Below are 60948 nucleotides of genomic sequence, written 5' to 3'. Positions count from 1 at the left end.
TTTCAAAACATACATTTTTTAGTATAAAAATTACATCCAATATAAATATACATATTTGTATATATGTAAGATTATACACTACATATATAGGGTATATTCATACATACATATTTGTACATATATATGTATAAATATCCTTGAGTCACACCCTAGCCCCTTTTTTGCTTTAGTTGTTTTTTGCTTTGTTGTGTTTTGTAGGAGATTTAGGACTGTGATCTTTCCTATATATGTCCTATTGTGTGGCTGAGATTACAAGTATGACCTCCACAGCCAGTTTACTGATTGAGATGGGGGATTGCTAAATTCTTGCCTGGGCTGGTATCAAACAGATTCTCTTGATCTGTGTCTCCTATGCAGTTAGGTTTACAGGCATGAGTGAACCATCTGGTGGTTTCTACATATTTTCCAAAGCTTGGTTTCATATCCCAATTGTAATGATTATTAATAAGATCAGGAAGGTCCGTAGATAGATTATATTTGTGGCCAGGTAGTCAAGGAGTATCCCTGTTTTGTGTCTGTTTGTGTCAGTGTTTTGTGTCTGTTTTTCTTTATAACTGGGATAGTCCCATGCTGTTCTTTATGCGTATCAGATTCTCCATATATATCTGTCCATTAAAGGTGCTTCTTTATTCCTAATGAAAGTTTGGTACCTTTTTTTTTTTTTGTAGGTTTTAGGGATTGAACTCATGGCTTTGGTGCTGTTTCTGGGCTTCTTTGTGCTCAAGACTAGGACTATACCACTTGAGCCACAGTGCCACTTCCAGGTTTTTGATTGGTTAATTGGAAATAAGAGTCTCAGGGGGCCTTTCCTGCCCAAGCTGGCTTTGAACCCCAATCCTCAGATCTCAGCCTCCTGAGTAGCTAGGATTACAGGTGTGAGCCACCAGTGCCTGGCTTGGTACCTATTTTGATACCATTCTATTTTTAAATTGCATATGCTTTTCAAACATTATGTAGGATTTGCAAATTCAACAAGCTGACCCTATCTTCAAGATATTTCTACAGAAATTGATTAATAGTTGAAAATGTGTGTGTGTGTGTGTGTGTGTGTGTGTGTGTGTGTGTGGTGATGATGGTAGGGATTTAAAGAAGAGCTAGTGTCTGAGCATGGACTGTCCATAGTTGTCAGGGAGTTCACATCCTTTCACATCCGATCCAGGGAGGATTTGGAATCTCTTGTTTGCATGATTTCCTGTGTATATTTAAACTCAACGTTATCAAGAATGCAAACACTGTAGCATTGTCATGGAAGTCAGTAGGGCCCAGCCTCACCCTGGTTCTGTTTGTCCCATTCTGGTTTTATGTGTACCAGCACAGGCTAATTGTCCTCTAGAAGGCAATAGTAAACACAGTTTTAGAAGCAATGACAATCTCATTTACTGGTGAAGGCGCCATACTAGTTAGGCAAACAGATGTTTAGAAATGACACACCAACCAGGTGTGTCAGGGCTCCTGACTTGGTTTGAATCTTTTTTTTTTTTTTTTCTGCCAATACTAGGGCTAGAACTAACACATTTGTGCTCTTGGTTGGCTCTTTTGCTCCAGGCTGGCATTCTACCATTTGAGCTATATTCTGCTTCTCCCTTTTTACTGCTTAGTTAGAGATAAGAATCTCATAGACTTTTCTGCCCAGGTTGGCTTTTAACCTCAGTCCTCAGATCTCAGTTTCCGGATTACAGGTGTGAGCTACCAATGCCAGACTTAATTTGGCTTTTCTAGTTCAAGATATTCTGGTTTCAGTGTTGTAAGGTAAATTATCAGAGAAGTCACGTTTTGAAGGATCAAATCTTGCAGTCTTTATTCGAACACTAGCAGTCTGTAGGCAGCCAGTTGTTACAAAGGCCTGCAGCCCACAAATACACTTAACACTGTTAGGAAACAGGCCAGAGAGGAAAGATAGAACATAAACAACACCAACAAACTAATTCAGCTCCAATGGAGAGCTGAAGTGGGATACCATGGTGACCAGAGATGAGCCAGGAGACAGGGCACAGGGTGTGAACTCGGAAACATGGCATAATGGCATCTCAGCTAGTCTGACCCTAAATAGGGTCAGGTCAGGGGGCAGGGTCACAGGAAGCTCCCAGGCCCAAGCAAAGGACTGACAGGTTCGGTAACCTATAGGCCAAGCCCATCCCTGTCTCCAGGGATTCTGGAACACCCATCACCTGGGGGTGGGACTTCCCTTCCTCTAGGAATTCAGTCACACCCATGAAGACAAGTTGTCAGATCCTATGGTCAAGATAGCACTGGCCAGACCTGACCTCCTTACTTCATCAGGAGCCCAAACTTGTCAAAGAACCCAAACTGCCTTTGTAATTTTTGGCCTAGGATTTTGTACTCACTTATGTTCCATCGATTCTAAGTGATTCTGCTTTTGTCCACCTCTAGATGCTTGGCTAGTACAAGAACCTGTTATTCTGGTTTTTGTACTTCTGCACAAGCCCCCACGTTCTTGCATAAAGATGAAGGTGAGATTTATTTTTATTATTATTACATAAGCCCCAGCCAGGCTTATAATGTTTTCATTGACCCACTTAGACACAGATGAGTTTTGTTTACTACAAGACAAAAAAAAGGAGAGAAAGCCATTCTTGTTTTCTTTTGAAGACAAATCATATCATAGAATGTTAGTGTATGTACATTGATGAGACATATTTTGGAAGATGGCTTGATTATTCTAGTAAGTTCAGAGAAATTCAATTCAATTTTTTTCTCCTCTAAGTTTGAGTGACTAGCAGACTTTCTCTTGTTTATTTTTCAATTTTTATTGATTTGTTTAGGTTCACATTGTACTTTAAATCTTGCTAATTGTATATTCATCTAGAGTAATATTTAGGTTGTTATTTAAGCTAGAGTTTTGTATGTCTATTGCATGGGTCTAGTCTAGGGGTGACATGGTTATGAGAGGCAAGAACTGAATACCTTTTGGCCTAGACTTTGTAGATATTATTACCTTATTATGAAGTAAGGAGGTCAGATTGTTATGCCCAGACCACCAAGGAGCCAAAAGCCACTGTGATCACATGTGAGTCTTTATTGCATGCACGAGCCTGGGCTCATGATCGTCACTGACGCAGCGGATCTGAATTGAGAGCCCCGACCCTCCATTCAGCAGGGTTTTTATAGGGTTTTGGGGAACATTCCATGCATCACATAATCACACAGCAAATCACGTCACACTGTGGGAAAATCATAAAACAGCATAGCAACTCGCAGCAAATCATTTTGTATTGGGGAAAGTTATCAAATAAATCTTAGGAATGATTGGCCTAATCAATGGTGGGGACGGGCCTGGTGAAAGTGATTGGCTAGCTTATGGGGTTCAAAATGATTGGTTTATACAAATGATTTTGGTTGGGTCCCAAGGGTGTCCCCTGAGTCATCCTTAGCTTGAGGGAACCCATTAACCATGTTTCAGGAACACAAAACACACACCTTACTACATTTCTTTTGTGCCACAATGGCTAAAGCATTCTAACTTTAACTGCCCTCTGGTGAAATGAAGTCTCTCTGGCTACCTTCATTATTTTAGCCTGCATTTTGTTCAGGCTCTTCACATTGACATGTTCTGCAGTGATTCCAAGAAGCTTCAGGGCCCGGTCAGGCCTGAGCTACACAATATAGAGGTGCACCGGCCGCTCAGATTCTTCAAGATCTGGCTAGTGCCATCTTGGCCACATGTGATGAATTCTGGGTTCTGACATCTTGTCTTTCATGGGTGTGCCTGAATTCCTAGAGGAAGGTTAGTCACCCCCAGGTGATAGGTGTTCCTGAATCCCTGGAGACAGGGGTGGGCTTGGCCTGTAGGTTACCGAACCTGTCAGTCCATTGCTTGGGCCTGAGAGCTTCCTGTGACCCTACCCCCTGACCTGACCCTAGGGTCAGACCAGCTCAGATGCCATTATGCCATGCCACATGTTTCTGAGTTCACACCCTGTGTCCTGTTTCCTGGCTCATCTCTGGTCACCATGGCGTCCCACTTCAGCTCTCCATTGGAGCTGAATTGGTTTGTTGGTATTGTTTTTGTTCTTTCCTAACAGTGTTAAGTGTATTTGTGGGCTGCAGGCCTTTGTAACAGCTGGCTGCCTAGAGACTGCTAATGCTCTCATAAAGACTACAAGATTCGATCCTCCAAAATATGGTTTCTCTGAGAATTTACCTTACAACAGTTCGAATTTGACAGTAAATTACTGCAGCCCATTCAAATCTTGAGCAAAGGGACAGTGTACACACCCACCCACTTCCCCTCCCCCTCCCCCACCAAAGAAAGATGGCAAACATTACTAGGGCCAATGGAGAAAGTAGGAGGAAAAACTAGGAATGCTTTCTTGTCTTAGAGAAGCTGAGGGATGAGAGCATTTCAAGAAGCAATGGCGAAGACACTGTCAAGGCTGCAAAGGAAGGAAAAGAACATGGACTTTAAAGTATCCATGGCTTTAGTAGCAAGCACAGTGACTGGCAATGACACTTGTGATGCCTGAATAGAAGCCTGAATAAGGTGGAGTGAAGTATGTGTAGAAAATGAGTAATTAGAGGAGTTGTATGTAACTAGCTATTTGAAAGGGCAACAGTGTTCGTGAAGCCAGGAGAGACTTTGGAGTGTTTAACATTAGACAGCAGTTCAGGTTCAAGAAGGCTGATTGCTCAATACAGAGTACACCTCTGCTACTTTCCAAATCCCATCCATCTGCAAGGAGGATCTGCGGCAGCATGTTGACACCAATAGGCAGAAATGACGAGGGGGTTCTGGAAGTTGTAAAGGATGGGATTAGATCTTTGCCAAAAGCACAGATTCTAAAAAGCAACATGGTGGAGAGAGGCACTATAGAAAAATCAAATTTTTTCTCAAAAGAACCTTGAAAAAAATCAAGATAGAGGAATTTTTCCCCCCAGAATTTTAAGGAGGAGGAAGAGGTAGGTGAGAGTGGTCTGTGGGTAGATTATGATAGATTGTTATCCAAAATGGCTGGAGCTGAGTGAGACCCAGAGAGTTTCCAAATGGGATTTCCCCTGTAAGCTCTGGTCAGGGACAGCCTGGCTTCTCATCAACTGTGGGTGGAGGGCCTCCTTTGTGGGTGGGTAGCAGAATGAGTATGGGCCCACACTACCAAAATGGACTTGTAGTCTCACATTCCAAGGAAACTCCTGGCTTCACTTTTGTTCACTCATCATGGCTAGAGCTCTGTGTTAAGCTAGGCATTTACTGTGAAGGGCACAATAACTTTGGTACACATTTACAAACTTGAATAGACAGCTGAAAATCATTAGACATTTACTAGAAGCAAGTTGAGCTAAGGACTTGAACAATAACTCAGGTTAACAAGTTATTTAGGAAACCAGAGAGAATATGCAAATTCCCATAAGTATACTCAGAAATTATTGAGGTAATATTGTACCCACAAAGCACTATAAGTTACTCTAGAAAAAAACCTACTTGAACAATAAGAAATAGTTCTTTGAAATTAAAACAGAATAGTGGGAAAAACTCTTTCCTATATAAGTAGACTATTGAAATGGCTAAAAATGGTTATGTTTAAAAATTTGAGAACCTGAAATAGGTTGCAAATGAGTTTCCAAGAACTTGGTCTAGAAAAACAAGTAGTTGAAAATTATGGAAGAAAAGTTAGGAGACATCCGTTGTTTCATTGGCAGACATTTTGAATCTTTAGATGCCCCTTCTATTACACTCTATAATTAGGTGAACAGTCACACAATGAACATAGAGTCATTATAAATGATTATTTTGTTGTATTTCTGATCATCTTTTTGTTTGTTTGTTTGTCGTGGGGCTTGAACTCTGGGCCTGGGCACTGTTCCTGAGCTCTTCCACTCAAAGTTAGTGCTCCACGACTTGAACCACAGCACCACTTTCCATTTTCTGGTGGTTAATAGGAGATAAGAGTCTTCGTGGATTTTCCTGCCTGGGCTGGCTTTGCCCCGCAATCCTTACATCTCAGCCTCTTGAGTAGCTAGGTAGAAAAAAGTTTTTTTTAAACATAGTGTCTTGATGCATTACCCAGGCGGGTCCTCTACCTCCTTAGCCATGCCTCCAGCCTATGCTTTTCCTGGTGACTCAGAGTCTCACAGACTTCTCTGTCTGTGCTGCTTTCAAACTATGATCTTACAGATCTCAGCCTCCTGAGTAGCTAGGATTACAGGTCTAAGACTGTCTGAGTTATACTTTGAAAAGATCCTTCTGCTTCCAAATATATACAGTAATTAAGAAACTGGCCAAAGACCACCTTTAAACTTTGGAGTCAGTGACTGGAACTAGAATGTAGCTGTGGTTTTTTCTTCCCCATGGTTTCCACATTTTCCCTGGATGTTGACACACAGTCAGCAAATGTGGGAAGAGAGAATGAAATATTTTGTCAAAGGTTTTCATGGGCCAAGCCAGGGAGTGACTCATTCCCTTGGGTTGCAAAACCTAACTGTAACAGAGGCCTTTGGTATGCTGTCTGTTCAGGAGGAAGGAAAATGCACGAGTAATTAGCTAGATGTCTCAGTCTAATCATCCATCTGGATACCAGATACTCATTTTACTCTTCTTTCCATTCATGTAATGAATACACTTGCCCCTCCACTCCTACTGTGGGCAAGATTCCAAAAGTCCAAATGCGGCTACTATCTCCAGCTTCAGGAGCTCTAGATGAAATGCAGTCATCTCTAACAGGACAGGATGTGGTCCAGGCGCTGAACAAGAAGATCAGTTTTGGCAGTCTCTCTACACATTATACAAGGATATAGCAGGCACAGGAGACTCCCAGTTAGAAAATGAAACAATAGGCCTGGTGCTGTGGCTCATGCCTATCATTTTGGCTACTGAGAAGCTGAGATCTGTGGATTAAGCCAGAAAAGGCAGATAGATTTAAGCAATTCTTAACTCCAGTTAACTAGCCAAAAGAAGAAAAAAAGTAAAGCCTGAAGTGGAGGTGTGACTCAAGTGGTAGAGTTTAACCTTGAGAAGAAAAAGCTAAGCAAAAATACAAGGCCCTGAGTTCAAGCCCCAGTACTAGCAGAAAAAAAATGGAAAAAGGGAAAAAAAGAAAAGGAAATAATAGGAAGTATAATAGTAGTAATTGATTTGATACTTGTTGTAATCGTATAGAGTAAGCCTTAGGAGATCTCTCTTGCCTAATACTGGGTTGGGTATAGTTCCTGAGTTAGAGCCAGTTCTACTGTCTGAGAAGAACCTACTTATCTAGTATTTTCCATGCTTACTTATTTCACTTAGTATAATGATCCCATCTTTGGGTAATATGGCCATTTTAATAATAATAATTCTTCCAGTCTATGAACAAAGACCATCTTTACACTTACTTGTGTCTTGCCAACATCTTTCTCTAGTGTTTTATGGTTTCCAGTGTACAGGGTTTTTACTTCATTGGTTAAATTTATTTGAAAGTGTTTTTTTTCTATTGTAAATGAGATTGTAGCCTTAATATTTTTTCTTCTGAAGGCTTTAATGTATGGAAATGTTTTAGCATAGAGAACTGAAGAAAGCTAACATATTCTTCCAAGTGCACTTTGTTCCTACCTCTAGTCTGGGTTTTTGATGGTTCATTGCAGATATAGTCTCTTAGACTTTTCTACCCAGACTGGCTGTGAACCATGATCCTTAGATTTCATCCTGAGAAGCTGGGACTACAGCTGTGAACCATTGTCACCCAGATTTTAACTGTTTCTTATGCTACTGGATTTCAAGATCCTGCCACTGTAGTTATTCTCCCTTGTACACACCTCTCCTGAAGTTCCATGTGAGTCTTTACTTTCCACTTTCACAAGGAACACTATTTCTCCATCAGTTTTAGATTTTTAGGGAATAAGTAATTTTTTAGTAGCAAAAACACCTATGAGACAATTCTAAAACTCTGTAATGTTTGCAACTCAATTTCCTAAGTTCAACTTATATAAGTACTTAAGACTTACTATTTAAATCTCAATATTACATTGTATAGTACTTAAATATTATGCTTATATTTTACATGAAAGTGGAATGATTTTCTTCTGCATATAACTGGAAAGATATCATTATATACATGAGCTAGAGGGATAATCTGGTATTCTAAGATATTGAGCATCATCATGTTTATTTTATATACAATTATACAGTTAATAGTTAATTTCTTTCCATCGATCTGCAAAGTAGACCAGCCTAGCACAGATCAAATTGTGCCTAATTAGGTACAATTAGGTTTTCACTGTCATGTTTATTTTTGTGATAGTTTAAATTTTTTCATATTCTCTTTTACTTTGCAGTTTTTTTTTTTTTTTTTTGGCCAGTCCTGGGCCTTGGACTCAGGGCCTGAGCACTGTCCCTGGCTTCTTCCCGCTCAAGGCTAGCACTCTGCCACTTGAGCCACAGTGCCGCTTCTGGCCGTTTTCTGTATATGTGGTGCTGGGGAATCGAACCTAGGGCCTCGTGTATCCGAGGCAGGCACTCTTGCCACTAGGCTATATCCCCAGCCCCTTACTTTGCAGTTTTGATCCAAATGAGTGGCAGCATTGGTTGGAGTTAAAGATGTGTTTCAATGACTCATCAGGTAGTTATCATCTATGAAATGATTTCAGTGTTGCTCCGCATTGTTAAAGTTCATTTGGGGTGTCTCGGTATTAGTCAGGATTCTCCAGAAGTACATAAGCAAAAATATTTACTACTGATTGGATTTTTAATGCTCTTAAAGACCATGAAGACCATAAAGGCTTGATCCCCAGCCAGTGGCACTGTGGCGATACAATGGAACCTAGAAGAGGTGTGGCTTAGTAGAAGGTGTTTACATGATTGGGGTCATGTCCTTGAAGTAGATATTTAGACCTCGGTCCTTCCTGGCTACCATAAAGTGAGCAGCTTTCCTCCCCTTACGCTCCCTATCATGATGCTCAGCCTTATCATAGGCCTGAACTGTAAGAGCCAAGTCTTTGTGGACTGAAGGCTTTGAAAGCAGGAGCTAAAGTGAATGAACATTTCTCCATTGAAGTTGATAATTTCAGGTGTTTTATCATGAAGGTAAAGTGGCTTTTCTCTCTCTCTTCTGCTTATTATAAGGCATTTGGTCATTCGATAGATAGATAGATAGATAGATAGATAGATAGATAGATAGATAGATAGATAGATAGAAAAACCAGTGATATAGTTCTAAGCCCTGAACCTGGAATGTTTTGGTGTAGATTTTAGTCCAGGTCTGAGAATGATGAGTGCTGTGCTGTGGGAAGGATAAGATGGATGGCGCGTCCTAAGAAGCTGGATAGAGGGAGGGCAAATCCAGCCTTCCTCCACCTTTGTGTTCTTCTCCATCCTTAGGTGCTCCGCCACCCTGGGGAGGGGCATCTGCTTTCCTCAGAATACAAATTCAAATGCTTATCTTCCAAAACACATTCACAGATATACCTAGAAGTAATGTTTAATAAAATGTCTGGGCATTCAATGTCCTCCTTTTCTTCAGTGTTAGTTGTTGCAGGTAAGAATAAAATGGTAGCTGTGAAAGTTCTATAGAGGGGCTGATTTAGACCAGGACTAGACTCAGAACATCTTCATCTGGATTTAATGCTAGAGAGGATAAAGTAGTGTTTAAACAGTGGGTTTTTTTCTGAACACAGTAGTGGCACATATGCTTGCCATCTCAGTTTTTGGGAGGTGTGGGCAGGAGGATTCAAGGTCATACTGTACAACATTGATAGTTGAAGCCCAGCCTGAATTATGTAATGAGACCCTTTCTCAAATCAAACAAGCTGGGCATTGGTAGCTCATGCCTGTAACACTTGTTATTTATCAGGCTGAGAGCTGAGGATTATGTTTGAAGCCAGTACAGGTAGGAAAGTCTGTGAGACTCTTACCTCAGATTAACTACCCAAAAAAGCTGGAAATGGCACTGTGGTTTAAGCAGTAGAGTGCCAGCCTTGAATGATAAAGTAAGAGAAAATGCTCAGGCCCTGAGTTCAAGCCCCAGTACTGGTACATAAAACAAACAAAAGAAAACACTAGATTTTCTATTACCTGCAAACAAACAAATTATAGAACTTCCTGCACACATTAATGATGGAGGCTTTCATTATTTTCTTTTACATTTTTCCTTTCCAAATCTGTAGCCTGTGTATTAACTATTTATTATTATTGTTATAATAATTATTATTTTTTACAGTCCTAGAGCTTGAACTCAGGGTCTAGGTGCTGTCCCTGAGGTCTGTCAGCTCTTAACCTAAATTATTTCAAGCACATTTGTTTTCTTTGATGGTTAAAACACCTAAGACAGCACAACCAATATGGATGAAGCCCATAATATTGGCCAGCACCTTTATACATATTGCCTTAATGTGTACATAAGCCAAGACACCAACCTTCTAGTCTGGGATGTCATGGAAGGTCTGAGGGGAAGATACTCTAGTCAAAGACTCCCCCTTGTGGTAAAGAACAATATACTCTTCTAAACCTCTGCCTTTTCAGTTCCATACCGCATGCTTTCTGAGCCTCAGACCAGCCATAGACCCCCCAAGGCCTCCTTGCTGTCTTCTCATTCTTTGTTGCTGGCTGCTAGAAGACGGTGAAATTGTCTGTTCTGGGTTAGAGACAGCTTCCCAGGTTCTTTTTTAGTTTACAATGGATGGAAAGTGAGTGCTCTAATTTCTTATGTATCTTGCCTCAAGCAAATGCCCTAACATGTAACGTTACTAAGATTTCTCCTGATAATCATGATCTTTCTTTCTACGTCTCATATTATTTTCTCATTCCTTTCACTTTTTTTCTCCTGAACGAAAATACTACCAAGTCCAAAGTGTACTAGACTAAATTATGATAGATCTTACTTGTTTGTAAACTTTAGTGGGATTATTTGAAGGGCTAAGGTTTTTCTGGCTTTTGCCCCTAACCTACCTTATGACTATAGCATGTCAGGAGGTCTGATAAGCCCAGGTGTGGGCTTTCTGGGATATTCTTTTGAGTGAAGATATCACATGATCAATTGCTCCATAACGTCATTGCTTTTATGGCAAAGGAACAGAGACCAGATTATGCTTGTCCATTAGATGTCTCAATTTATCATGCATATATACTTTTGTTGTTCTGTACCACAAATCTTACTAATTTACATCAATCAATCTATCTACCTAATAGTCAGCCTATCTAATCTATCCATCCATCATCCATCCATCTATCCATCCAATGTATGCTGAGTCCTCCTTGAAACACCTCATTACCACCAGGACCTTACTGTGATGATCTTAAGTGACATATATTTTACTCACCCACCCACCTACCCACCCATCAATCAACCACCAACCAGTCATCTAGAATGCATTGGGACCATAACTGACTCTAGAGTAGACTCTGTTTTACAACCTATGTTTGTTATAAAACAAAATGATTATTAATTATAATAAAAACAAATGATAATGGCTAGTAAGAAATACAAGAGCCTTATGTATGGACTCATACCATTAAAAATCACACGGAGTCAATGCTAGCAAAACTAAAACATGAATAAAAAGCACAAATCAGATAATTATATTTGTGATATAATATTTTATTTTCTCGATTCATTATTGAGTTTTAAAATGATTATATTAACAATTAGAAAAGAGATTAAGTTTTCATTTTAAGGCTGTCCCTTAAAATAACAACTATTTCATATATGAACATAATTCTGCCTTTATAAAATTAGTATAATATGCCTTGAAATTCATAAATTTTCACATGTTGCTATTTTAAATTCTGAATACAAATGAGAACTCCAAGCAGTCATAGAGAAGGCCATAAGAGAAGAAATTAAAATTTGTGTCTTTGTCTTTCCAATCATTGTATCACCACTGTTTATCCAAAATCTACTATTAATACTGAATCTATTGAATATTCAACCACTAAACGTTAGAGACACAGGTTGTACCTGAACTGAACTCTAGTGATCCAGAACTCTTATGAACTTAACCTTGAAAGAAAGCAGGTGTAACTACCTCTAGAGTTATGGGGGTGGAGAATTTCTGCATCAATTTCCATGCAAAGGAGAATAAGACACAGCAAAGCAACAAAAATGTACAATGCAATGAAGATTTTTTAACACAAGAGTGCTAATTTGAACTTATATACATGGTGTTAAATTCATTAATAATAACAGTTGTAGTTAACCTTTCTCCTCCCTTTCCCCTCCCCCGAGGGCGGGTAGTCTTATAATTGGCATTGTTTAGAATTTTCAGTGGGAGATGATTGTGTTAGACAGCTTTCTGTCAATATAACAAATACCTTCAAGAAGATCAGCTTATAAGAGGAAAGGCTTATGTTGGCTGATAGTCTTGGAGCTTCTTAGACCTCTGATGTGGAGCTAGCACATCATGGCATAGTGGAACAAAATTGCTCACTTCATGAGTGAGAAAGGAAGAGGAAGAGGCTGGGTCATCCTGTCCTTCTCAAGGGCAAGTCCCAATGGCTTCTACTAGCTCCATCACCTCCCTCTAGACCGTGTTGCTGCCCAATCCTCGACCACACGGACCTCTAGGAGGCACAGCACATTCCGACTGTAACAGAGTTCTGAAGCAATGAGAAGCAGGGAGCTGGCAGCTCACACTTATAAGTGCAGCTACTCAGGAGGCTGAGATCTGAAAACTGCAATTCTTGACTGCATTCTCACCCTTATCCTCTTCATCCATCTGCCCCTTTCCCCTTGGCCCCACCTCACCCTTTTCAAGTACTCACTTTCTGGTGTCTTACTTTGCTGAACTTAAGAGATTTTGCTTTTCTAGGGAATTACACTATGGGAGATCTCCCTGGAATCTATTGTAAGTTTGACTTTGTTGATACCAGTCCTGTCTCCTTTTTTCTGCCCTTGCCAGAATAGAAGTCAAATTCCCACGAGGCCACCCTCACACTTTCTGTTTCCTGTATGACCAGCACCAGAAATCCCTTAGTCAGGGTTTGGGTTCTGATGCTTCCTCTGTGCCACACCCCCTCAGCCCAGAGTGCTCAGAACAGACTTTCTTGGGCTTCCTCCAAGAGGGGTCCTCAAAGGGTCTTTTCCCATTATGAGCGGACAGTACTCCGAATCAAACCTAGAGTGGCACTGTCTGATATGGCTGGGACATCAGACATTTTATTAGATGTAATCTGATATTTGTGTACTTATATTCAATATATTTATATACGTTAGAAGAATAGGGGTTTCTAGAAGAATAGGGCTTAAAAAAAAGTCCTTGTTAGTGTCTTTACTTAATTTATTAAACGGTTTTCCCCCCATCTGGCTGTTTGTTTTTGCAAAGAACATTGGAGAAAATAGTAATCTGACATGGCTGCTTTATACTAAGTTGTGACATACTGTTAATCACAGAACCAGTTTGTCCCATATCCACGTTCATTTACAAATGAGCTTTTGCAGAAATTCTTTCAGCTAAGACTGAAGGCAGCATCTGTGTTCCTTCTCCTCTTAAAATTTAAGCCCTGCTCAGAGTTCCATGCAGAAGTTTATGGAAGTTCCTTGCATCTTTATCCTGTAGATTTCATCAAACCTCTCATTCTGGGCCACAGTGAAGTAGTTTTTCCAGTCACCGACCATCCCTAAAAGACAGAATCCCAGACAGGAGCATTTGTCTCTGAATGACAGACCTAGAGGCCTTTTTTTTTTTGGCCAGTCCTGGGCCTTGGACTCAGGGCCTGAGCACTGTCCCTGGCTTCTTCCCGCTCAAGGATAGCACTCTGCCACCTGAGCCACAGCGCCACTTCTGGCCGTTTTCTGTATATGTGGTGCTGGGGAATCGAACCTAGGGCCTCGTGTATCTGAGGCAGGCACTCTTGCCACTAGGCTATATCCCCAGCCCCGAGAGGCCTTGACTAGAGTGTGAAGTGCCTTCACTGGGACTGCCCTACCTGACCCCCCTTCAATGGGCCCTGGAGTACCTGAAGTGCTCTGCAGGCTTCTAAACCAGGCAGACAATGGTTATAAGGGAGCAGGTGACATGGTACAACCTGGCTTTACCTGGATACTGTAGTACATTCGTATGTTGGACACTCACAGATATAAAAAGGAGTGAACTACATGCATACCATCTTAATGTGCTAGCACTGACCAAAGACACCCAGATATAAAAAAAATGAAGTGATTCTATGCACATGATATCCAAGAGCAAGCAAAACCAATGAGTGATTACTGTATAGCAGTGGTCATCCTTCGCACAGTGACTGATTACAAAAGGACACAAAAGAACTTTCTGGGGTGACAAAAATATTTGCTATCTTCATTGGGATTCTGGTGATGTGGTTTCATATGCTTATCTACATTTGCTGAACTATGATTGCATTTGTTTATATGTAGATTATATCACTATTAGAAACAATTAGGAAGAGACACTATTTTTTCACCAAAAATAGTTTTTGTTTTTATTTTTTAAGTGCCAGTACTGGGGCTTGAATACAGAAGAGTCTGGATGCTGTTATTTAGCTTTTTCACTCAAGGCTAGTGCTCTACTCCCTGAGCCACAGGTCCATTTATGGATTTTAGATGTTTAATTGGAGATAAGAATCTCATGGACTTTTCTGCCTGGGCTGCCTTCAAATTTGTGATCCTTAGAACTCAGCCTCCTTAGTAGATAGAATTATAGTCATGAGCCACTGGTGCTTGGCCCTTTATTGTAAATGCATAAAGAGAATAATTTGAAAACAATATAAACTATAGATGCTGTCATTAGAGAAATAGTTGTATGAGTTTTAAAAAATTATGTTTTTAGTATGTCTAAATAGTTGTAAGAAGGGATTACCATTCAATGAATCTGTTTATAAGTGCAATTCATCTTGATGGGCATCATCCCTTTCATCATTTTCCTCCATCACTCCCAAACCAACCTCTCAGTTGGATGACGTTTCAAGCATCCAGATTTGGGCTAACATGGGACCCCTAGCAGGTTCATGGGTCTACATGCCTTGGTCTAGAAGAACAGCTCATGTTCTGGTTAGGAAGTGCAAAATAATCCTTTTTGTGCTTTGGGAAACGAGTTTTCATCATAGTGTTTATATATGATATATACACACATAGCTTTGTGTTTTTGTTTTTTCCATTACTGGGATTTGAACTCAGGGTTTTACATTTGCTAAGCAGGTAATTTACTGCCAAAGCTATGTTTCTTTCCTGTTTTGCTTTGATTACTTTTGAGATAGGATCTTGCATTTTTGCTCAGGCAGCTTTGGATGGTGACCTTCCTATCTATACTTCCTACCGTACCTAGGGTGGCAGGTGAGTGCCACTGTGCCCAGCTATTAATGCCGATGGGGAATGGGAACCCATGAACTTTTCACCTAGACTGGCCTGGAATTGTGAGCCTTCCAACTAGCTGGGAGTACAGAGCTACCCGTGACTGATACATCTTTGTGTTTGTATGAGCATGAGGAAAATGTGGTTCAGAAAGAAAATATGAACAGACTGGAAGAAAGCCTATTGTCAAATCCTTACCTTTTTTTTTTTTTTTTGAAGAGAAGCAGAATTGTTTGATTTGCTTCAGAAGAATGGTTTAATGTACATAGGTTGGAAATTGCAGAGAAAAAAATTTGGTTATGGGTAAAAAGAAAAGAAGAAAGATATTACGGAGTGGCATGTAAATCAGAGTCCACTGTTGTGAGAAAGAGAAGAAATTGTTTTGTTTTTATTTTTTGCTAGTCCTGGGCCTTGAACTCAGGGCCTGAGCACTGTCCCTTGCTTCTTTTTGCTCAAGGTAAGCACTCTACCTCTTGAGTCACAGCACTACTTCTAGCCTTTTCTATTTATGTGGTGCTGGAGAATTGAACCCAGGGCTTCATGTATACGAGGCGAGCACTTTTACCACTAGGCCATATTCCCAGCCCCGAGAAGAAATTGTTTACAAAACAGATAGGAAGGTAGCTTTATGTTGTTGGTAGTTAACTTCTTTGGAGTGGGATTTTGTTGGATATCTTTATTTATAAGCATATAATCCTGTATTGCTTTAATTTTCACAATTATTTTATGTATTACTTAAAAAATTTTAAATTGTTGTTACAGAGGTGATATACAGAGGGGTTACAGTTATGTAAGTCAAGTAAGGTGTACTTTTTTTGGACATCATCCCTCTCTCTGTTTTTCCCTCCCATACAAAAATTGTGAAGTGTTCCCCTCCCCCCCATATAAAGCATTAACTTGGTCAACTAAAATTTCTACTTTTGGAAACAAGAGTTAAGAAACATTTCGTGAAGGAGGCAGCATCTTGTTGCCGGTGGCTCATGCCTACAATCCTAGTTACTCAGGAGGCTGAGATCTGATGATCACAGTTCAAAAGCCAGCCTAGGCAGGAAAATCTGTGAGACTCATGGCTCCAATGAACCATCAAGAAAGCTGGAAGTGGGCTGGGAATATGGCTTAGTGGCAAGAGTGCTTGCCTCCCATACATGAAGCCCTGGGTTCAATTCCCCAGCACCACATATACAGAAAACGGCCAGAAGTGGCGCTGTGGCTCAAGTGGCAGAGTGCTAGCCTTGAGCAAAAAGAAGCCAGGGACGGTGCTCAGGCCCTGAGTCCAAGGCCCAGGACTGGCCAAAAAAAAAAAAAAAAAAAAGCTGGAAGTGGAGCTGTGGCTCAGGTGGTAGAGTGCTAGCCTTGAGCAAAAAAGCTAAGAAACAGGTCCCAGGCCCTGAGTTTAAGCCCAAGTAGTATTGCCAAGGAGGGGGAGAGGGGAGGGGAGGGGGATGGAGAGAAAAGGGAGGAAGTGGGGGAGGGAGAGAGTTAATTGTTGAGAATCATGATGTAGAGAAGATAAGGTCAAGGTCCAGTTCTGAACAGAAATTGAGGCAGCAGAAGCTCTAGAGTAGAAAAGTGACCCAATAAGGTGGGAAGACAGTAGGCTGGCCAGTGGAGGAAAGCATTGATGTGGACAGTAGCTGGAACTATAAATAGAACCATAGGCTCCGGTTGCTATGGCCCCAGACCCTATAGTTTGGGATTCTAGACAATGGTGGCTCTTCCCTTAGTTATCAATGGACTGCATAACCTCTGTTGTTTGTAGAGCTCACATCTCTCATCTAGATCATGCTAGACCTTGTTAGAAACAGACATAAATAATTAGGATGTGTTGTCTTGACATTAATGACATCAAAAATCCTCTTGGCAATATGTTATCAGAAAAGCAGAGTATTTGATTAAATAAAAAAAAAAGGCCCCACAAACCTTTCCTCATGAAGGGGGAAATGGACTGGTCCATGAGAGATTTGGGAACTGTAGAACGATTTGTCATGGGATTTTCTTTCATTTTCTCAAATGCTGTCTCCTGGACAATTGTATTCAGCACTGTTTCATCCAGGTTCTTTCCCATGAACTTAATCACCTTCTGAATTTCATGCTTTGGATCCTGTGGTAAGGGTGACATTGCGTTGGAAAGAAAGAGAAAGACATATTTTAAGTCTGGCCTTCCAAGAAGGCCCACCCTGAAACAGTCCTGGTTTCTCTATGGAAGTCAGAAGTGGTGATTTCTTACCCTCTTTATATCCTCAAAAAAGAGGAACAGAATCTGGTATCTGTCTTTCATCTCCCACCATCCTTTTACATGGTCAAACCAGGATCCCCAGACCACTGTAACAGACAAGAAAGAACATCTAAACAGAGATTGCTCAAAACCTTCTGCGAGTTGGGGTTTGATTGATCGGAAGTACGTTGGAGAGGGACAAGGGAGATTCTGGACTGGGTATATCCTAAAGGTTCTGAGATGTTCGATTCGGAGAACCATATGAACCAGGGGGCCTTGGGGCTATTTGTCTTAACATTCTACTGAAACTAGCTTCATGTTTTTTGTTTTTGTGTGTGTGTGTGTACAATCACAAGAACTATCATACCTCATATTTCATAGTGAGGGTAGTTCTGTGATCCAGGTGGCCTACAGTAAAGGCTTTTGAATCAGGTGGGTGATGTCTGCTGAGGGCGATGGGTCTCCTCTATGAAAGAAGCAAACTTGTTAAACCTGGTCCCAGGTCGGGGGACTTGTCCAGGCAGGCATATGCCATTTTAGGGAGTTAAATGGCATGCTTGTTTCCCTTGATGTATATCCGCCCTGGAATGAGAACGCCAGCGTGGTATTGGGGTTTGGCTATGTGCTGAAGGCTTGGGTAGGAATTCCCCGGGTAGGAATGAGCAGTTACTACTGGGAGCATAAGCCCTCTAGGACCAGCAAGGCCTAAACATCAGAGTACTGAGTGTGAAAGATATGACTGATTACGGCTCTAGTGACATATTTGTTTGTTTGTTTGTGTGTGTGTGTGTGTGTGTGTGTGTGTGTGTGTGTGCCATTCCTGGGGCTTGAACTCAGGGCCTGAGCACTGTCCCTGAGCTTCATTTCCTCAAGGCTAGCACTCTACCACTTGAGCCACAGCGCCGCTTCTGGCTTTTTCTATATACGTGGTGCTGAGGAGTTGAACCCAGGGCTTCATGTATAGGAAGCAAGCACTCTACCACTAGGCCATATTCCCAGCCCCATGTCAAGTATTTTTTTCCTTACCTTTTCCATTGATAAAGGTTTCAAAATATTCTTCCCAGGTACCGGGGTCAGGGAGTCCTTGATTCATCTTTTGGAAATGGTAGTAGGAAACCATGCAGTCTTTGGCATTTCGAGCTACATAAAGGAACTATGGGGTAAGAAGAGAGGTGGGGGAAGGATGGAATTAAAAGTGGATTTTCACAGACTTTACTTGAATTGAGTTCTCCTGAGAGTGGCTGCAACATCCACTTAGCTCTTCTGTTCTAGTAACAAACTTGGACTTGTATCTGCCAATCCTGACCTCTTTTCAACCTCGAGTCATTGGTCAATTAGCTCGATTCCTGATTTCCTCTTTGGTGCCAGGAGCAAAATTTTCCTTTAGAAACAATGACTTGTCATCTTTCTAAGAGTGTTGGTGAGCTTTCTCCTCATGCTGGAGAAGTAGATTGCCAAGCCGGTGAAGAGTTTGTGCCAGGGTAGGTGCCATTGCCTTATGCTTGTAATCCTAGCTTGCTAGGTAGGCATTGTGCCTTGCGAGACAGATTTTTACAACACTGGGGGCAAGGAAACACTCAGCAGGTCACGCAACAATTTAAATACAGCTGACAATAGTTTGAGATTGATGGAGAACTTCTCTACATGCTGCCCAATGCACGCATGGCAATTCTCCCCCCTCCTTCTTTTTGCGCTGGTGCTGGAGCTTGAACTCAGGTCTCTTGCTCTTGCAAGTTATTTATTTATTGGCAGGACTGGGTTTTGCACGTGGGGTCTTGTGCTTTCTTACTAGGCAGGTGCTGTACCACTTGAGCTACACTACCAGTACAGTACATCTTGGGGCCTTGCTGACTCTCCTTGTTCCTTCCAGAAAGACCTCATTTCTGGAGACAGTGAAGATGCAAATGAGCCAAGCCACAGCCCACAGTCCAAGCACCTCTTCTAGGAGGCCCTCATATCGTCTCTATCCATGTGTCCGTTCAACCCAGGACCCAGTGCCAGATGACTAGGCACAGCTCTATGGCTCAGGGCCTGCTGAAATTAGTCCAGCCAGTCAACCCTGAGATGCTTATCCTGACTCTCTTGTTCCTTCCATCAGAAACAATACAAGCTTTTGTTTATATTGTCCTTTCACTCTCTCTGCCTCCTGACCAATCCCAGTACTTCGTTGTGTTTTGCTGCATCTCCTGTTTCTAGGAATCTGTCAACACGAACCTCTTCTTCTATGGCAATCATTTCCTGGTCTCTTTAAACAGGTGTTGAGATTGAGGAGTTTTGCTCTGGAAGAAGTTTATCACCATCGTCCAAGTCCTGGCACACATTTCCAATACACCAAGATACCAAGTTTCAATAAGAAAATTAAAATAAAATGTTGATGAAAAAAAAGGAACTTGGATTCTTGCACTTTTTAACTTCAGGTGTCTTTCACTGCATTGTTGCTGACATTTCATAGATTTCTTTTTTGCTCCTTCTATTTCTTACCTCTCATACAAGAATCTTCTCTCGGGCTGGGGATATAGCCTAGTGGCAAGAGTGCCTGCCTCGGATACACGAGGCCCTAGGTTCGATTCCCCAGCACCACATATACAGAAAATGGCCAGAAGCGGCGCTGTGGCTCAAGTGGCAGAGTGCTAGCCTTGAGCGGGAAGAAGCCAGGGACAGTGCTCAGGCCCTGAGTCCAAGGCCCAGGACTGGCCAAAAAAAAAAAAAAAAAAAGAATCTTCTCTCTTTTCACCCTTCCATGCTGTCTCCTATCCAAGTTCATGAATTCTCTATTCAGCTGTATCTATTTTACATGTGGCCTGCTCTTCATTTTGAATTTTCCATGTTTGCATTTTCTGTTATAGAAAACTCCTCACTTTTTTTTCCCCAATCTTAGAGCTTGGACTTAGGGCCTGAGCACTGCTCCTGAGCTTCTTTTATGCTCAAGGTTAGCACTCTACCACTTGAGCCACAGTGACACTTTTGGCTTTTTCTGTGTATGTGGTGCTGAGAAATCGAACCGAGGGCTTCATGCATGCTAGGCAAGCACTCTACCACTAGGCCACATTCCCAGTCCCACTCCTCAATTTTTCTTCTTCTTCTTCTTCTCTCTCTCTTTCTTTCTCTCTCTCTTTCTTTTTTCTCTTCCTTTCCTTTCCTTTCCTCTTTCCTTTCCTTTCCTTTCCTTTCCTTTCCTTTCCTTTCCTTTCCTTTCCTTTCCTTTCCTTTCCTTTCCTTTCCTTTCCTTTCCTCTTTCCTTTCCTCTTTCCTTTCCTCTTTCCTTTCCTTTCCTTGCTTATGCCTGTAATCCTGGCTGTGATTTGAGGATCATGAAAGGCAGTCCGAGAAGGAAAGTCTATGAGACTCTTATCTCTAACTAGCAAAAAGTCCAAAGTAGATCTATGAGTCAAGTCTTAGAGCTCCAACCTTGAACAAAAAAGCTAAGGGGCAGGGCCTTGTCCTAGAGTTCAAGCCCCAGTACCTACACACCCAGTTTGTTTTTCTGTTAATAGTATCCTTCCAATTCCTTTATTTTTGCTTCAATCTTAATTATTATTATCATTATTATTTTGTTGGTCCTGGGGCTTGAACTTCAGGCCTGGACTATGTCCCTGAGCTCCTTTTGCTAAAGGCTATCACTCTACTACTTGAGCCGTAGGACCAATTCTGGCCTTTTCTGTGACTAATTGTAGGTAAGAGTCTCATGGACTTTCCTGCTTGGGCTGGCTTTGATCCTCCATCTTCAGATATCAGCCTTCTAAGTAGCTAAGATTATAGGTGTGAGCCACTGGTGCCTGGAAGCCTTTCATTATTTTACATAACTTAATATTCTTTTATTTCAATACTTGGCTGATTTGGTCTGAAGTTCTTTTTTTAAAATTTATTTTTATTTATTTTGCCAGTCCTGGGGCTTGGACTCAGGGCCTGAGCACTGTCCCTGGCTTCTTTTTGCTCAAGGCTAGCACTCGGCCACTTGAGCCACAGCGCCACTTCTGGACATTTTCTATATATATGGTGCTAGGGAATTGAACCCAGGGCTTCATGTATGGGAGGCAAGCACTCTTGCCACTAGGCCATATTCCCAGCCCCTTGGTCTGAAGTTCTTAAGGTCTAAATGCGGTTTATTTTTTCTGCAGCCTCTCTCTCATGGCGGCTCATTCTTTGGCGTTTTTGTAGTGTGGGAAGTTGATGATCTCAAGGAGTCCTGGGGGCCTGTGCACATCTGTGTGTTCCTTCAGAGAGGATCTCTGTGTGTTTTCCCGGGAATCCTGGAGATACCAGCAGTGAGTACCACCGTATACTGACTTGTCAGTGTAGTTTCTTGAACAGTGTGGGGAGTGCCAGTTTGAATATCAAACCTTTAGGTAAGGAGGCCTGTAGCTACATCTCAGGAAGCTGAGAACCAATTCAGAGGCTGCTTGGGAGCTCCTTTGCTTTCTCTATCCATCAAGTGCAGCCCTTCCATTCCTCACTCCTCTCTGATTTCTTTTCAGCCATCCATCCATCATCTATCTATTTTACCTCCCTCCCTCCTTTCCTCTCTCCCTCCCTCCCTCCGTCCCTTCCTTTCTTCCTTTCTTCCTTCCTTCTTTCCTTCCTCTTTTTCTTTTTGTGTGTGTGCTGGAAATGGGACTTGAACTCAGGGCTTTATGATCTTGCTTGGCCTTTTCACTCAAGGCTGGTGCTCTACCACTTTAGTTACAGCTCCACTTCTGTGTTTTTTTTTGTTGGTTAATGGGAGATACGAGTCATTAGGATTTGTCTGCTCAGGCTGGTTTCGAACTGCAGTCTTCAGATCTCAGTCTCTGAGTAACTAGGATTATAGCCATAGCACTTATATTTCTTCTTCTTTTTTTTTGTGTACTAGGCTCTGACCTTGTGTGGATTATCCAGGCCATCAAATTCCCCCACCCAAACAGGTCCAGTCTCAACTACTTCTCTAAGCTTTCCATCTTTCTTCATTTTTTTTTTTTTTTTTGGCCAGTCCTGGGCCTTGGACTCAGGGCCTGAGCACTGTCCCTGGCTTCTTTTTGCTCAAGGCTAGCACTCTGCCACTTGAGCCACAGCGCCGCTTCTGGCCGTTTTCTGTATATGTGGTGCTGGGGAATTGAACCCAGGGCCTCATGTATACGAGGCAAGCACTCTTGCCACTAGGCCATATCCCCAGCCCCCTTTCTTCATTTTTGGAACTTAGGGACTTTGCGTACTTAATTTTGATCTCAGTTGTGCCTTTAAGAGGACGCTTGTTATGCAGCATTTATTAGTATTGTGTAAAAGTGGTTGCAGGATATTTGGTTTTCCATAACCGTGGAAACCGAAGTTTTCATCTCCTAGGCCCTAGCTCCCCTAAGGGCCACCCTTCCTGGAACATAGAGAAGCATGTGGTAAATAAGGTCCCAGGATAAAGGAGGAACCCAGAGTCTTGGCCAAGTGTCTCATGTTCCCTGTTACCTGCAATACCTCTGTGTGGCTTCTGCTTTCCTGTCTTATTTGAGGCCATTAAGATGAGCACCATTCTGAGTAGGGGGTTTGACTTTCCTTGTTGTGGCTAAGCTGCTCACCCTCCAGCGGAGCCATGAAAATGAGGGCATTGTGAGCTGCGTCTTCAGGACTTGCTCTCAATGGGCTTTTTTCTCCCCAGGGAAGCTGCCGTCCTACCTTGCAGTTGTTTTCCCAGAAGGACGGTGGCAGCAGCTGCGTGGAAAGGTGAGTCTTTAGTATCCGTGGAGGGGGCATCGCGTTTGCCTTTTCCACACCTTTAAAACAAGGCAATTGAAAAAGTGCGCAAGGTTTTAAGTACTGGGAGACTTTTGTTTTATAATCTCTTCAGAACATCCTATTGGATGTCTGTCTTTTTCTCCTTTTTTTAAAAAATAGAAAAATGCTATAAGATACTTTTTCTAAATAATATAAAATTTAAAATAATATAAAATGTTATAAAATATCTTTTTATTCTCCTTTCTTTTAAAACTAGAAAAATAACATCTTCAAGCCACATGCACCTGTAGTCCTAGCTACAAAGAAGGCTGAGATCTGAGGATCACAGTTTGAAGCCAATCTGGGAATGAAAGACTCAGTTTCCAATTAACAGCCCAAAGCCAGAAGTGGAGTTGTAGCTCAACTGGTAAGTACCAGTGCTGAGTGAAAAATCTAAGGGACATTGCTCAGCCCAGAGTATCAGTAGCACACACACACACACACACACACACACACACACACACACACGCATGCACGCATTCACGTGTGCATGCACACACACTTTCAAATTGTACAAATACATTATAATTTAATATGTCTATTTATGTTTATGGTGCATCTTGACTAGAGTCACTTCTTCCATTACTCTCCCCAGCTCCTACCTATTTTTTTTTCTAGTCCTGGAGCTTGAACTCAAGGCCTCACACGTTTGCTTGGTATTTTTCCCCAAGGCTAGAACTCTTAGTATTTGAGCCCCTTTTGGCCTTTTGCTGGTTAATTGAAGATAAGAGTCCCATGGACTTTCCTGCCTGGTTGGCTTCAAAGTGTGATCCTCAGAGCCAGCCTCCTGTTTAGTGAAAGCAAAACTCTTAACAAAATTACAAAACATGGGCTGGGAATATGGCCTAGTGGTAGAGTGCTTGCCTCATATACATGAAGCCCTGGGTTCAATTCCCCAGCACCACATATACAGAAAATAGCAAGAAGTGGCGCTGTGGCTCAAGTGGCAGAGTGCTAGCCTTGAGCAAAGAGAAGCCAGGGACAGTGCTCAGGCCCTGAGTTCAAGCCCCAGGACTGCCCCCCCCAAAAAAAAATTAAAAAAAAAATTACAAAACAAGTGAGAAAATGCCCTATGGGAAATAAACTCTGAAAGATCTATAGTTCCTGCATGCATGGACAGGGAACATAAATAACTATGTGAAAATGTGCAAAGAAACAGAAGAAATGGTCATCACGAACGAGGAACGAGTACCGAAGAGGGTGGGAAATTGCAAAACTTTAAGTGAATCCAGCCAAAGAGCAGAATAGGCTCAGATGAGAGGGGAAAAAAACAACATTGTGGAGCTAGAGAAGCACAAGAGACAGATAGGAATGAAAACAATTGGAGACACAGCAGCAGACACATCAGACAGAAGGCAAAGGTAGAGTCTCAGGCTCAGGTGAGTCTCTGTGAGGTTGATTTTCTTCCCGGTATGGTGGCTCTCAGCTTCCTCCTGTGGACAAGATTCCACGCCCTGCTGCAGCGGCTATCCAGAGCCTCACTAGGGCTTGGTATTCTAACGGGATGCCCACATTTTGACCACAGCCACCACAGCCAGGGTAACAAGCCTGCAGCTGCCCTCTCCTGACCAGTCCTCTTGTGGAGAGGTGTTGGCCCAGCTGCAACTCCACATTTTTCTTCCCAAGAGCCCTAGAGTAGAGAGTGCTTCTGTGGGCTTGGGGGGCTCTCCATCAAGCAGCCAACCAGCGTTCCATGCCCATTTTCATCTCTCTTCCTCTCTGTCTCATCGAGAACCAAAAAGACTTGTTGGCTATCTGACTACAGCTCCTGCATGGCCTCAGGTGCTGAAACCCTGGTTTAGGAGGCACAGGATGGGAGGCCTTGGGAAGGGCACATCTCAGGCCGGGAGTACACTCCCACCTCACCAGCAGGAGCAGCTTTTCTTTTGCTTTCATCATCTGCACCATGATCCTCATTACTAATATCCTAGCCCTGGGTGGGATTGGAGCCAAATAGATTATGGCTGTGTGAATCACACAGTCAGACAAATCACTCCAGCCAGTTTGTGCCAATAGTCTTCCCAGAGTAGGAAGCTTTTTTCCCCTCCTTGTAGAGTGCTGGCAGTCTGGCAGGAGAGACAGACAGGCACTCAGCAATGAAAGTAATGGGTGCTTTGGTGTGTGTATATGTGTCCTTTAGCTTTTTGGCTCAAGGCTGGAGTTCTGCTGCTTGAACTGCAGCTCCACTCCCAGCTTTTTGCTGGTTAATTGGATGTAAGATTCTCACAGACTCTCCTACTGTGATCCTCAGATCTCAGCCTCCTGAGTAGCTAGGATTACAGATGTGAGCCACCAGCACCCAGTTTGGGTGATCTTGTGGGTTGACTTCTCTAGGAGTCTCCTCTGGCTATGTGACCCTCACCCTACCCATTGCACTCAGTGCTAATGTCAGACACCCTCAGTACTTATTATGAATTGGTCTGCACTTGTCTTTTTTTGCCACTCCTGGGGCTTGAACTCAGGACCTGAGCACTGTCTCTAGCTTCTTTTTGAGCCATAGTGCCACTTCTGGCTTTTTCTGTTTCTGTGGTGCTGAGGAATCGAACTCAGGACTTCATGCATGGTAGGCAAGAACTGTACCACAAAGCCACATTCCCAGCCTTGCCCTTGTCTTTATGGGATCCTTAATCACAAGATATAAGGCCTTGCAAGCAGCCCGGGGTGGCCTGTAGTTGGTTGAACTGAGCCATCATTTCCAAGTCTTTCTTTCTTTCTTTCTTTCTTTCTTTCTTTCTTTCTTTCTTTCTTTCTTTCTTTCTTTCTTTCTTTCTTTCTTTTTTTTAAATGTAATACACTACTCTCTCTCTCTCTCTCTCTCTTTTTTTTTTTGGCCAGTCCTGGGGCTTGGACTCAGGCCCTGAGCACTGTCCCTGGCTTCTTTTTGCTCAAGGCTAGCACTCTGCCACTGGAGCCACAGCACCACTTCTGGCTGTTTTCTGTATATGTGGTGCTGGGGAATTGAACCCAGGGCCTCATGTATACGAGGCAAGCACTCTTGCCACTAGGCCATATCCCCAGCCCTCCAAGTCTTTCTAAACCGACACAATGACTGTGTAGGTGGGAGTTGGGCAGAGGTGGAAGGGGCCTGGAAGGGATGCTGGTGAGCCATCGTGCATGTGTTTCATGCTCTCCAGAGCCCTCCAAGGGTGGTTTTGATCCTGGATTCACATGTGTGTGTCTGTGTCAGAGCAGCTCCTCTCTTTGGGGTCTCATCTCCGTGTCAGGGGCTCATTGCTGAGAGAAAACCTCTGCACAACTGAGTCTCCACCTCACATCTCTGCACCTTGAAGTCCCCCAGCCCGAGACTGTGTGTTGCAATTGAGACACAGGCACCGTGTTTCATAAATTGCTGCATGGGCTTCTGGGACATTGCCAAGCTGGTTGATTGGTCACTGTGCTTTGTCAAACATTGACAGCTGCTGGGGTTGACCTGAGCCAGGCCCTCATTTGCATTTTGCTGACTGGATAATTACATGTCAGCTATCTGGACATTTTACTCCTTACTGTCCAAGAACATCTCATCAGAAATCTTGTTCAGCCCAATATTTCTCTCTCCCTCTTCCCCCCCCCTCTCTCTCTTCTGGGGTTTGAACTCAGGACCTTGCACTTGCTAGGCAATTGTTCCACCTATGGAGTCACATCTCAGCCTTTTTTGCTTTAATTATTTTTTAAGATTGGGTTTTGCTTTTTTATCTTTACTTTTTGTGCCTGCCTTAGGGCTTGAACTCAGGGCCTAGGCATTGTCCTTGAGCTTTTTTGTGCTCAAGGCTAGCATTCTATCACTTGAGCTACAGCTCTACTTCTGGCTGTTTTGGTAGTTAGTTGGAGATGAGAGTCTAGGAGACTTTCCTGCATAGGCTGATTTTGATCTGTGATCTTCAGATAGCAGCCTCCTAAGTAGCTAGGATTATAGACATGAACCACCAGTGCCCAGCTTAGCTCTTGCTTTTTGAATAAGATAGCCTCAGACCTCAACCCTTCTACTTACATATAGCTGAGATTGCACATAGGACCCACCATGCCTGGCTTGTTGGATGAGATGGAAGTCTTACCAACTTTTTTGCTTAGTCTGGATCTCTGCCTCCCAGGTAGCTAGGATCACAGATCTGAACCACTCTGTTTTTGAGACAAGGTCTTGCATTTGGTCCAGATTGCATCAAACATGAGATCCTATTGTCCCAACCTCCCATATGTTGGGGATTACAAGCATGAACACAATGCCTAGTTCTGATTTCTTTAATATCCTAAGTTGTCAGAGGTAAAACAATGGTGGTAAGAGCAACATGAAGAAACACAATCAAAAGCTAGGCTTGGATGGCTACAAAGCACATGGCACACCTCCTCAGGCCAGAGTGTTAGCATGCAGAGGTCCTTGGTAATCATACCCAATGCTAGTGTCTTCTATGTGCCAGCCACTGTTTTAGGCATTTTACCCGTATGGAATTCATTTCATGGTCACAATAATTCACTGAGGCAAGCACTAATTCTATTGCATTTTGTAGCTCAGGAAACTGTTAAATGGAGGGGCATGAAGTCAGGATACAGACACACACAGAGACACATTTTGGTGCTGGGACTTGAACTTATGACCTGGGCAGTTAGACTTTTTTGTTCAAGGCTAATGCTCTACTACTTGAGCAACAGCTTCACTTTTAACCACCTTTCTGGTGGTTAATTGGAGAAAAGAGTCTCATCAACTTCTGCCTGGGCTGGCTTTGAACTGCTCCCCAGATGTCTCCTGAGTAGCTAGGATGGTTATGTGTGAGCCACTGGTACCTTACTACCATCAGGGCCTAAGCCCTGTTTATCTTTAACTTTTGTACCATCCTGATGCTCAGTGTTACAAGATGGAAGAGCCTGACTGCACAGCGAGTGGGTCCCAGCTAGGCAAGCAGGGGTGTGGAACTAGCACCCGTGGATAGTATACAGCCAAAGAGTACTAGGAATTGTTTTGCAAAGCTGGTGGCCACCCTCCCAATAAGGAACTCTAAGATCCAGAGAGCCATCAGAGCCAGGGGGTGCTGAATTGGTGACCTACCCTCCTTGCACAGGTATTAAGCTGCTACATACATCAGATCAGGAGCGGTGTATCAAGCAAGGATTGCTTCAAGAATTACAATGCTAGGGGTGCTACTGACTTGCCTTTTCATGGCTTCAGCTACTTGGGTCCCAAGTTCCTATCACACAGGTTGTAGCAAGGCTATGACTTAGGGAAGGAGGTCTTCCATCATGCTTGTTGGGTAAAGTACTTCTGATAGCTGTCATTTAGCCAGGCTGGTTTCTTTTGTCCTGTAGTATGATGCTTTTTTTTTTTTTTGTATGGAGAGAAAAACTTCCATGTTAATCATTGTCTGACAAAAGTTTCTCTATTGAATAATGAGTGTGTGTGTGTGTGTGTGTGTGTGTGTGTGTGAATGATCAGGCACTCCCTGCATGGGGCTTTTATGGAGGTAGGGTGCTAATAGAAGAAGGCATATATAGATCTTGAATAACATTTTATAACTTCTCTGAGTTCTGGAGTTGCACATGACTAGGGAAGAGATGCTCAAGAACCAAAAAAAAAAAACCACGAGAGTTGGGTGCTAGAAGCTCTGTAATTATAGCTACTCAAGAAGCTGAGATCTGAGGATCACAGATCAAAGTCAGATCTGACAGAAAAGTCTATAAAACTCTTATCTCCAATTAACCACTAAAAAGCTAGAAGTGGAGCTGTGGCTCAAGTGGTAGAGAGATAGCCTTGAGCAAAAAGCTAAGGGACAGTACCTTGGCCCTGTGTTTAAGCCATAGTACTGGTGTGTGTGTGTGTGTGTGTGTGTGTGTGTGTGTGTATGTGTACGTGTGCTCACTCCCCTCCCCCAAACAAAAAACAAAACAACAAACAGCAACAACAAAGAACCAAAACTAGGTAGAATCTGACTCTCATACTGGTCTTCCTTCCTTCCTTCCTTCTTCCCTCCCTCCTTCTCTCCCTCCCTCCCTCCCTCCCTCCCTCCCTCCCTCCCTCCCTCCCTCCCTCCCTCCCTCCCTCCCTCCCTCCCTTCCTCTCTCCCTCCCTCCCTCCCTCCCTTTCCTTCTCCTCCCTTCCTGTCCCCTCCTTCTTTTCCTTCCTATGGCAGTATTGGGCTTTGAACACAGGGCCTCTTGCTTGTTCTACTTGAGCCATGTCACCCTTCTTACTTGGTGATTCACTTTGGCTGAGAGGGTAAGGGGGAAAGAGGGATAAAGAAACAAGAGGGTTGGGGTGGGGAGGACAGAGACTGGAGAAGAAGGAAGGCTCCAGGGGGTGGGAGAGCTTCTCACCTGAGGGCTGGGGTGGCTTTGCCCACTCAATGAAAGGGTGGCGATGATGAATGAGGGCTCGCTGGCACTTCTCCACATCCCCATTCTGTTCAATCATATCCACAATTTCCTGAATCCATGTTGTTCCTGAGGGTCAGAGGGGAAGGTTGAGGAGCAAAACCTTGCTAGTTAATCTTTCCTGCAAATTCTAAGCAAGAAAAGGGTCAAGGAGCTGGTTGGTGACTACAATGTGCCCGTAGGCCCGAGTCCTGTTACCCAGGACAGATGCAGCAAACAGTCTCCACAAGTAGAGCGCAGAGGCAAAACTCACAGCTGCTCAAGGGCACGGCCTGGTAGAGGACAACAGGACAACAGGCACGGCTCCATAACCACTTCCCTGGGCCTCAGAAAACCCACGTGCATCTGAGCACGTGGGAAGTAGTGGGGACAGCAAGGAGCATGTTTAACATTTTTTTGTGCTGGTATTGGAGCTTGAACACAGGGCCTTGAGATCTTGCTTGGCTTTTTTTTTTTTTTTTTTCTTTTCTCAAGACTAATACTCTACACTTTAGCCACAACTTCACTTCTGGCTTTTTTTTTTTTTTTTGCCAGTCCTGGGCCTTGGACTCAGGGCCTGAGCACTGTCCCTGGCTTCTTCCCGTTCAAGGCTAGCACTCTGCCACTTGAGCCACAGCGCCGCTTCTGGCTGTTTTCTGTATATGTGGTGCTGGGGAATTGAACCCAGGGCTTCATGTATACAAGGCAAGCACTCTTGCCACTAGGCCATATCCCCAGCCCCACTTCTGGCTTTTTTGGTGATTAATTGGAGGCAAGAGACTCATGGACTTTCCTGTCTGAGCTGCCTTTGAACCTTGGTCCCCAGATCTCAGCTCCTGGTATCTAACTTAGGTGAGCAGCTTGTGCTGCCTCAGCAGGGAAGGGCCCACGGTCACCTGATTTTGGGTAGGTACAGATGAGGAGATCATCGGGTTTGGCCTGAAAGTTCTGGATCTGGCTCCAGTTGTCCACCGCTGACTGCAACAGGGGAACCCCCTCCACCTCTCTTATTAGGATTTCTTTCCTCAGCTGTGGGGTTTGGGTCATAGTGTGTCCAGATGGAGGGTCTCTATGTAAAGAGAAGAGAGACTATAGTAAATTACACAGGATATATACTGGCCATTTTAACTATGTGTAGACAGGCAGTTAGTTCAGTGGCATTAATTATATTCACAGTGTTACGTCCCCATGACTGGCATCCATCTCCAAAACTCTTGTTTTCAATCTTCCCAGAAGAACGCTGTTTCTGTTAAACACTAACTCCTCGTCCCTTCCCCAATTCCAGGTAGCCACCATTCACCTTCCAGTATCTATGACCTTGAGATGTTTACATTAGTAAATCATACAATATTAAAAAAAATTTTTTTGGTGTGTGTGCTGGCACTGGGGATTGAATTCATAGCCTTGCACTTTTGCTTGGCTTTTTTCTTTATTTGAGCCATACCCTCACTTCTGACTATTTGCTAGTTAACTGGAGATCAGAGTTTCTCAGATCTGTCTGCCTAGGCTGGCTTTGAACCTTGGTTCTCAGATCTCAGCCTCCTAAGTATCTTGGATTACAGTCATGAGTCACTAATGCCCAGCTCATATTTGTATTTTGAATGGCTAGTTTTACTTAGCTTAATATCTTCAAGGCTCGTTCCTATTATGACATGTTTTTTTGTTTTTTCAACTAAGCAGGTGACTTTTAAAAACACACACAAAACTGACATTCAGAAGGAAAGGGGTCATTGGCTGAGCTGAGCGGCCTAGACAGCAACACTGAGGAAGCAGCCGGAGAGATGAGAATGCTGAACTGGTAGAGTGGGTAGTGGGAGTTGGCTACCGAGGAGCTTGAGGAGATATCGGCTTGATACCCCGTTTCACCCTCCGGAGCCCAACTCAGAACCTTACTTCCCTTTTCTTAAAACTCATCCTCACTCCTCAAAAAAAGAAAGAAAGAAAAAAAAGAAGGTAGGAGTTGGTTATTTTTTAGTGGACTGAAGGGATCTCCAATGCGGCTTTCTAAAAAAAAATCTCTCTCTACTTCCTTTCAGAGGGCTTAATTTTATTTGTATCCATAAAAATGTAGTAGTTTTAAAGAGGGTGCACCCTGAGAAGTGGTTAAGTAGAACTTTGTATAAACACCTTTCCCTGGCCCTTCCTTTAAAGACAGGATCCCTGTCCTCTCCTCACTCCCAGACATTAGAAACATCTTTTCAGCAGAAGTCCTTGAATCACCCAGTTATTAGGACATGTTTTAAGATTTCTTCCTTTTGTCTTTCTCCTCTTCTTCTTTCTGTTTCTGTTTTTGGGACAGAGTCTCACCAGATATCTCAGATTGGCCTCAAACTCCCAATCCTCCTGTGCCCAGCTGTGTGCTGGGGTTACAGGTATCCACTCTCAATTGTCTTCCTTCCTTTTAAAGATCACATTCCATACCTACAGATACTATATTTTACGTAGCCACTCATCTGCCCAGAGAAATTCAGGTTGTCTCCAACTACTGGGTATTGTGAATGGACAATTTGTTCTTTATGTTTCTGTTGTTCGCACTTTTTCTTCTTGTTCTTGGCAGTGCTGGGGAGCATGAGGTCACCCCTGTCCCCAGGGGATCTGGGCCAGTCCTCTTTGCAGGCCCAGCAGGTGTTGTTAAAGCTCAGGATGCAAAGAGGGCCATCACAGACAGAGAAAATAGTCAAAGTCAGGTGAAGGTGCTCATGCCGGTCATCCTAGCTACTCAGGAAGCTGAGATCTGAGGATCACAGTCTAAAGTCAGCACAGGCAAGAAAGTCCACGAGTGTTCTCTCCAATTAACCAGCAAATAGCTGAAAGTGAAGCTGTGGTTCAAATGGTAGAGCATTAGCCTTGAGGCAAAGCTAAGGGACAGTGCCTAGGCTCTTAGTTCTAGCTCTAGTACTGGTGCACATGCAGGCATAACACACACACACACACATACACACACACACACACACACACGATGGAATCAAGGCCAGAAAAGTCCAGCGGGTTCTGATGGGAGGAGGAAAAGGCTTCTGGGGAAAAAAAGAGATGGTATTCTGAGCAGGGAGAGCTTTTGGAAGCTACGGCCTGGATTTCTAGATCTAACCTAGGCAGAAGTTGTTTGGCTACACATATCTTACTGATGTGAGTGTGTGTGTGTGTGTGTGTGTGTGTGTGTGTATGTATGTGTGCTGGTCCCAGGGTTTAAATTCAGAGCTTGAGTGCTGTCCCTAAGCTTTTATGCTCACAGCTAGTACTCTTTGGGGGTTAATTGGGGGTAAGAGTCTCACATGTTTTCCTTCCCCAGGTTGGATTTGAACTGTAATCCTCCAATCTCAACCTCCTGAGTACCTAGCATTGCAGGTAGGAGCCACCAGTGACAACCAGCTACACATACCTTTTTTTTTCCTTCTGGTTCCTTAGTTTTTTTTTTGACTTGATTTTATACAATAACACCTACTTGATTAAAGATGAAAGAAATGCATTAAACAGACACAGTACTACTTTTAAAGCCCCCTTCTTACCTTCAATCTCTAGCTGAGAGCCAGCAGCTCCAATGTGTGCCCAAGGGTCATTGAGCAGGGTCAGTACATTCCAAGGAAGGAGGGTGGAGCTACCTGGGTATGACACTCTCAGAGGCTCAAATTACAACGAGGCCAGAGGGCCATGACCTTCAGCAGGTGGAAGTTACTTCAGGAGGTGATCGGGTCCATGGAGTCAATGGGAGTTGTTACTAGGAGAGGCCGTACTACGCAAAAACACACCTAGTCACTTACTTTACTTGTACGGTGATTGCGTGATTGTGGATCCGGGTCCCTGGCTGTGCTGTGGTCATTAGGAGGAGTGCATGGAGGCAAACACTGTTGCTTCCTTTCTGTGACCACCTAGAGACGTGAACTTGGAGCAAGCCCAGTGTGCTTCCTGTTCTGGAGGCTCCTCCCTCCAGCTTGGTGGGGAATCCCCCAATGGGCAGGGATATAGGCAGTGTGGCTATGCTTATTGGTCAAAGAAAACTGAGCCTGAAGCTTTCTATGCTGCTACCTTTTTCTAGAAAAAGTGTATGCCTCTCTGAACACACAGCCCTTGTTAATCATTTAAACTAGTAGTGCCAGGTTGTTTTCCCAACTCTCTCCTCCCTTTTCAAGATACACAATACCAAGATACGCCAAATCAGCAGATTCCTAGCCACTAGGTTTTATCAATGATTGCCTAAGGACTTCTCTTCCTGCATAGGATAGAAGAAAATAGCCTAAAACTTGTGCTATGGGGATTGTTTAGGAAACCTGTCTATTATCTCTGTTTTGCTGGCTTCCTGAAAAAAAAATTCTTTTATTTCCTCAATTTGTATGTGTGAATTTTCTTCCCAGGTTGGCTTCAAACCAAGATCCTCAGTTCTGAATGGCTAAGATTATTGGTGCTGGCTACTGGTGTTCATCTTCCCCAACAATTTTATCCTCAAGTCATTGAGCCTCTTTTGAGTGGCAGATACGTGGACCTGGGCTCAGTATTGGGGGAAAGTAAAGAGTTGGTTTTTCAGCCAAATGCATGGAGCTCCAAATGGCTCCCATTCCTTTTGTGAGTCTCTCTCTCTGTCTCTGTCCCTGTCTCTGTCTCTCTCTCCCTCCCCCCAGTCCTGGTGCTTGAACTCAGGGCCTGAGCACTGTCCCTGGCTTTCTTTTTGCTCAAGGCTAGCCTGCTACCACTTGAGCCACAGCGCCACTTCCAGCCTTTTCTGTATATGTGGTACTGAGGAATTGAAACCAGGGCTTCATGTATGCTAGGCAAGCTCTCTACCACTAGGCCATATTCTCAGACAAGACTCTCTTCTTAAAGACATGTTCCTTTCTCCTATAATATTTTTATTCTCTTTAAATAGTTGTACAAAGGAGTTGCCATTCAACAAAGCAGCTTATGAATACAATGCGTCTTGATCAGTGTCACCTCTTTCAACATTCTCACCATCCCTCCCAACCCACCTCTTCCCTCATTTTCTTATATTTTAGGATACGTATTGAATTTTTTTTTTTGCCATTTAACAAAGCAGTTTATGTATACAAACCTATTCCAATTAACACTCATTTAAAATTCTTCCTATCTCTCACCCTTAGGCAGCCACTAATTTTGTGTATCTATAATTGTGTCATTTTGTATATCGATAAACTTGCCTATTGTGGATATTTTACATAATTGTAAATCAATCTGATTTGAATGTGTCCCCCAATTTGTAACTTAATGCCCAATGCCATACTTCTGAGAGGAGGGACCTTTAAAAGGTGATTAGAAACTGGATGCTGGTGTCCCATGTCTGAAATCCTAGCTACTCAAGAGGGTAAGATCTGAGGAGCAGGGGTTGAAGCTGATTTGGGCAGTAAAGTCCATGTGACTTTTATCTCCAATTAAATACCCCAAAGTTGAAGTGGAGTTGTGGCTCAAGAAGTAGAGAGCACTGGCCTTGAGCACAAAATCCCAGACATTAAAGTCAAGCCGCAGGGCTGCGAGTGCTCCCCCCCCCCCAAGGTGATTAATGCTGGGTGACAGTGGCTCACACCTGTAATCCTAGCTTCTCAAGAGACTGAGATCTGAGGGTGACGATTCAAAACCAGCCAGGGTAGAAAAGTCTGTGAGACTCTTATCTCCAATTAACCACCAAAAAAAAAAAAAAAGGTTGAAATGGAGTTGTGGATCAAATGGTAGAGTGCCTTTAGCAAAAAAAAGCTCAGGGGCAGTGCCTAGGTCCTAAGTTCAAGCCCCAGGACTAGCACCTAGAAAACAAAACAAAACAGATGACTAGGTCATGGAGTATTGAGTTAACATTGTTATTGCCAGAATAAGAGTGTTATAAAGTTGAGATGAGTTCTCTCTTATTCTCTCCTATCATGTGGTACCATCTGCCATCTTAGGATTCATTAAAAAGGCTCTTGCTAGATGTGAGCCCTTGATTTCAGAATTCCTGGAGTCCTGAATTCTATAAAAGCAATCTCTATTCTTTGCAACTTGTCTACTTCCAGGCATTCTGTTACAGTAGCACAAGATAGCTGAAGATAATACTGATTTAACTTGGTGGTATGGAGGTTATAAACTCAGAGCTTTGTGTTTCTTGGTAAGAACTCCAGCACTTGAGTGACAACTCCAGTTCTTTTTATTTTCATTTCTTTTTCAGATAGTCTCAGGTTTTGTCCTGACTTGTGGTCTTCCTACCTTTGCTTTTGGTTGCGGCTGGGATTGCAAGCACATTCCACTATGCCTGCCTTAGAAGACAAAACTTTTAAGTTTTGTCTTTATGTATTTTATTTAAATATTTTATACTTTCACTCACATCATTTTTTGTTGACTTTAATTAGCAAATTAACTACCTTTCAAGTAGTTCAATTGTTTCACCTATACAACTGGCACTTAGTTGAGGACTGAATTCAGGTCTAGCTGTGTTACTGTTTTGTTGTTAGTGTTGTTTTGATGCTGGGATAGACCCTAGGACTTTGTGCATGCTAATCAAGGACATATTACTGAGACTACCTCTAGCCCCTACCTGTATTTGTTTAATATTAGTTTAAAGCAAAAAGGCCTACATAGTATAATTTCAGCAAATGGTTATTCATTATTTACCCTTTCCACAATGTGCATGTGGGGATGCTTGTGGGTGTGCATTTTTATGTATGTATATGTGTGTATATGTTTTTTTTTGTGTGTGTCATATTACACAACTGCATGTTACTCAGGCCATTTTTCTCACTTAGCTATGTTTTAATTCCTGTCTCCTTTTCCTTGCCTAAATCCCATCCAGTTGAAAATGGATCCAATGTAGTTCCCTCCCTTTTCACCCTGTGCCCTTTCTTTCATGTTCTCCTCCTTTCTGTGGCCCCACACCAGCAGTCTCTCTCTGGTATACTTATGGTTGGTGTATAAGGCAAGCAGTATATCCCCAGGTGATGAAGTTGGGGTCCAGGTCTTGCCTTTCATGAGAGAGTCTTAAACCAGGGCCCACCTTATTTGAGTGCCTTGATTTAAGACTAACTGGCAGTGTAGGAATCCAGTCACTGTTGCCCTACCATTGTTGGGTGTGGACAGATCTTGTTGAAGCTGCAGCCCATAGGTTGGTGTCACATCCTTCTTTGAGAACTCATTTTCCAATGGTATCCTATCAGGGTTCTGATTAATGAGTTTCCTTTTGATAGCATTGGCCACTCCTAGGTGTGGGACCAGGGGTGGATTTCTAATCTCTGGGGACAAATACACATACGCCGAGTTCACCCTTTGTGAATACTAGACTCTCTGAGAGACTGAGTCATCTCTGTGCTTCCTGTGTAGTTTAAGGGGACCACAGGAATAGCTCTTAGCTTAGTGGCTTGCTTCTGCCATCATGATTAAGTTACTCAAAGATAGAGAATATTGGGGGCAGTTGGAAGATTGTTGGAGGACCCAGAGGACTCTTCCCTCAGAAATAGAAGAGAGATACTGAGGTTTCCACAGAAGACTCCTAACAACATTATCCATTTATTTATTTCTTTGTTCACTCATTCATTTGCTCATTCATTCATTTGTTCATTCAGCATTGGTTGAGGACCAGGCACTGTGTAGAGCACTAAAAATACAAAAAAAGCAAGAGATTTATAAGCCAAGTGAGCATTAGATGCAGAGTTCAAACCCCAGTACTTCCAGGGAAAACTCTTAAACTTGGAGGAAATAAAAAGCCAGTTAGTAAGCTTCACATTTGGTAAGCTTTCCCTCTGCATACCTCTGGTTGCATAATTTTTCTTCTCTTCTGTTCTCTTCTTGTCTCCTCTTCTTTTCTCCTCTCCTCTTTGTTTCTCCTCTCTTCTCCTCTCCTTTTATTCCCTCTCCTTTCCTTTCTTTTCTTTGGCACCAGTCCTAGGGCTTGAACTTAGCACACAGGTGCTGTTCTTTAGCTTTTTTGCTCAAGGTTGGTGCTCTACTAATTGAGCCATAGACACACTTCCAGCTCTTTCTCTTTCTCTCTTTTTTTGTGGTTAATTGGACATAAGAATCTATAAACTTTTCTTCCTGGGCTGGCTTTGAACTGTGATCTGCAGATATTAGCCTCCTGAGTAGCTAGGATTATAGGCTTCTCTGACTTAGATCTTTTATTCAGCCCTAGACAGAGTCTCATCACTTGAATTTAGGTAAGTTAGAAAGTGCAGATGACCTATCCATGTGATCCACCCACATCTGGGTCTTGTTTTGGAGGGAGAGGGTGGACCACTAAGCTCAGTATGCTCAGGGAAGACACTGGTTTCTTTTCCTGCCTGCTCTGGCCCTTCCAGCAGCTTTTGCCCCTACTCCTTGTTATGAGCTGTTCTTGGCATTTTTCCTGACTTATGAGGATGATGATAATCTTTCTGTTTTCCCTTCCTCTTTTCCTTTCCTGTATTGTTTATATTTTCCTTTTTCTTTCTGTAGATCAAATAAATGTGAAGGATTAGTACAGGTTTGTCTTTTTACTATTTTATTTTTTTTTGATGCTGATTCTGATCCTGGGGCTTGAAACTCAGTGTCAGGGCTCTGCCCCTGAGCTTTTGTGATCAAGTCTAGTGCTCTATCACTTGAGCCACAACTCCACTTCCAGCTTCTTGATTGGAGTTAAGAATCTCAGAGACTTTGCTTCTCAGGCTGGCTTTGAACTGCAATCCTCAGATCTCAGTCTCCCGAGTAGCTAGGATTACAGGTGTGAGCGTTCAGTACCCAGCTGCATTTTCCCATTTTTAAACTTGGTTATCTTTTTATTATTGAGTTGTAAGGCTTCTTTATGTATTCCAGACCCAAGGCCCTTGTCAGATGTATGACTTGCAAATAGTTTCTCCTATTGTGTTGATTGGTATCCTCCTTCTCCTCCTTGTTGTCCTCCTTCTCCTTCTTTGCCATAACCACAATTTGAACTAAGGACTTTCTTACTTATGGCAGATGCTTTATCACTTGAATCATGTCTCCAGTCTGGAATTTTGCTAGTTAATTGGAGATGGATACTAGCAGTGTTTTCTGCCAGGGATGACTTCAAATCACGATTCTCAGATCTCAGGCTTCTGAGTAGCAAGATACAGGTATAATCTGTACGCTTGGATCCTACTCTTTTGAAAGTGTCTTTGAAGCATAAATTTTTAATGTTGATGAAATGCAATCTTTCTATATGAAAATTTTGAGGAAGTGAAGGTATTGTGGCTCAAATGGTAGGGTGTCAGCCTTGACCAAAAAAGCCAAAGGAGAACTCAGACCCGGTGTTCAAAGCCCCAATACCAGCCCATACATACACATTAATGAACACACAAAAATAATTTTTGTACTTTTGTCAGTGCTCTTGATACTCCTGGTCTTAGAGTCCCATCCTCACCTTCTGGCAGCCTCTCTAGCCATCTGCCTTCTTCAAGCTTCTGCTTTGTGAGGCCACCTGATTCCTCTTTGCTTTCAAGAAACATAAAGAACGTCTATCTCACACAAAGTATTTATTGCTCTGTCTGTGTCCCCTGCACCTACCCACGGACTGAAGCATCAGATTCTACTCTTCCCTTCAGGTCTGGGTTCTGCGTCATCTTCAAATGTAATCCCTAACAGAGAGATGAGGTCATTCATTTAGGACATTGTGATGGCAGGAACTCCATTTTATAAGTTGATACTGACTTACTTGTATAGTTAGGTTTATGTGCATATGCATATGCATGTGTCAGGGAGTAAAAGCAGGAAGGTTACACACATATACACACAGAGAGGGAAGGAGGGAGGGAGGGAGGGAGGGAGGGAGAGAGAAGAGAGAGAGAGAGAGAGATCCTGGAGGTTATTTGCCCTGATCTCTTGGAGTTTGCATTCATGTGGATGGATTTATATACATATCATACATTTGTACTGAGGGGCTAGAGTTCTTTGATTGTAAGCAATTGGAACTGACTATGGGAGGTAAGGAACAAATGTACTTTATTGGAAGGATATAGGGACAAATATACTTTATCGGAAGGATATGGAATGACCACAAATCAGAGAGAAAAGAGGAAGAATCAGGACAGGAAGCAAGGAGACTCTGTAATCTAGAAAGCTGTACCTAAGGGACCATCTCTCTTCAGAACTCTTCTCTCAAGTTGAGTAGGCACCAAATAAATTTAGTTAGAGCATCATTAAAATTCAACTGCACACTGTCTACTTTGCTGTTAGTCTTTGTCTAGGAAGGGTGGAATTCCTTCACAATAGTCCTATGAAATGTGTACCTTTGGGGAGAGGCATTTTCCTAAAGCAAAGTCAAGATGTGACAGCACAAGGAGGAACTGGTTTTTAAAAGGAAAAAGTAACACAGTAACTAGAGCAGTACATGAATTGCAACAGTTCAAGGTGAAACAGATAAATACATAAAGAAGATATAAATAAAGTGCTCTGAAGGCTTAAGATTTAAAAAACAACAACAATATACTGAGAGACAGGTATCTATCTGGCCCTGATTAGGCAGTTAGGGATAGAAGGAGACTGGGACAAAGGCTCACATGGCAGGAAAGAGAGAAAGGATATAAATCCCCATTTTTGTTCCTGGTAGCCTGGACGCTATGTGCTGAGGTAGACCAGACTCAGATACCAGAAGGCAAGCCCTACCACCTCTCCCTTCGGGATCTGAGACAGGAAAGGCACCCAATTGGAAGGGAACTTCCTTGCTTGGGAAATCCAATCAGAAAGTGTCTGTGTACTAGGTGGAAGGCCCACCTCTCTCTTTACTTCTGCAGCACTGGCATTTGAACTTGGGGCCTCAGGCTTGTTTGCCTTGCTGTCTCCAATACTTGCCTTGCACTCCAACACTTGAACTATGCCTTCAGTCTTGCTTTATGCTGGTTATTTTGGAGTCTCAGAGCTTTTTTTGTCCAAGCTGGCTTTGAACTGCTATCCTTCAGGTCTCAGCCTCCTGAGTACTGAGGATTATAGATGTGAGCCACCTGTGCTTGATTCAGTTTCAGTATCTAATTTACTATGAAAAAAATAATTTTAATATGGAAAACACTGAAAGGCATAAACCACATAAAATCTACTTGGCTTCGTGGGATCCTGAAACCAAAGTGTTGGAGAAACACTGGTGTCGAGAAATGGCTACAATACTAGAGGGCTCTTCTGGCTTCACAGCAAGCACTGTGTGATGAGTTTGCTAGTAGGGAATTTTCACAGGGTTTGAACAAGAAGATGATATAATCGCAGAAGCCTTTTGAGAATAATATGGATGCAGACTTCAGAGTGGGTTGAAGAAACAGTGATGGAGAATGGCGGGGGGAATGGGACTGCTATGAGTGCCCAGGTGAAGGACTGAAGCAGGCATGAGTGTGAAAGAGAAGGCCGGCAGTCAAAACAGATGGAAATGGCCATGTAGACCACTCTGTGATGAACAGGGAAGTTACTGACAGTGAGCTGTTAATAATGTATGACTTCAGCTGCCTGTGGGTGACTCATGCCGGTAATCCTAGCTACTCAGGAGGCTGGGATCTGAGGATCATGGGTTGAAGCTAGCCTGGGAAGCAAAGTCTGTGATATACTTATCTCCAATTAAGCACACACACACACACACACACACACACACGGCCAGAAGTGGAGCTGTGACTCAAATGGTAGAGAGCAAAAATACTCAGGGATAAGACCCAGGCCCTGAGTTCAAGCCCCGGGACTGGCCAAAACAAAACAAAACAACAAAACACAACACACAACTTTGAGCAAAATTCCAGTATATATACCAAAGTATGGAAGTATAGTATATGCAGAGGAGGAGTTCTGGTATATGCAGGGGAGGACTCCAGTGGTCTAACTACTATGTACAACGAGCTTTCAGTTTAACAGAATAAATACCAGGAACAGGCTTTTTCTGGAGTGGAGAGGTCAAGAGGAGGGGAGGTAGATGAATGGAGAGGGGACAGGAGGGAAAGAAGTCATATTGCTCAGTGTACATATGTGAAAATGGAACCCCGCAATCTGAAGGGATGGGTGGGATCGGCAGAGATGGGGAAGAGCAGGATGGAGGGATGACATCGGTCAAGAGTCATTGCATTAATAAACTGAAAAGTTGAATTGAAACTCCTTTGAACAACTACTTAAAGATAACAATAATAACACAATGAATGACTTTGAAGCTTAAGACGTGATTGTTAAATTTTGAAGTCAACTTAACTGAACTGTGTCTAAATATTTACTCAGATACGATTTAGGAATTTCTGAGGTGATTATTGGGTGTGGTTAGAATTTAAATTGGTAGACTTGAGTAAAGCAGACCACCTTCCATTATGGTAATGAGCCTTATCCAATCAGTTGAAGCAATAAACAGAAAAGGTTAACCTAATCCCCTCCTGATTAGAAGAGAATTTCCCCCAGTGCTGAGAGATTGAACCCAGGACCTTGCATATGCTGGGTCAAGTTGCCTGATCAAAATATTCCCAAGTATTTGATATATATGATCACCTGGATCTTGGCTGCTTGGTTCTAATGATTCTTGCCAATCAAAGTAGAGAAAGGAAAAGATGAGCCCAGAGATACAAATCCTCAATTCAATGGCCCCACAAATTTACTTGACAACTTCTTTCTCTGAAAGAGATCATTGTCTTCTGTAACTGCAGTTTTCATTGTTGGACTCTAAGCCCATGTCCGAATGTCTTCCTTACAATGCAGTGAGAGTCTCCAGCCTCATGTTGTGCTACTGTTTGAAGTGAGAGTGGGAAGAACTGCAGACTCAAATTCGACTCCAGGTTTTCTTCACCAGTAGAAGCAACTTCTTCATCCACTCCTCTTGCAAAGAAATGACAGTTGTCCTTGATACCCTCCTCTTACCATGTACCCCCCCCCCCCGAACTCTCCTTGCTCCAGATTGGTAATTGCACCCTATTTCAGTAGGCTCCTGGAGAGAGAGAGAGAGAGAGAGAGAGAGAGAGAGAGAGAGAGAGAGAGAGAGAGAGAGAGAGAGAGAGAGAGAGAGAGAGAGAGAGAGAGAGAGAGTGTGTGTGTGTGTGTGTGTGACTCCAAGTGTGTGGAGAAGTGGTACCTGCCAAAAAACAACTTAAGTTTTCCAACTACAAGCAGAAATTTAGGGAACATGTGTGGAAATACATATTAAATAATATTGGTCATAAGTAGGAGGGGCATAAAGTTAAATCGTGCTGAATTTCTTTTATTTTATGTATTTTATTTCGGGCTTAAACTCAGGGTTTGGTACTGTCTGTTAGCTTTTTTTTTTTTTTTTTTGGCCAGTCCTGGGCCTTGGACTCAGGGCCTGAGCACTGTCCCTGGCTTCTTCCCGCTCAAGGCTAGCACTCTGCCACTTGAGCCACAGCGCCGCTTCTGGCCGTTTTCTGTATATGTGGTGCTGGGGAATCGAACCTAGGGCCTCGTGTATCCGAGGCAGGCACTCTTGCCACTAGGCTATATCCCCAGCCCGTCTGTTAGCTTTTTTACTCAAGGCTGGTGCTCTAACATTGAGCCACAGCTCCACTTCTGGAATTTTGGTATTTAATTAGACATAGGAGTCGGATAGACTTTCTTGCCCAGGCTGGTTTTGAACCTTCATCCTCAGATCACCTGAGTAGCTAGGATTACAAGTATTGAACAATTTTCTCATGTGTCTATTGGCTGTTATCATTTTCTCTTCAGAGAAGTCTTTAAGTCTTTAGCCCACTTATTAATGGGCTGGTTGTTTCTTTGAGGATTTATTTCTGGGGGGGGGGGAGGTTTAACTTTTTGAGCTCTAAGTATATTTTAGATAGGAGGCCCTTGTCTGTTGCATAGCTAGTGAAGATCTTCTCCCAATCTGTGGGCTTTCTAATCCTTGTTTTATAGGGCCTAAACCACAGACCTTTTTTTTTTTTTCTCTTCTTTTGCTAGTCTTGAACTCAGGTCCTGGGCACCGTCCCTGAGCTTCTTTTGCTCAAGGCTAGCACTCTACCACTTGCTCCACAGGGCCATTTCTGGACTTTTCTGTGTATGTGGTACTGAGGAATTGAACCCAGGGCTTCATGCATGCCAGGCAAGTACTCTACCACTAGGTCTCATTCCCAGCCCCACAGATCTTTTAAATTGAATTAAACTGTTAATTATCTCTGATACCTCTTTTCGTTTGGTGGTGGTCCTGGGGCTTTAACTCAGGTTTTGGGCACTGTCCCTGGGCTTCCCCCCCCTTTATTTTTTTGCTCATGGATGGCACTCTACTACTTGAACCACAGCCACACTTGTATTTTTTTGCTGATTGAGAGTAAGAGTCCCATGGACTTTCCTGCTTGGGCTGGCTTTGAACTGTAATCCTCAGATCTCATCCTTCTGAGTAGCTGGATTATAGGCAAGAGCCACCGTGCTTGGCTAGCAGAGCTTTTTGAGAGAGAATTCCAAAATTCTTTGAATGTTTTGAAGACTATGAAAGTGGAATTAATTTTTACAGTCAGAGTAAGAAGATTTTACAATTATAAAAGAAGAAAGGCAAATTTTGCCTTCTTGGAAAGTCCAGATACCTTGCCTATATTCTAGTCACTATCTTCTGTATGACTAGTCTACATTATATTCAGAAAGGGAGCTGTTAGGTGCTTACTAAGTTTTGGGGTTGGTAGATCCTAGCTGAAGATATTTTATATAGGATTTCACTGCCAAAAGTTTGCTATTTCATCACAAAGATTTGTTTCATAATCTTTCCTCTGTGCCAGTCTACTGTGTATCATACTGTACTGCTGGATTATTCATCATGTGGTTAATGATTAGAATGCTTACCTTAGAAAGTAGAAAGATTAAGGAAGACAAACAAGGCTTACTTTGTTACTGGGTGGAGGATATATTGGCTTCTGTATTATGAGATTTACAGGAAACCTCCCCTCTCATAACTTGTACCTTCTTAGCACTGAATTGTTTTCTGAACCACCTATATCAATGACAAGTGTGTGTGTGTGTGTGTGTGTGTGTGTGTGTGTGTGTGTGTGTATGTTGGAATGTTTTCACTTATTTACTTTAGTAAATAAGTAAAGGTAAATAGTAAAAATAAATTAGTATTTTTTGAGGATGGAGTCTATGTCCCCCAGGACATAGTTGCCCAGGGTGGTCTCAAATTTCTGGGCATAATAAACAATTTCTTTGTGCTATGATTTAAAAAAAAATTGTTGGTGCCAATCCTGGGGCTTGAACTTAGGGCCTGGGTGCTGTCTCTTAGCTTTGTCTGCTCAAGGCTAGCACTCTACCACTTGAGCCGCAGCTTTTTCTGGCTCCACTTCTTGCTTTTTTTTTTTTTTTTTGCCAGTCCTGGGCCTCGGACTCAGGGCCTGAGCACTGTCCCTGGCTTCTTCTTGCTCAAGGCTAGCACTCTGCCACTTGAGCCACAGCGCCACTTCTGGCCGTTTTCTGTATATGTGGTGCTGGGGAATCGAACCCAGGGCCTCATGTATACAAGGCAAGCACTCTTGCCACTAGGCCATATCCCCAGCCCCTCACTTCTTGCTTTTTGATAGTTCATTTTGATCCTCAGATTTCAGCTTCTTGAGTAGCTGGGATTACAGTTGGGAGCCACTGGTGCCTGGTGACCAGAGACTTTCTTTTTTTTTGCTCAAGGCTAGCACTCTACCACTTGAGCCACAGCACCACTTCTGGCTTTTTCTATATATGTGGTGCTGAGGAATCGAACCCAGGGCTTCATGTATGTGAGGCAAGCACTCTACCGCTAAGCCACATTCCCAGCCCAACCAGAGACTTTCGTAAGGTAAGTTTTAGTAAAAGGAAGAAGAAACAACATGATTATATATGTAGTTGCTATGCTGATGATTTTTTTCCCCTGGAATTTCTCTGTCTTTTTTTAAGTATAAAAATGATTTTGGGGGCTGGGGATATGGCCTAGTGGCAAGAGTGCCTGCCTCGGATACACGAGGCCCTAGGTTCGATTCCCAGCACCACATATACAGAAAACGGCCAGAAGCGGCGCTGTGGCTCAAGTGGCAGAGTGCTAGCCTTGAGCGGGAAGAAGCCAGGGACAGTGCTCAGGCCCTGAGTCCAAGGCCCAGGACTGGCCAAAAAAAAAAAAAAAATGATTTTGTTCCCATCAGAAATGTGGGATTCAACTTTTCCTTAAAGTAAATGAAGTTCTGAGTATTTTATTTTTCCATGGGCCAATTTAAAGCTTTGTTTCCTCTGTCTCTAGGAGGTCCATCTGAAATAGAAGCTCTCTCAGCTTTCCAGCGGTGGTTACTCACAGAAGTGGTTGAGTTTCCCATTTCTGCTGTGTTTCCCGTCCTTTGCAACCTTGCTGAGCTATGGTCTGTGTCTTTGTTCTTGGGACCATCCCAGCTTCAGTTGCTGGAGTCCGACTTGGCTCATTGGATTCTGTTCTTCATGTTATCTCATCTCATAATCTCTTTAGGAGCTCGGCCATCCTTTGACTCCTGTGTTTGATCATTGCTATGGTCTGAATGTGTCCCCTAAAGTTCATGCATTGGAAACAGTCCCCAATGCAATGGTGTTGGGAGGAGAGGCCTAACAAGAGGTGACCAGGTCATGAGGAATCTGTAGACACACATGGATTAGTGCCATTAGCACAGCGATGGGTTTACTATCTTAAGGGGGCACCTGACAAAATGATGAATTTGGCCCTATATCTCTGTCTCTGTTACTGTCTCTCTTTCTCTTACCTTTCCAACTTCCATCATGAGATGATACCATAAGAAGACCCTTGCCAGTGAGGTCTCTTTAACTTTAGAGTCCTCAGCCTTCACAATTGTAACAAATAAATCTCTGTTCTATAAATTACCCAGGTATTCTGTTGCAGCAGCACAGAACCATTATTCTCCCTCATGTTAGCATTCCCTCCATCTCAGGACCTCAGCCTCTCCCCACCCCAACAGCTTGTATCTGCCCCCAGCTGCATCAGCCCTCCACCCAAACCTGAACTCCACCCTTCACAAAGAACTCTCTCTGGATAGGTTCCCTTTCTCCACCCAGACCTAGCTGTGTTGCTTTCACCTCACATTTTCTCTAGTGCTCAGGTCTTACGGTGTCACCTCTTCCCTGGCTTTCTCCCAGTTTTTCTCTCCTGACTGCCCTCCCTCCAACTTATATAGATCATTTCCCCTATAGTGCCTAGTGAGCATCATGGATGCATTTGTTCACCTTTGTCCCACCATTTCTGTGCTCCTCTCTTACCCTCCCCAAACAGATAAACAAGACAAAAGGTACAGAAAACAAATACAGTGACAAAATAGAAAAACAACAACAAAAAACTAGAAAAAACAAGAAAACCCCTCTTGTTTCCATTTCTTTGAGTTCACTTCAATAAATATTTTATATGATCATATGCACATAGCTATTGGGCCTTTGTGATCCTCTCCTATGAATATCCTCCTTTGGTCTCACTGTGTGAATGTCTAGAGTCCCTAATGCTCAATTCTTATTTTCTCTTTTTTGTATCCACTTTCTCTAACGTTCAAATTTTGTTCTTTTTTATTTCTCTTTTTGTGAATTTTGCATGTGAGAGGCTAGATAATTGTAAACTAGTTTTGGATTAAGTTGTGTTTATTTTGCTCTAGTGCAGGCAAGTACATGATCATGTGTAGGTGTCTTTATGAGTGATCTTGTAACTTAATTAAAAACATTCTACCAGGGTCTGGTTACATGTTGATGATGTCATAGTGAAGTCTTTGGTGACTTACCACGGTGACACAGGACCTACAATGCGTGTGGATCAGCTAGTGTGGATAAAGGATGTATTTCTTTTAAGTATCTTAGAAGATAAGACTCAAAGAGGTAAAAATCTAGGCAGAAAGTCTGGGCAGAAGCCTCTGTTGGTCTCAGATCTCTGTACGAAAGGTCACAGTGCTCCCCGCCATCTTCTTCTGGTAGTCTTTGTCAAACTCTTCATTTTGAGCCACCGTAAAATAGTTCTTCCAGTCCCCAGGCATCCCTGAAACAAGGCAAGATCTCAGGGCAGGCTGCAGGTGTAGGAGGGAGGGGTGAGGGCTCACTCTCAGAACCCACACGAGGTGGGTGGGGAACACCAGCGTATCTCTCCAAACCTGTGTGGTGGTCCTATTGGCAAGACTAGGCAATGTAGCAATAGGCAAGGAAGCATGGAGGATTCACAGAAATGATGAGCAGGCCTTGGGGACCCTAGTCTCACGGGGCATCCTTAGATGTAAATCTTACCTTTCCTCATAAAAGGGGAGATGGAGTGGTCCATGAGACTGGCAGGTAAAGTAGTATAGTTGGCCATTGGGTTTTGCTTCATGACGTCAAAGGAGGTGTGATAGATGATCTTATTTAGAACGTCCTCTGCTATATCTTTTTCCAGGAACTTCAATATCTTCTTAATTTCCCTCCTTGGGTCCTGTAGGTAAAACAGTTACACAAGAGAAATAATTGGGGAGACATTCCATTAGAGACAATGGTCTGTTTGGACAAACTGTTTGGGGAGAGAGGTGTTAAGGGTTCAATTAAAAAAAAAAAGGAAATATTTCTCAAGTGGCTCCAGGTCAGGGCACTGACTGTCTCAGCTGCTGGGGCCACAGGGAGGCCAGGACTATTCCTGACATCAAGAGGCTCACCCTGCAGGAGAGCAATCTAGTGTGAAACAAGCATGGCGACCCCTGGCTGAGAAAGCGCGTGCTTCCTGCCTCTAGAGAGAACCCCAGAAAGCTCTGGGGATGGAACCATGGAGTCGAGGGGTAGGGAGGGGTCGTGAGAAGGTTGAATGAAGTGGGATGGGTGCTATGGTTTGGAAGTTAACAGAAGGCCAATGAGAGCATGAAGAAATGAAATCTCAAATTGACTCAGGAGTGTGACTCCTTGCTCCTCACTTCTTTTTGATAACAAGAGATCCAAAAAGAGAAGGACCTGTAGCTTTTGATGACGTCTCAGAGTATCTCTTTCTCCTCTTCCTCCTCCTCCTCCTCCTCCTCCTCTCCTTCTCCTCTTCCTCCTCTTCCTCCTTCATGTGCTATTACTGGGGCTTGAACTTGGGACCTTGTGCCCTTCACTAGGCTTTTATTTCTTTCAAGGCTGGTGCTCAACCACTTCAGCCATAACTTCACTAGTGGCTTTTTGCTGGTTAAAGATAAGAGTCCTGGCTGGGAATATGGCCTAGTGGCAAGAGCGCTTGCCTCCTACACATGAAGCTCTCGGTTCGATTCCCCAGCACCACATATATGGAAAACGGCCAGAAGGGGCGCTGTGGCTCAGGTGGCAGAGAGCTAGCCTTGAGCAGGAAGAAGCCAGGGACAGTGCTCAGGCCCTGAGTCCAAGGCCCAGGACTGGCCAAAAAAAAAAAAAAAAAAAAAAAGATAAGAGTCCTATGGAATTTTCTGTTTGGGATGGCTTTGAACCAGGATCCTTAGAGCTCAGCCTAGCTAAGCATGAATCATCAGCACCCAGCTAAGGTCTCAGATTTCTTTGCCTTGGGGTAGGAAGTAGTTTTGTAACAAGAGCACAGGATCATGAAAGTGGATCTGCGGTCCATTCATCTCTCTGGAATAGAAGTCAGTTCACTATCTTGTCCATGATGATACAGATTAAACCTCAGTCTAGGGGTTTGGAGTATGGAAGAGGAAGAAGGAGGATACATGTCTTCACACATTTGTGTACTTTACAAATGCAGTGGCATACATCTCTGTAGTAATCTCAAGAGTGAGGTCTCAGTGCCTCTCACCTCCTTCATATCTTCATAGAAGAGGTAGAGAATGCGGTGCTGGTCCTTTATGTCCCACCATCCCTTGACGTGGTCATACCAGGAGCCCCACAGCACTGAGGAGGAAAGCGATGGAATATCAGTGAATAAGCTTAATGCCAACTTAAACCTTTCTGAATGAGATGATGACAATAACCATAATAATGTGACAGGAATGTAAAAGAGGGACTGTCTGGAAGGGAATCAGGGAAGGAGGGGTGAAGGGAAAGGCTGCTGTAAGGTGAAGAGGATAATAGTCACACACACATGCACACACACACACACACACCGCATGCGTGCACACACACAGAGACAAAGACAGAGACAGAACAGTTAAGTCCACCAAGCAAAGTTTTAAAAATGGGAATATTATGAAGGGAGTGAACTTGTTCAAAGCACATTGTATTATGCACAGGGTAGGAAATGACACCCTCTCATACTATTAACATATGCAATTCAAAAATTAATTAAATGACCAATACTTTCCCTAATAAAAGAAGTCATTTATTCAGTACTACCAAAATCCAGAAATCCAGAGCAGAACTCTTATTTTCAGAAAACAGGTATTGTTTAAAAGTATTTAGAGAAGTGGTAAAACTTTTTGGGTTCCTTGGCTTATATTTCCATAATTGAATTTATTCCACTGTGAAGCATTGTCTTATGGATGGGGCTTCAAAACTTTCATTTCCCTGTGTCACTATATGGTACATAGATCGATACTACACAATAGATATTGCTCCCTAATGGGCATTGATTTTGAGTAGACTTTCACTTGGAAAAATCTATACCTACCACGTATTTGATCACCTTTGCAAAGGAAGAAAAACATACTGAGTGTCATTAGTCCTGACAACATCACCTGCCCAGGGCATTACTAGTTGACTTCTGTACCCTTTGTCTTATATACTATATAAGTTTATCTGATTTGGGGAAGGGAAGGGGAAGCACCAAAACAGTGGGACAAAGAAAAATTCAGCAGTGTTACTCACTAGACATCATTTTGGAAATGAACTGCCAACTGGGGTGACGGAGATTGGGAGGGGAAAAATTGGAAGAAAAAGAGGGAGGTAGTGACACTGTTCATTACCTTATGTAACTGTAACCCCTCTGTACATCATCTTTACAATAAAGTGTTTTTTTTTTTTTTTGTTTTTTTGTTTGGCCATTCCTGGGCCTTGGACTCAGGGCCTGAGCACCGTCCCTGGCTTTTCTTTGCTCAAGGCTAGCACTCTGCTACTTGAGCCACAGCGCCACTTCTGGCCGTTTTTTGTATATGTGGTGCTGGGGAATCGAACCCAGGGCTTCAAGTATACGAGGCAAGTGCTCTTGCACCTAGGCCATATCCCCAGCCTACAATAAAGTTTAAATTTTAAAAAAAGACAAAAAGACTGTGTCACCGGGGTTTCTGCCTTCAGAGCTAGAGCTGGACTTTGCTGCAAGAGGCATTGGAAAGCTTTGGAGGCTAGAGGAGAGGGAAGATAGAGTATTTATATCCTCCATGCCTTCCCTGCTGGCTCCCAGTGGTGGGTTGACTGCTGTCCCTACCAAACCCCCAGCTCCTGTCAAAAGTCTTCTATCTCAAGTGGCCGGCACTCCCCCAGGAATACTCTACTAGCCTTCTCTGGTTTACCCAAACTCAGCTTACAGCTTTGTAAATGTTCTCTCTGTCAGAGCCTCCCTAGCCAACCTTACCTGAGCGTGTCATCTACTTCCTGACAGGGGTGTGTGTGTGTGTGTGTGTGTGTGTGTGTGTGTGTGAGAGAGAGAGAGAGAGAGAGAGAGCGAAAGAGAGAGAGTATTGGGCTTGAATTCAGGGCCTTGTCTATATCCTTCCTTTTTTTCCCCCCTCACTCAAGTCTGGTGTTCTGCCACTGGAATCATATCTCCATTTCTGTTTTTTTTTTTTTTTGCCAGTCCTGGGCCTTGGACTCAGGGCCTGAGCACTGTCCCTGGCTTCTTTTTGCTCAAGGCTAGCACTCTGCCACTTGAGTCACAGCGCCACTTCTGGCCATTTTCTGTATATGTGGTGCTGAGGAATCGAACCCAGGACTTCAAGTATACGAGGCAAGCGCTCTTGCCACTAGGCCATATCCCCAGCCCTCCATTTCTGTTTTGTTTCTTTTCTTTTCTCTCTCTCTTTCTTTCTTTCTTTTCTTTCTTTCTTTCTTTCTTTCTTTCTTTCTTTCTTTCTTTCTTTCTCTCTCTTTCTCTCTTTCTTTCCTTCCTTCTTTCTTTCTTTTTCTTTCTTTCTGCTGGCTAATTGGAGATAAGAGTCCTAAGGACTTTTTTGCTGTCTGCCTTTGAAACTTGAACTTCAGATATCAGCCTCCAGAGTAGCTACGATTGTAGGTGCGAGTCACCACCACTTGCTTTCCTAGCAGATCTTGAAGAATGAAGTCATGCAGTGAAAACCCTTTCTTCTAATATCAGTAGATGAGTGAATGAGGAAGTAAGAACCCACCATTTTCTTTCACTCACCTTTTCCATCTTTGAATGCTTCAATGTATTCCTCCCAGGTACCAGGGTCAGGTACCATCTTATTCATTCTGGAGAAATGATAGTAGGACACCAGGCAGTCCTTGGCATTTCTAGCCACATAGATAATCTGGAATTAGCCAGCAGATGAAGCGAGAGGCAGAGAGAGTAAGACAGAAAACATCATTGTTTCGTATCAGGCTCAGATTACCAGAAAGCTTTTGTGTATAATCTTGAGCGATCCCACTGGAACAACTAAGCGAGCACTACTTTTAGTTTGCCTATAAAGAGTTCTGATTTGTAGCTATGGCCTAAGCATTATTATGAAATAACACATTTTTTTTTTCTATCATGGAAGTGTCCTCGTATGTATAAATACGAGGACACTTCTTTGGGATTCCAAAGTCACTTGCCCTCAAGGGGTGGTGCTAGTCCCGCTGATGTAAGCATTTGATTCTGTTGGGTAGCTATCCTTTTACTGCAAAAAAATTTTTTAACTTGATTTTTGGGTTATATTCTATAGTTCGTTGATTTCAAGACCTGTAGCTAAAACAGATAACAATGAAGGCAACACTGCTGTCTTTAAGCACTAGCTTATATGGACAGGTAAAGATTCTTTGAGAGGTTTGGGAATTCTGGTCCCACTGTACATTTAGCGTACATTGCCTATATAGGTCCTGAATTAACAAGTGTCAATCTAAAAAAAATTAAATTGAGAAAATAGAAGTGTAGAATACCTGAGAGATTGGTTTATGAGACACTGACAAAAATCAGATCTCTCTCTGTGTCTGTCTCATTTTCTCTGGCTCTTTATTTTTGACAATACTGCCTTGAACTCAGGGCCTCAGTTCTGTCCCATAGCTTTTTTTGTACTCTACCACTTGGGCCACAGCTGCCCTTCTGGCTTAGTGGTGGTTAATTGCAGATAAGAGACTTACAGACTTTTCTGCCTAGACTGGCTTCAAATCACAATCCTCCTATCTCAGCCTTCTAAACAGCTAGCATTACAAGGAAGAGCCACCAGGGCCTGGCTAGATTTCTCATTTGAAAAGGAAGAGGAACAGGTTTCACACATGAAGTTGATGTATCATTAGGGCAACAGGCTGGTGGCCGAGAGTATGATCCATTCAGGTCTCTGGCTGTAGGGCATACAGAAAACCCACCACTGTGTTCCACATGAAGTCAGTTCCCAAAGGACTGCTCTTGGGCTAATGAGTGAGCACAGCAGGGACACTAAGACAGTTGAGGCTTTCTGATGCTTGGCTTTGGTTGGAGGATTCTTGACTGAGCCTTGCCCAGTGCTGCCCTGTAGAGTGTCCTGTGCACTTTCATTGTTTCCCCCTCAAAGGGGTTAAATCATTGAGATCTTATGGCCCCCATTCTCCTCTACTTTTCCCTTCCCATGTTTTCCCCAAGCAGATTTCTTTCAGATAAAACCCTTCTTTAGCTCCTGCTTCTCCAAAGACCCAAATTAAGATAGAGGTCTTCCTCAGGAATGACTTTCTTATTTCATTGGACCATCTCTTTAAATATGGCTTAGTTGTACGTCATCAGCATAATTTGACTGAAAAGCTTCTCAAATAGGTCCTCTGCAATACTATTTTGAGGGAGAGGGGGATTCGGAATGGAGTGTGTGGGCTTTGGTGGCAGCATCCCTGTCTGCCCTGTAGTTCCACAGGTGATTTCTTTCTTGTTTAAATTTTAATTAATTAATTAACTAATTAATGAATTGAGTTTTATCTCATTTGGCTTTTTTTGCTCAAGGCTACTGCTCTACCACATGAGCGACAGTTTCGTTTCCTCCACTGCCCCCAGTGTTTCAGTGATCTGGGCGTGAAGAGTGGGCCCTTCTTACCTTGGAATTTTCTTTCCAGAATGAAGGTGGTAGCATTTGAACAGGAAGATGAGTTTTCAAAGTTCTGGGAGAGGGCATTTTGTTAGCCAGATCCAGTCCTGGGAAAGAAATCACATCATTCAGCCAAATGCTTCTCATTATGATTAATCATCTACATTGTGTTAAATGGTAGGAATTATGATGACCACGTGATTGGCTTTCTGTCTAAAATGATGATTTCATCTGTCTATGCGGCCTCTCTGATGGCACCTTGCCTCTTCATTCGGGTAGAGGAAAGTATCAACGAGGTATTGTCCTGGGTGACATTGCTAACTTACTCGCTGTGTGTTGATGTTTGTATGTAGGAAGGTGGAGATGCCTTGGGAAACTTGAGGTTGTGAGAGCTATTGCTCCAACAAGCCAGTGGCTCTTCTGTCTTTTGAATTTTTCTATCTCCCAATGTGGGGAAGATATGCAGATGGAGAAGTACTGATAGTCCTCTTCAGGGAGGGAGGTGATAGGAGGGCGTTCTAGAAGTTCTGGCCTGAGAAATTCTGTCTCTCTTCCTCTCCTTTACTATCCTCAACTCTCTCTCTCTTTTAGTGGTACTGGGGTTTGAATTCAGGGCCTCATGCTTGCTATCAGACACTCTACCACTTGAGCCATGCCCCCATTTTTTGCTTTAGTTATTTTTTTTGTATAGAGTTTCATATTTTTGCTCAAGGTTCATCTCAGACTATGATCCCCCAATTTACATCTCCTGAGTAGCTGGTAAACAGATGTGAGCCACCACATCTAGATTATTGGTTGAAATGGAATTTCACTAAGTGTTTGGTTTTTTGCCTGCTCTGACCAAGGGCACTTCAAGGGCATGGGATACTTCAGGCTTAGGCTCTGCCTCCTACAGACTTTGCCACCTCCCACTAGCACCACCTGGGGAGCAAGCCTTTACCATCTGCAACTTTGAGGCCACTTACAGCTCCAGACAAAAACACATTCCCCTGTTTCACCTGGAGATGTTTTCTAGAAGGCATAGTATAGAAACAGTCTCTTCCCAAAGATCCTGCACGAAGGTTCCACTCCCACTCTGTCCTAGACAGGCAGACTTACCCGAGTTGAGGGGTGGAGGCAGAGTCCATTCGAGGAAAGGATGCCGGTCGAACGTGTTGGCCCGCTGGCATTTCTGCACATCCCCGTCATTCTGGATCATGTCCACAATCTCCTGTGTCCAGGTGGTGCCTAGAAGTATTGCTCGCTGTCATCCCCCCACCCACTCGAAGCACAATATTGTCCTACTACCTCAGTCATGCATGTGTTCAGTCAAGGTTGTGATTGTGGAATGTTGAGCAGAATCAGCTCAGCTGTCATAGCTGTGTGTCACTCCAGGTGGGTGGGGTGAGCTCCGTCTTCCGGGTTCACTGTCATCAACTCCCTATAATATATGCTTCCTTATGCCTCTTTATTCTTTTCCTCTGGCACCTAGCACAGGGCTTTGTACCGCATGGAGGTAGCCTGTATATAAAATTGATCCAGTTGAATGTACGGGAAATATAAAGTTGAATCATCCAGTGTTTCTATGCTAATGAGCTTATGATTGTTTTTAGATTATTAGTTCAGAGATGTCAGAAGTTACTTCTTGTCTAGCTACCTTCCACTCTTTTTCAAATTAAGAGACCCTCTATTTTAATAGGGTATATAGCTTGTGTCAAAGGCTCCATTTTTTTTCCTTTTTTCTTGTAGCTACATGAGGCCAAGCCACTCATTTCTGGGAAGGTGGATTTAATGGAAAGGAACATGACCTTAGTCTTCCCTTCCTATCTTCTTGCTGCTATTTGGAATATATATGTGCTGGCTGGACCACCAGCAGTCATATTGTACCATGAAATCTAAAAGTACACTTGAAGGTGGTACAGCAGAAAGTTAAAAGGAGCCAGAATCATTGATGATTGGTGTGGCTACCATTTCTTTCCTGGGCTGACAATATACAGACTGCTTTTTGTTTTGTGTTATTTTGGGATTTCTGCTCCTTTTTCCTAAACTGAATTCTATTTTGTACAGGGAAAAGCATAGACATATAGGTAGATAAAAAGCTGGACAACGGCAGAGAATGCTAATTTTCCAGCAAAATGTATTCTTCTTTTTCTTACTTTTGGAAAAAGCTTCTATGTCTTGTATCCAAAGCTAATAATGTTAATTAATATGTGTGGCAAACACACAGATATCCAAAAGGTAAGCAGTATACTGGAAGGCTCACAAAAGTGTGCCAAGTGCCAACTTCCCACACAAGGTGTTCAGAGGAGGAAGGCAGTCTTGCTGCTGAAGGGGTCAGTGAGGCTCAGCTTCAGAGGAGTTGGTGGCTTTGGAATGAAGAGGAAACAGGAAGTCATCTCCATTGAGGAGGCAGGGAAAATCCAGGATCTAGATGAGGGCAGGCAGGTTCCCTGCGGGGAAGTGTAATTAGAGCTCATGAGCTGTTGGCAGGTGGTGGGAGAGGCAGGGAAGCAGGAGGAAGGACAGAGAGATGGAGACCACAGCATGGAAGCCCTTTGATGTTGTCTAAGTTTCAAGATGGCCTGAAACAAAGTTGATGCCCTGCTAGCAGTGTGGATGAAATTCAGATTGAGGAGAGATAGTGAACACTTGAAAAAGGACAGAAATGGGTGATCATGAGAGACGCGAGCAGCCAATGGAAGGCCCTTACTGAGTAAGTTCTCCAGTGAGGCTCGGAAGAGAGCTTAGATTCTTGAAGCAGGGACAGAAACACATTTGTTCTTTGGATACGAAGTGTTCCCCCCAAAGGCTCTGCTTTGGAGGAAGCAGGTCACAGTCTCTTCCTCTCCTTTTTCCTCTCTCTCTTTCCTCCTCCTCCTCCTCCTCGTCCTCGTCCTCCTCGTCCTCGTCCTCGTCCTCCTCCTCCTCGTCCTCCTCCTCGTCCTCCTCCTCCTCCTCCTCCTCCTCCTCGTCCTCGTCCTCGTCCTCCTCCTCCTCGTCCTCGTCCTCCTCCTCCTCCTCCTCCTCCTCGTCCTCGTCCTCCTCCTCCTCGTCCTCGTCCTCCTCCTCCTCCTCCTCCTCCTCGTCCTCGTCCTCCTCCTCCTCCTTCTCGTCCTCCTCCTCCTCCCCCTCTTCCCCCTCCTCCCCCTCCTCCCCCTCCTCCCCCTCCTCCCCCTCCTCCCCCTCCTCCCCCTCCTCCCCCTCCTCCCCTCCCTCCTCGTCCTCCTCGTCCTCGTCCTCGTCCTCGTCCTCCTCCTCCTCCTCCTCGTCCTCGTCCTCCTCCTCCTCCTTCTCGTCCTCCTCCTCCTCCCCCTCTTCCCCCTCCTCCCCCTCCTCCCCCTCCTCCCCCTCCTCCCCTCCCTCCTCGTCCTCCTCGTCCTCGTCCTCGTCCTCGTCCTCGTCCTCGTCCTCCTCCTCCTCCTCCTCCTCCTCCTCCTCCTCCCTTTCTGAGTCCCCCTCCCTTATCTCTCATTTGGCTTCCATGAGTTAAACAGTACTGTTCCACCATACCACCCTTCTGCCATGTAGTGGTGCCTTCTGAAACATGTAGTGGTGAGAAGAGCTACCTGATACAGAAAAGTGGTACCAGAGCAGTTAAGGCCATTGGTGTGACTACTCCTGACGATGTAATACGTAAGCCTTTAGAATTGGTTTATGGGAGGAATTTGCAAGAGTTCGAAGATGTGGGCCAGGGAGTACCTGCAATGCTGTAAGCTCAATCTAATGGATGATTCTTGAAGAAGCTTAGAAGACCAGAATGCCAATAGGAATGTGGACCATGAAGCCTAAGCTCACAAGGTTTCAGATGGGAACTAAAACTCTATCAGGAGTTGAACTAAAGACCATTCTTGTTAGAGTCTGGTAGAGAATTTATAAACATTTTATCTGTATCCTGAGATTTTGTGGGAGGCTGAGTTTAAAGACGATGGGCTGATTAATTTGATGGAGGAGAGTTCAAGGCAATCCAGTATTTAGGACTGTGCCATAGCATAGTTATTATTCCTAGCTGTTTTTTGCTCAGTTTATAGAGTGAATGCAGGAAAGACAGTTGAAAAACTAGCACTTTGTTATGAAAGCTGCTGCAAAACTGAGACTAAGGAAGTCATGGCTTCTGAAGCTATAGAGTGCCTTTGAAAGGAAGCTCAGCATTTTTCATTGGGCAATGCTTTGAGGGCATCTCAGGACCTGGCCAGGCACCAACCACATGGGCTCAAGGAGATGACAGAGAGAACTTGGGCTGGGGGTATGGCCTAGTGGCAAGAGTGCTTGTCTTGTATACATGAGGCCCTGGGTTCAATTCCCCAGCACCACATATACAGAAAAAACGGCCAGAAGTGGCGCTGTGGCTCAAGTGGCAGAGTGCTAGCCTTGAGCAAAAAGAAGCCAGGGACAGTGCTCAGGCCCTGAGTTCAAGCCCCACGACTGGCCAAAAACAAAACAAAACAAAAAAACTTGGGCTGGGAATATAGCCTAGTGGCAAGAGTGCTTGCCTTGCATACATGAAGCCCTGGGTTCAATTCCCCAGTACCACGTACACAGAAAGTGGCCAGAAGTGATGCTGTGGCTCAAGATATAGAGTGCTGGCCTTGAGCAAAAATGAAGCCAGGGACAGTGCTCAGGCCCTGAGTCCAAGCCACAGAACTGGCAGAAACAAACAAACAAAAAACCAAGCATGAAAGAGAGAACTTATTTGAAAGATTTTCCCTTGGGGAAAAAAGATCTTTGAGGGCTCTCTGCTCCCACAGGGGCTTATGTCTCCTGGACTCCTCTCACAGAGCTTAGCTGGTTTCATCTGCATGCAGAATGTTAGAGCTAGAGAGTCATGGAGGCTTCCACCCAGACGAGGAGATGGGTGGAGGACTTAAGTCCGGGCAGGCTCTGCCTCTGAGAGGGAGATGTTGGAAGATGCGGGGGTAAGCCTAAGTTGTGAGGGAGACCTGATATGTTAGAAAAGCCAAGAGATCATTAGTCATTTATTACTATCTCCTGGGGGAGGGGGGTACTAGTCCCCATTTTCCCACCCTGAACAAGTCTGCAATGCCATGGCATCCCTGACCCTTGCTTTCCCCACAAATTCCTCTTCATTGTCTGTGATGCCAGTAAACATCACCTCCTTTCCCCAGATCCAGCCACCTTACGTTTTGACCAGCTGTTCAGCTTGGAGTGGGAGCACTTCACTCCACATCTGTCCCTGCCGCTGGGAGGGGCTTTGGGGGCGAGGACTGCAGGAGGTCCAGGGGGGACTCCACAGAGGGGAGCAAGGGGCACGGGGCTGGCAGGATTTAGCCTGGGGACTGGCACAGGGTTTCTCAGACCACCCACTCTCCCCTCACTTGGTCATTCTTTCTGGCTTACCATTCTGATAGGGATCCACATTAAATGGAAGATCACTGGGCACTGGAGCTCATGAGCAGGTCCAATCGTGATTTTCTAAGTTACTGGTGAAATCCTGTGTGTTTAAAATGAGGAGGCCCGCCCCTGCTAGTGGTGGCATCCCCAAAGCCACCTCTGTCACCCACCTGCCTTTGCATAGGTTGCAATAAGGAGATCGTCGGGCTTTGCTTGGAAGTTCCAGATCTTGTCCCAGTTATTGCTGATCATCTTCGTCATGAGGACCCCATTCACTTCTTCGGTTTCTGGTTTTATATATTTTTCCTCCAGATGGAGATCTTTCATTTTCTCCAAGGACATCTTAGTACATAGGCCAGACAGGAGCTTAAACAGAAAGATGAACACATGTCACTTCTAACACTTAAAAAAATGCTCTTCATGGGCTGGGGATATAGCCTAGTGGCAAGAGTGCCTGCCTCGGATACACGAGGCCCTAGGTTCGATTCCCCAGCACCACATATACAGAAAACGGCCAGAAGCGGCGCTGTGGCTCAAGTGGCAGAGTGCTAGCCTTGAGCAAAAAGAAGCCAGGGACAGTGCTCAGGCTCTGAGTCCAAGGCCCAGGACTGGCCAAAAAAAAAAAAAAATGCTCTTCAGTTCCCCTGCTTGTCTTCGTATCCTAACGTACATAATAAAGATTCATAATGAAGATTTAAAAAGTTACTCTCTGAGAGGCACATGACAGAAGTTGATTTCTATGGTTAAGATTCATTTAGGCAAGAAAAGTCAGAACAGTTGGCTCTTAGTGTTTTGCATTCTTGTTCAGGGTGTAGATGATAGCTACATCTCTGCTGGAGATAGTTGCCAGCGGAGAAATGAACTCCTAAGATTGGTCAGTTCCTTCCAGTTGGCATGGGCTGAGGCCTCAGACACTGGCGGAGATGTGAGGTCTGGGAAGACCTGAGCTCCTGTCGGTATGAGCAGCACACTTCTGTGGACTCGATACAAAGCAGGGTCCAAATAGGAGGAGCTAGAGTGGGGAACTGGGGTGGGGTAGGAGTGGGGCTTAACTACCATTTTTTAAACTTAGTCAGCTACTGAGCTTGAGAAGTTACTTCATCAAATCCCCACTGATCGATCATCAAAAGGTCACCATCAGTGGCTCACATCTGTAATCCTAGCTACTCTGGAGGCTGAGATCTGAAGATCCTGATTCAAATCCAGCTTGGGCGAGAAAGTACAAGAGACTCTTATCTTCAACGAATCACCAATAAGCCCGAAGTGGAGCTGTGGCTCAAGAGGTACAGCAGAATACCTTAGAGCAGAAAAGCTCAAAGACTATCCAGGCTCTGAGTTCAAGCTCCAGAACCAGTACACACACACACACACACATACACACGCAAACACCCTACAGCAAAGCAGTCTGAGTGGTACAGAAATCTCCCTGAACAGCTTCAATTTCAGATCTATGGCATACCCTACATTTGTTCCGGAGGTAACTTCAGTTTACTTGGGAGAAAAACCCTGGTGGCTTTTCTAGTTTTAGACACAGTACTGAGTACCAAAGAACTGCGAAGTCCTCTGTGGAGGTCTCAGAGAAGTAGTTAAAGCAAGCCTACCTTCATGTCATTGTCTTTTTGTTGTTCTGACCCCAGAGCATGCTGGTTTCAAATGATAGATCTGAGGCTGTAGAAATGAATAAGAAATACCAAGAGACCATGGCCCTGAAACATCTGGAAGATCTCCTCTGGGTAGAACAAATGTTTTCTGGGGACAGGGCTGGTGGGTCAGAAGACAGGCCAGATCTGCCCACCCCAGTAAGACCCTGCACTTGGAAAGTTTGGTGGCTTCTACTCAGAGCATGGAGTGTTTGTTACAGAAAGTGGATTCACCTGCTCCACAGAAAGGGGCTTCGTGGATTTATTTTGTATGCCAGTCGTGGGGCTTGATTTCAGGAGCTGGGAGCTGACTCTTAGCTTTTGTGCTCAAGGCTAGCCCTCTACCACTTGAGCCACAGCTCCACTTCTGGCTTTTTGGTGGTTAATTGGAGATACGAGGCTCATGGAATTTCCTGTGTAGGCTAACTTTGATCCTCAAACCTCATATCTCCCAAAGGAGTGAGTCACTAGCACCTGGATTATGCCTATTTGTAAATGTTCTGTGGGCTTCCTCTTCAGATGTAACTGCTTGTGCC

General features: G+C 43.6%; 2 protein-coding genes across 2 annotated transcripts; both read right to left on the bottom strand.

Annotated features, from left to right (window-relative positions):
* Window positions 1-13179: 13179 nt before the first annotated feature.
* LOC125356136 (sulfotransferase 1C2) lies at window positions 13180-33170 on the bottom strand. The gene is made up of 8 exons (XM_048352484.1): window positions 33021-33170; window positions 30411-30583; window positions 29479-29604; window positions 23080-23177; window positions 18466-18592; window positions 17452-17546; window positions 17145-17325; window positions 13180-13537 (listed from the first exon to the last, which is right to left on the bottom strand). Exons 2-8 carry the CDS (start codon window positions 30559-30561, stop codon window positions 13425-13427), a joined length of 891 nt encoding a protein of 296 aa, XP_048208441.1. The 5' UTR covers window positions 30562-30583; window positions 33021-33170; the 3' UTR covers window positions 13180-13424.
* Window positions 33171-47252: 14082 nt separating this feature from the next.
* Window positions 47253-59114, bottom strand: LOC125356841 (sulfotransferase 1C1). The gene is made up of 7 exons (XM_048353546.1): window positions 58943-59114; window positions 54543-54671; window positions 53454-53551; window positions 51602-51728; window positions 49106-49200; window positions 47608-47788; window positions 47253-47365 (listed from the first exon to the last, which is right to left on the bottom strand). Exons 1-7 carry the CDS (start codon window positions 59112-59114, stop codon window positions 47253-47255), a joined length of 915 nt encoding a protein of 304 aa, XP_048209503.1.
* Between the last annotated feature and the right edge of the window lie 1834 nt (window positions 59115-60948).

Source organism: Perognathus longimembris, chromosome 8, assembly GCF_023159225.1.
Source record: "Perognathus longimembris pacificus isolate PPM17 chromosome 8, ASM2315922v1, whole genome shotgun sequence".
NCBI classification, from domain to species: domain Eukaryota; kingdom Metazoa; phylum Chordata; class Mammalia; order Rodentia; family Heteromyidae; genus Perognathus; species Perognathus longimembris.
Note: the sequence above shows the minus strand (reverse complement) of the source record. Positions and strands in the feature narration are given on the sequence as shown.

Excerpts from the sequence above, each read along its gene's own strand:
- LOC125356136 (XM_048352484.1), bottom strand. The coding sequence starts at position 30,561 with ATGACCCAAACCCCACAGCTGAGGAAAGAAATCCTAATAAGAGAGGTG. Across the intron at positions 17,547-18,465 it reads AACCTTTATCAATGGAAAAG|TGGTCTGGGGATCCTGGTTT; the intron begins GTAAGGAAAAAA and ends TGTCTGTTACAG. Across the intron at positions 13,538-17,144 it reads TTCCCCCTTCATGAGGAAAG|GGATGGTCGGTGACTGGAAA; the intron begins GTTTGTGGGGCC and ends TCTGTCTTTTAG.
- LOC125356841 (XM_048353546.1), bottom strand. The coding sequence starts at position 59,114 with ATGTCCTTGGAGAAAATGAAAGATCTCCATCTGGAGGAAAAATATATA. Across the intron at positions 53,552-54,542 it reads GCCTCCACCCCTCAACTCGG|GACTGGATCTGGCTAACAAA; the intron begins GTAAGTCTGCCT and ends TTTCTTTCCCAG. Across the intron at positions 51,729-53,453 it reads TCTGGAAAGAAAATTCCAAG|ATTATCTATGTGGCTAGAAA; the intron begins GTAAGAAGGGCC and ends GGCTAATTCCAG.